The following is a 71,525-nucleotide window of genomic DNA, read 5'->3' on the forward strand; positions in this document are numbered from 1 at the left end:
TTATTACTGTCCTTTATTTGGACAAACGTCCTAGTTTCAACAAATTTTTAACATGAAGGTTTTGGTATCACATAGGAATCTTAAACTACAGTATTTTATTTTATAATTAAATTCTAACTTGGAATAAGGTTTCTGCAACTGAACTAATCTCCTACTCAATGTAACTCCTCCACTGCCTCCTATTACTTTCTATGATTACTATACAATGTCCTTTAAGTATGTTCTGTTTGTTAAAAAGGAAAAAAATGCTAATAAAAACAGATTTGCAAAAAAAAAAAAACAAAAAAAAAAAACACTTTACCTTTTCCTCAGTAACCAAATACTACATGTTCCCTTATAATTTTGTTATTGGCTCATGTGGTTCATTTTTCCAGCAATAAGAAAGGGGGAATTCACTCAAAACAAAAGAAAAAAGTATGTGGTTTTTCTTTTTGTTTTTTTTTCTTTTGGTTTCTTTTGGTTACTGAGATTTGAACTCGTACAATATTTTTGGTCCTTGATTCACCCTCGTCTGAACCCTCGGAGAGCCTGCTGGGGAGCCATCCCAGCAGGAAACAGAGGCTACCCTTGTAAGGCACACTTTATGATTAAAAAAAAAACCCTAATTGAAACCTAAAGGCCTCTTTCACGCAGAAAGCAGTGATGACTGCTGCATTAGCCCAAAATGTGTCTTACACTGACGGCTGGTCTGTACCTATGCTTCATCATTGTTTGCATTTAGTACAGCCTTTACATGTACTATATGCAACCACTCCCTGACACCCTGATTGTATGTCAGTGTGTTGAATTTTGACTGTGGCATGTGTCAACTGCTCCCTGAACATATGCTTAATAATGGAGGTTATGATGTCATGTGATTATGATTTTTGCTCTTTTGAACGTTAGACATTTTCTTCAAGTGTATGTGTCAAAATGTTGGACTTTTCCTTTATCATTGTCTAACAGTATGTGTATGAGAGCGATGTAATGTCCATGTGTACATGCTGAAAGAGACTGTGCTGGTCTGACCCCCTCCTCCTTTCAGGGTGGAGCCTGCTGGAGTCCGATGGTTGAGACCAGGTCTGAGGAAGTGTAAGTGTGTGTTTTAATGTGATATGTGATCATGAAAACAAAGCAGCACACATTCAACCATCTTCAAACTGTCACATCACTCATTCACATCTCTGATGTCAGAAGTCATCATCAAAAAGTCAATCAATGAACAGATGATGGATCAATGGGCGATCGTGGCTCAAGAGCTGGGAGTTCGCCTTGTAATCGAGCCCCGGCTCGGACAGTCTCGGTCGTTGTGTCCTTGGGCAAGATACTTCACCTACCGCGTACTGGTGTTGGCCAGAAGGGCCGATGGCGCGATATGGCAGCCTTGCTTCTGTCAGTGCTCCCCAGGGCAGCTGTGGCTACAACTGTAGCTTGCCTCCACCAGTGTGTGAATGTGTGTGTGAATGGGTGGATGACCGGGTGTGTAAAGCACTTTGGGGTCCCTGGGGGGGACTAGTAAAAGTGCTATACAAATACAGGCCATTTACCATCAATAACTGCAGCTGGATTGTGTTTGTTCTCTCCATCAGATTCCTGTCAACTCACAATCGACACAAACGCACTACACAGAAATCTCAAACTGTCTGACAACAACGGGAAGGTGACATGTGTGGAGGAGGATCAGTCATATCCTGATCATCCAGACAGATTTGATTATCCTCAGCTGCTGTGTAGAGATGGTCTGACTGGTCGCTGTTACTGGGAGGTCGAGTGGAGAGGAAGAGTTTATATATCAGTGAGTTACAGAACAATCAGAAAGAAGGGGAAACATACAGACTGTGTGTTTGGAAAGAATAATAAGTCCTGGAGTCTGTTCTGCTCTGGAGATGATGGTTACTGTGTTTGGCACAATAACCAGAAGACATCCATTTCCTCCTCCTCCTCTGTCTCTAACAGAGTAGCAGTGTATGTGGACTGTCCTGCTGGCACTCTGTCCTTCTACAGAGTCTCCCCTGACACTCTGCTTCACCTCCGCACCTTCAACGCCACATTCACTGAAGCTGCGTATCCTGGATTTACAGTCTCATGTGGTTCCTCAGTGCGTCTGTGTGTAGTTTAGTTTAAAGAGTGTCTTGTTAGTGTCCTGTAAAACTCTGATTGTTGAACAGATAGTTCAGTCTATACATGTCTGTTTTTTCACTCAGAAACACAGTTTTAGATTCATGGATTCAATCAGTTGATGTTTTAAACTGTTTTTCTGTCAAAGCTTCACGTTGAATATCAGCCTAGGTCCACACGTACCCGTGTATTTTTGAAAACGCAGATTTTTCTATCCGTTTGCACCTTTCGTCCACACGTAAACGGCACTGAAAACTGAGATTTTTAAAAGCTCCTGCCAGGGTGGAGATTTTCGAAAACTCAGTTTTTGTGTTTGCGTGTGGACGCAGAAAACAGAGAAAACGCAGCGTCAAAGGATTGCGCCTTTTTTGACGTCACACTGTGCGCCACATTATTGTTTCGGTGAAATGGATTTCTACGATGGCAGACTTAGACAAAATACTGTTACTGTTAATTTTACTCTCTGCAGTGTTTAAATGCTTACATATACACACACAGTTACTGTGCCTCCACACATAGGACTCAGTTCTGCTTCTATGCGCCATCTTTTTTTACTCTTTCCCACCCAGGCTTCTAGACTTTTGATTGGCCAACATTTCTACACGGTTAGCAATATATCTCCTGTTGCTTTGGCATGTTCCTAGCAGCGTTTTCCTTCATTTTTGCGTTTACATGTGGACAGGATTTTTTTTTAAAAACAAAAGCTGAAAATCTCAGTTTTCAAAAATACCCATGTACGTGTGGATGTAGCCTCAGTATGCTGTGTTACTCTGAAGTTCAGTTCAGCTGAGATGATGAAGTTCATTTCAGTGTTGGAATAATGAACTTAATCAGTGTGATAACACTGCATATTTGAAAACGGATATTATTAAACTGAGAGAAACACTGATGTCAGTAAAGAGGAACTGATTAATGAGTGCTTACTGCCCTCAGATGGTCACAGATGTAAATACAAGCATGTAGCTATATTTTAAAAAAGCAGATCTCTTCACATATAATTTTCATCTTGTAGCTCTCTAACATGTTAGCTAGGTAATTTCACATTTGTGTCTTTTTGTGGAATCAGTATGAATCCTGCCTTTTCTTGTTTTGAAAGACTGAGCATGATATAAACAAAATTAAATCTGATCTGTCCCTCTACAAATATGGACAAACCTCAGATTCTGAAGTTCTCAACTTTTACATTTTGTCCTCTCTTCACTTCTGCTGACAACTGACGTGTCATCTGTTTGTTAAAAACTAACAGAGGAGGCTATGCACACTAATAAATTATCCAACAGAAGATTTTACCTTTGAGACAATTGTGTAGGTCTACTTTCCAAACTGAGAGCTGCAAAGATGAGATGATGGTGCAGGTTTCTAGTCTTAATTCAGTCTTGTTGCCGCATTGTGGTCACCTGCAGGAAAACAGTATAAAATAAAACTGAAACCTGAAATAACACTAACTAAAACAGAAATGACACACCCAGTGATGATTACACAGTCCCATGTATTTCATAATGAATAATGTAATTCATGAATTAATGCTTTATAGCAAGATCTTTTATGACGAAAGGCAACGTCAATGTAAGACATTCTTTCAAAAACACCTCTTAAGATCCAAATGCACTGCACATTACCTATCTGCTATTGCAATTATACCAGAATGCATGTGCAACGTTTTGTAAGTACAGTGAAGTATAGCTAAACTTTAGACAAATACAAAAAGCAAAAGATTATTTTATATTTACAAAACTAAAAATGTATTGCAAAGTTTACCTCCGCACTGAGGGGCAATAGATAGTTGGTGGATCTGAACCCCAGGACGTTCTTGGTTTTCGGTGGCAGTGCTAAAAACTGAACCACCAATAAACAAAATGTAAAACTAAATAAAAATGGAAATTGCAAATAAAATAAAAAAAACTCAAATGTGATGCTTTGTGTGTAATCTTGTATGCATGCACACATACAATAGTCTTCACTGTATTTGATAATATGATTCACCTTCTGGTAATCATAGAATGACAATTTAAATGTCCTAAAGAACTGCTCTTGCTTATTTGAAAGTTGTGCACATCATCTGTATTTTGCCCGTGATTTTACCAGCATCACTTCACATTTTCATCTGATTTGAAATGTGTGAGTTCACTGGGTGAGAGGCACATGTGCACTCTATGAAAAGGTATTCCATCACAGACAATATACAGGTAATCTTTCATGGTCACTTTACAGAGCTCCCAGTTTGCCTACTACATCTCTGCACTGACTGACCTGAAGAACACCAATGCAGACACAGGAAATTTTCCAAAACCTACACTAAAACTCTGGATGTTGGTGTAGTGGTTCGAAATGATCTCTGAAGGTGTTCTTAATCTCTCTCAACAACTGCAATGACACAATATCTAATGTGAGTAAACTGAGTTGTCCTAAATCATAAGTTACCTTATTGTCAAATTTTAGCTGTTGCAAAATCTTCACCATTTAAACTGTGAAATAAATCAGATCAACAATGATTTGGATCATCCAAGCTAATATAATCAACATTCAAAATCATATTAGTCACAAATAAATCTTGATTATTTATTATAGCCTTACTCAGGGCAGATACACATGGAGACACAACCAGGTTCTCAGGTGTCTAGCTGAGAAATTTGAGTGCAAAAGAAAATCCATTAACGCTCACCTTTCATGAATCAAGAGGAGCGTCAGTTTTCATCAACATTTGCCCGGGAAGGAGCCAAGCCGAGGACAAGCCCCTCAACCCCAGACCTGGGCCCGCTGAAGGTTGCCAGGGATTGGCAGATGCAAGTGGACTTGGATCAGAGGCTAATTTTTCCCACAGAGATCGAAACAACAACTCTGCGACCAGACCTCGTCCTCTGGTCTAACTCCTGAAATCTTGCGTACGTCATTGAGCTGACGGTACCATGTGAGGAAGCAATTAAGGAAGCATTTGAGTGTAAGAAGCTGCGGTATGCCAACTTGGCAGCTGAGGTAGAGGATAGAGGCTGGAACATCAAGGTGCACCCGGTGGAAGTGGGGTGCAGGGGCTTTGTTGCCAGTACAACACCAAAAATGCTTATGCTGGGCTTACACTGTGCGATTTTTGGCCCATTTCGAGCCGATTTTTGAGTCGTGCGACCGTTTTGGTGATCGGCCCAAGTTTGGTCTTCGTCGTGCATCGTGTAGTATATGTGGGGTAACGAGAAGCAATTAACACCTTACGACCAGCTCCCGATCATTAATCGCTTGGTCTCTGTTTGAAATCCTCCCGACCGTCGTAAGGGTGTCACTGCAGCCGCTCACACTGCGCACGCACAAACACATAAATGTCGGCGAAAAAGACGGAGTAGCACAGCAGTGCAGCATGTGATCTGGGCACAAGCGATGGAAGCACAACTTGTAGAACTTTGGAAAGCTCATCTGAGCCTTTTCGATGTGGCCTCACAAAATTATCACAACAACTGTGAAAATAGTTGTTGCTGCTCAATCACAACTGCATGATCAATGTTTTTCATTAGCAATTTAGCAAAGTTGATGGTGGTGGTGTCTCTGTGTGAGTGAAAGACAGCGAGGGAGAGAAAGGGAGAGTGAGCGACAGATTTTCTGTTATAACCTTCATTTTAAGGACGCACAGTGTGAGCACTCAGGTCGCATCAGAGCATCGGGCCGTATAGTGTGAGACCCTGCATCGTGACCTGCGAACTTCTAACCCCTGCGAGTCAATCGTGCAGTTTGAGCAGAATAGCTGAATAACGTGACTGAAAAAATCGAACAGTGTATGTCCAGCTTTAGAGAGATTGGGATCAGAGGACAGGCGCAATGGCAGGCCATAAGAGAACTAGCTAACACTGCTGAGAGGACCAGTTACTGGCTATGGTTAAAAAGGGCTGACATCACTCGGGCAGCTAAGGCAGTCAGCTAACCGCGAGACAAAAGAAATGTTCTGCTCTTCTCCCCTCTGCTCTTCTTCCCTTTTCTGGGAGGCAGTGGGGAGGTAGAGTGTACAGCCCGATCCGGCGGGGAGGTGTGGGAAGCCATATCGGGCGCCCCCCTTCTGGCTCTCCTCTCTGCTCTCTCCTATCTTGTCCCTTTTGTCTTACTTTTCTCTATCACCTTTTCTATCCCTTTAAAGAAGCTAGGCTCCATAAATGCTAACGTGGTAAGTATTATTTCTCAGTTGCAGTGAATAGATAGAAAATAAACTGTAGGAAACTAAACAGAAAAAAGAAGAAGAGAAATAACAATTTAACATAAACCAGTGACACACTCCAGGGCCTGATCAGCCCTGGCAGGGCCTCCTTGATGAGGGTGTCTAGTGATAATGGCCGAAACACCCGATGAAGCCAAGGTCCACTACTGACGATGTGTCCCAAATTTTACAATTATAATCTAGATCAGATCTCTAATCCCTAAACCTGACCAAGGAAGGAAAATGGCAGATTAGCCTGGGTAAAAGACCAAAAGTTGAGGCACACAACAATGTGTGCTGCTGCCAAACAGTCATCCCTCAAAAGGCTCTCCATCTAAAGCAATGCATTATCAGGGACTGTAACATCTAGTCCTTTGTACTGAATTAAGTTAACAAGGATCTTGCTGTGGTTGAAGTGTACCTTTTCACAGGGGAATTCCTCGAAATTTAAGTATAATTAAAATAATCAGCAAAGCAGGGAGCAGGGATAGCTCAGTAGGTGGAGTGGTTCCCCCATAATCAGAAGGTCGGGGTTTCAAATCCACCGTACAAGGTACACACTGTTCCCCGGGTGCTGGATTGGTAGCTGCCCACTGATTCACCGAGTGAATGGGTTAAATGCAGAAGACAAAATATCCCAAGTGTGGGACTACAAGGGGTTTGAAATTACTTAAAGTTTATAATAATAAAATTCTAATTCTACATTGCCCATAGGTGTCAATGGTTGTCTGTTTCTGTGTGTTAGCCCTGTGACAGACTGATGACCTGTCCAGGGTGTACCCCACCTATCACCCTATGATAGCTGGGATTGGCTCCAGTAAACTGATTAGGGGTGTGGCTGATTTATAATATCAAGATGACAAGAAATGAGAGCTTTGTAGCAAAAAGGAATGCAAAGAAAAAGTTTTATGTGAGTTATCTAGTTTATATAGCACTATACACTATTACACCTGTAAGCACCATAATAGCTATAGCATAATAATAGTAATTACTTCTAATATAAACAATGGGGGAAAAATCTGTATTCTGAGTGATTCACTGTTAGAACTTGTAAACATTTTTAAGCTCCTAAACAGCATTGTTTCTGAGGGGGAAAGATGGAGAAACATAGGGGGTGAAGGACAGACTTGCCTATACCATTTATGTTACTGCAGCCTTGATTTTCAATTTGCTCCTAGAAAGCCTCACATGTGGATGGTTGACTGTGAGAAGAAAGTGAAAACAACAATTAACCATGCAATGAAACAATAAGACAGAGTCAGACGTTTAGATGATGACATGGAATATTTTACCATAAACTTTCACATAACAGCTTACTTTATCTTACAAAGGGCCATCAGCAACAGAACACCGTGGTCTAAACATTTTAGTCTTAGCTAACTTGGCTAGCATTAGCTAAATGGTTGCATGAAGCCAGCAGAGACCTTGAGTACATTTTTACACAAAATTCACTGTACTGCATGTGGTTGACTCTCCAACTCTGAATGTCCTGCTTTTGAAGTGTTTGCTTGGCTGTCAGCAGACATGAAAACAACCACCTGAAAATGCACATGCTCCATGACTGCCTCTCGGCCATCTGTAACCTCCCTCTTCCCATCACTGATGCTACAGTCCTTTGGAGGGTGCTGTCTGAGATGAATTCTTTACTAAAGTTATGCCCATGTTAGCTTATTGTTTTGCTCTATAGTTCAGATAGTTCAGCTAGTTCAGTCTGTACATGTCTGTCTCTTTTATTGAGAAACATGTTTCATATTCATGGATTCCATCAGTTCATGTTCACTTAAGCCCCACGGCCCCGGTACCGGGGGGGAAAAGGAGGAGATCACGTTTAATCGATTATAACACGGGATCAGAAATATAAGTCCCGACATGTGTGGTATCCACAGAAACCTCTGACTCTTTGCTAAAATCTCATATAAACCCTTTCTACAACCACCAAACACAACGAAAACAAGCTAGATTAAACGAGCAGTTACGTAAATGCGCACAGGTCCGCTTAACAACAAAACCGTACCAGAAATTCTTTAGACTTCATCTAACCGGCTAAAGAAAGGCTGGTTACGTTCCAGAGCTATCACCAATTCCAAACACCAAATTTCAGCACACTCTGACCAAAATTCACAGAATGAGCCGCAAAAAAGATCACAAAAACACATAGCAGCGCAAATGCGCTAAGACAGAAATTGGCTTACCGTCCTGATTTCCTCCGTTATTTTCGCCGGTAGCCATGTGATTATCAGCATTTACCATGGCTAACTAGCCGCACCAGAGCCATTACCATCAACAACCTCCATTTTAGACCAATGACTGTAGAAAACATGGACGACACGACAGCACCTCCTCCCATTGTGCAAAAATGAAGCCAAAATATCCCTCTTGTGGAGGCTGTCATCTTGCATTTTTGGAGCCAGATTCTGCGCGGTAGTGACTTGAGGTGGAGCGACTGAGTCACGCTCCCGGCACCCACACACCCGCTGGACATGACCGCAAATACGCCCCCCTACACTTTTTACGTAGCCTGTCTGCTCCAGTTTTTTGCTGATGGGTTTACCACGACTGACGACTCGTTTAATTAAGATAAATACAACTAATAATTCACTGTTATAAAAAAGACACACAGCTTATCATCTTATAGTTCTAAAATATCTAAAATCACTCTGTTGTTAATTCGTTTGCTAGATTACCCACTAGGATATGTACTGTGTTGGAGGCTTGTTGCTAGCTAGTTAGCGATGCTGCACACCTATTATTGAATAAGTCAGCACTTCTTAGGTGTTGTTATCCATTTTTAGACAGCGATGAGATCAGCTGCACACTCCACAGAGGCCCAGAGTTACTATTAATATCAAAAATATAATGCTGTCCTTTAAGACTTTAACATTTAAGACTGTGAGTGTAATGGATCTAAAACTGTTTAAATCTTCAGAGCCGTCTACAGCCTGGTAACATGGAATCTTTAAAAACAGTAGCAGAAGGTTTCAGTAGTGTAGTCTAATTTGTTCTTTTCATTTATTAATAATAGAGTCCATATTATATCAACAGCTAAATTCACCCTGGGGAGAAACTAGTGAGAGAGACCATGAGGACTAAGCTGGGTTTCCTGGGTCCAGAGGTTTGGAGAAACTTCTTCACTTTCTTTCATCACAGCTGTCCTGTGCCAGAAGTTCTGTTGACCCACTGAGAGAGGCTTCATTTAAGAAACACCAGGAAGACAGAAGCTCATCGCATTGATCAAGCAGGACTCATGATCTTCACCAGCAGCTCCCACACAGGGAAATCTTCAGCACTCCTTCGTAGGCCTGCTCCAGAAGATAGATAAACCCAGCATTTCATAAACACTGTGATGGAGACCTTTGGTTTGTGTAATGTTATAAATACTCGGATACTCCCCAGAGGCTCCGGACTTTTACATAAAGATATTATATTTAGTCCTGTAGAAAGTTATATATTTAAAATATATTATCCTCTCTGGTTACCCTGGTAAGAATAACTCTGAATCACTTTATGGTAAATAACACACTATCTGCAGAAAACTGTGAAAGAATTCCAGATCACCAGTTTGTAGTTTGACATACAAGTGACAACCTTTGACCTTCATCAGGTTTTATTTAATTGTGTCAGAGAAAATGAAATGTGCTCTTCATGCAGCGGAGTACATCAAGTGTTTAAAACAGAATCTGTGCAGGTCTGAGATCAGCAGCTCTGTAACACCAAACTGAGGTCCTGTTAATGCTGATATATAGTGACACAGTTACATGGATGATTAATCCTTTTGACTTTTTGTCTTTAACTTTATCAATAAAACAGCTGCAGCTTTCACTGACAGCACATGTGGCTTCTTTAACTACTGTCCTTAGCTAAGGTTCTGGTGCCACTGATCCAGTGGCGGCAGCGCTGCATCTCTGGTGGTCTGCCACGGGTCTGGCAGCAGCGGCGTAACGGTTCCGGTGGCCTGCCACAGATCCACACGTCCAATGGTGGCAGCGGCGGCGCAGCTCTGGCAGCCTGCCATGGGTCCGGCAGCAGCGGTGCTGCCGCTCCGGTGAGCCACAATGTAACATGACACACGATCCATAACGTGCTGGCCATGCAGGACGTGGCCGCGCCGGACGTAGACGTGGTGACCGTGCTGGTCCCTCTGACTTGCTGAGCTCATCCGAGGCCAACACAGGCTCCTCAGGCTTGGTGAACTCCACTGCCGGCGGAGCGTGCTCCTCCCGCTCGCCGAGCTCCTCTACCGACGGTGTGTGCTCCTCCCGCTCGCCGAGCTCCTGCTCCAGCACACTGAGCTCCTCATCTGGCGGTGATGCGGTGACACGGCAGCAGCAGGCGGTGGATGTGGTGGCAGAGTAGTGGATGTGGATGGTGGAACAGATGACAGCTGAACTACACGCTGAGCAGCAGACTGAGTTGAGGGTGATATGGCTAACATGAAAGGTTCAAAGTTCAAGGTTCTTTATCTGTCACATGCATAGTTATACAAGTATAACACACAGTGAAATGTAGCCTGACACGCTCCTCGACATGTGCAAAAAATTTCGGGGGGGGGGGGGGTGGTGTAGAGGAAGAACATTATATATATATATGTATATATATATATATAGTATATACATTGGGTGAATGTGCAGTAGTAGCAGCAAGCAGGTGAATTCTGTACATTAATAAGAATAGACATCTGACTATTTTACAGGATAGACAATATAGACATATTTAAAATTAAAGGAATTTGAAATGTACATTGTGCCTTGGTTTAGTGTCTGGAAGAGTCCTGTCTCAGTCAATTATAGATGATGTGAGAGGGCGGGTGTGTGTGTTTAGGGCCCGGATGGCTTGGGGATAGAAGCTCCTCTTGAGTCTCTCTGTCCTTGCCCGGATGATGCAGAACCTTCTACCAGATTGCAGAAGTTGGAACAGTTTGTTGCCAGGATGGGACGGGTCCTTCAGTATCTGCGCTGCTCTAGTCCGGCATCTCCTGGTGTAGGTGTCCTGAAGCGGGGGGAGAGCAATCCTGCAGCAGCATTCTGCTGTACGGATCACTCTCTGGAGAGCTTTTTGGTTCTTCACACAGCTGTTCCCAAACCACGATGTCATGTTCTGTGTGAGGATGCTCTCCACAGCGCCTGTATAGAAAATCCTGAGGATCTTTGGAGAGACCCTGAACTTCCTCAGTTGTCGTAGGTGATACAGGCGCTGCCTAGCCTTTTTGGTCTGGACCTGAATGTGGGCAGCCCATGTCAGGTCTGAGGAGATGTGGACACCAAGATACTTGAAGGACTGCACCCTCTCCACTGGAGCTCCATTGATGATAATGGGCTTGTAGTCTCTGTGCTGACCCCTTCTGAAGTCCACCACCAGCTCCTTGGTCTTGCTGACGTTCAGCTGGAGGTGGTTGTCCTGGCACCACGATGCCAGATTCTTCACTTCATCCATGTAGGCCGTCTCATCGTTGTTGGAGATGGCACCCAACACCACTGTGTCGTCAGCAAACTTCACAATGGTGTTGGAGCCATGGGTGGCCACACAGTCTGAAGTGTAGAGGGAGTAGAGCAGTGGCGAGAGGACACATCCCTGAGGTGCTCCTGTGTTGATGGTGATGCTGTTGGAGAAGCACCTGCCCACCCTCACCACCTGAGTTCTGCCAGTGAGGAAGTCCAACACCCATGCACACAGACGGCTGTTAAGTCCCAGATCCCTCAGCTTTGTGAACAGTCTGCAGGGCACTATTGTGTTAAACGCTGAACTGTAATCAACAAACAGCATTTGCACATAGTTACCCTGTTTCTTGTCCACATGGCTGAGAGTGGTGTGTAGGACGTGGGCGATGGCATCCTCTGTGGATCTGTTGGATCTGTAGGCGAACTGCAGCGGATCTGTGGTGTCTGGGATGGAGGAGGAGATGATGTTCTTCAGCAGCCTCTCAAACACCTTCATTACTACCGAGGGCAGTGCAACTGGCCGGTAATCGTTCAGGGATGAGGGTTTGCTGTTCTTGGGCACAGGGATGATGGTGGATCTTTTGAAGCATGTGGGGACCACAGACTTCACCAGGGACACGTTGAAGATGTAAGTGAACACACCTGCTAGCTGGTCAGCACAGCAGCGCAGCAGACGGCCGGTGATGCCGTCTGGCCCCGCCGCTTTCCTTGTGTTCACTCTCCTCAGTGCCGCTCGGACGTCATGCTCGGCGATGCTGGTCACCGGTCTCTCGCTGATGACGTCACTGTCCTCGGTAGTCAGGCGGTAGATAGCATTAGCCGCCTGGCTAACCTCGAAACGGGCGTAGAACTGATTCAGCTCGTTGGTGAATGCAGAGTCGGCGTTGATTGGCGCAGTGTCCCTGGCTTTGTAGTCCGTAATGGTGCGTAGTCCGTGCCACATACTCCGTGTGTCGCCCTGGTGGAAGTGGGACTCCACACGTTCCCATTACCGGCGTTTGGCATCTATCACCGCGCGCCGCACGCCGTATGAGGCCGCTTTGTAGGCGCTCATATCGCCAGTGGCGAGACCCGCGTTGTAGGAGGCGGTCCTGGCGTTTACTGCAACGCCAGGACCAAAGGGTTGGAGAGGATGTGTGCAAAGGGTGGAGAGGATGATAATGTTACAGCTGGCTCAACAAATTCCAGGGGTCCAGAAGCATCTGAGGCCTCCAGTTCGGCCTCTGGGGAAGCCCTGGGGAGAACCTCCGTCTCCATGTGGCCAGACTGGGCCAAAAAGTCATCTGGGTCTGCATGCTCTGAGCTCCCTAGCTCCAAGCTCACAGTCTCAGAGTGAACATTCTCTGAGTGTTTGGAGGTAAAGCAAACAGTGTCTGACCCCACCGACTCTGAGCTAACTACTTCAGGGCTGACTATGCAAAATTCTGCCCCAGAATTAGGACTCAGGCCACATTCATGTGTCGGTGGTCCAAAAATCTCCACTGGGGTTTCAGTTACACCTTTCACAGTTTCTCCATTGTTAATTGCCGTAGCGGCTATAGTCTCTATTTCCATGTTCACAGGGAGGGAATTTACAACCCTGGCAGAGTCCATTTTACTCACTGTGGCGTCCAGAGCCGCTGGTCCTGAATCTTCAACAAGCACAGGAGCGAGTGTAGATATGGCTGAACGCTGCTTGCGAGGACGCCTTCTCCTCCGTGAAGGCGGGGCCGTGTGTATGGAAACCGTCCTCTGCTGTTCATCTGTGTTTTGATTTTCAATGACAGGATTTATTGAAACAATTGAGTCTGGTTTACCCACTGCAGTAATGAGCAGGCTGACTGGGCCAAAACCGCAGGAGTGGGTGGAGGCGTAATGGGGTGATGATGGCGAGGGCGACATCTCTTCTGTAATGGAGGGTCAAACAGTTGTGCAGCAAGCATCGACGGGAAAGCCCACCGCCGATGCGTGAAAAACCAGGCGGCTAGAGCTTCTACAAGGGCAGCCGAATTTTCCTTGCCCGGGCCACCCAAGCCAAATAATTCAAAACTAGAGCTATCCCTTAAACTAGTGACCAATAACGTAAGTTTGTTAATGTCCAAAAAGTTTGCGGTGAAGGTAGTGGATGAGAGGTAATTGTCCAAAAACACTACCTGTATGTGTCTCTTGGGTGGATCTACAGCCTGGATTACGCTCTGGCAGTAATCCCATAGCTACGCGAGCGATCCCTCCTTCGTGACAGCTCTTGAGTTTGCTGGGTCCATGGTGGTTGGTGGGATCATTCTGTCAGGGATTGCCAAGACAAACCGTGGGGATGTGGGAAATGAGGACCCAAAACGCAGGATTCTGCGATGCAAACAGTGCACTTTATTTACAGTGAAAGCTGTAAACACAATACATCCCCATTGCTCCCTAGACTCCCGTGTGTGTGCTCCCCTCTGACGTCTGTGCTTGTGCTCCCCGCTGTCGTGTTTCCGCACACCCCGAGCATGCTGCCTTTCTGGTCCACTCTTCCGCCTGCAGGAAAACCACAGAAACAGCCGTCAGCACTGATCCCCGCGGGCATACACGAACTGCACTGTCATACGCTGACACACACTAACTTGGGATAACAACGCAATGATCCCACGCCGGTGGGAGCTCCAACACTCTCCTAAAGCTCCCCCGATGAGCCCTGATCAGCAACAGGTGTGTGGCAGGAACTTCAGGTGTGGCCAGTCCTCCCGCAGGGCCACACCCATTAGGCCTGCAGGTGGCTGTCCTCCATCCTCCAGCCACACCCGCAGACACACACATATACACACCCACACCCTGCCTATACATATAATGAGTGGAACACAGAATAACACAGCATTGTGCAGAAAAACACCCACATCACCAAATCATAACAATAATAATAATATAATAACAATAACAACAACAAACCACACTGCTCACGGACCCCCCGAGTCATCCAGAGCCGGGTCCGTGACACATCCGCTAACATGGAGGAGGCGGGGTTTATAACCTATACTTTTTGGGGAGCTGTCACATCATCATCATCCATGTTTTCTACAGTCATTGCACCCACCGCCTATTAGCAGGTAGCTTTTCAGCTGCTAATAGGACATCTACTTAGCGTTTAGCTACATTTAAGTTTTGGATACCGGGAAAAACACTGTGCAGTTTATTTTATTAGTCGGATTAAATGAGGATTATTGCCTTTGGTGTTACTCTGGGCTGTAACTTTTGATTGTGCTCTCTGTAATTTAGTTTCTCAGTCCTTACTTCCTACTTTGCTGCATGTCTATGCAATATAAATTCACACTAAATGCTCTACATTATACAATCTAATGCACTATGTTTGAAATGCGTTAATATATAATTATAGTCAAATTGGCCATAACTAAATATAGTTTGTAATGTTACCATTGTAGGCTATTTATTAATGACTGCAATGCTTTTGCTGTTATTTAAATTCTACAAAGTGTACATTGGTATTATAATTGTATTTGTGCATTTATTTGTTTTATTAATTTTATTTATAGCTAAGTCTCATTTTGTTTTTAATTTTCTCTAGGTGTGACTGTTGCCCCAACTGCACAGCTGGCAGACAGAAGAAAATCACAAGAGTTGGAGATCTATAAGATGAGGCTAGAGTGGCAAAAGCATAAAATTGATGAGCTCACCAAAGAAAGGGACTATCTAAAGGAGCAATTAGCAACATGTAATTCCACTCTTAAAAACATTACATAGCTTTTCACATATTTCCTCTGGTTGAATACTTACATAAGCATTCTGATGAGTAATTTTGTCTGTGTTGTCTTTTTAACTGTTTTACTAGCTCTCTCAAAAGAAGGATTCCAGTGAGGTATTGAGCATGCCTTCACTGTCCTCTGATGGGTCTTTTGATGTGAGTTCTGACTCCTCCGTGAGTACAACTTCATCAGATGAAGACAGTAAGAAGAGGAAGAAGAAGGGCAGAGCAAAAGAGCACAAGAAGTCAAAGAAACATGACCAAAAACCTAGAACAAGAGGTAAAGTGATTAACTCAACAGTTTGATTCTGCATGCTGTATGTTACTGTGACACACTAATGTGTGATCCCATCAGAAGTTGTACTTGTTAAAAATGAGAGTCCTGGAGTCTGAGCTGCTCTGATCATGGTCCTCTTTATGTAAGGTACAATAACAGATACACATCTATCTCCTCCTCCTCCTCTGTCTCTAAAAGAGCAGCAGTGTAGGTGGACTGTCCTGCTGGCACTCTGTCCTTCTACAGAGTCTCCTCTGACACTCTGATCCACCTCCACACCTTCAACACTGCATTCACTGACCCTCTTTATCCTGGATTTTACATCAGTTGTGTTTCTTCAGTGTGTCTTTGCTAAGTTTGCTAAGTCTCATTATATTAAAGAAATACTGTCAACATTAGTTGCCATGGTGATCTAACAAGTAAAAAGAAAATATTAACCTCAACATACCTCACTAACCCATTAATCTTATGCTGTATTTCACCCTTCAGCACAGGTGTTCTACAGGGTGTGTCATTTATATGGATACACCATAATAAAATGGGAATGGTTTGTGATATTAAAGTCCTGTTTGTGGCACATTAGTATATGTGAGGGGGCAAACTCCTCAAGATGGGTGGTGACCATGGTGGCCATTTAGAAGTCGGCCATCTTGGATACAACTTTTGTTTTTTCAATAGGAAGAGGGCCATGTGACACATCAAACTTATTGGTAATGTCACAAGAAAAACAATGGTGTGCTTGGTTTCAACGTAACTTTATTCTTTCATGAGCCTCTGTCAGTGCGCCCCAGGGTGGCTGTGGCTACATGTAGCTTGCCATAACCAGTGTGTGAATGTGTGTGTGAATGGGTGGATGACTGGATGTGTAAAGTGCTTTGGGGTCCTTAGGGACTAGTAAAGCGCTATACAAATACAGGCCATTTACCATTTATTTACAAGTTTCTGACCATTTATAAAATGTGTTCAATGTGCTGCCCATTGTGTTGGATTGTCAATGCAACCCTCTTCTCCCACTCTTCACACACTGATAGCAACACCGCAGGAGAAATGCCAGCACAGGCATCCAGTATCCATAGTTTCAGGTGCTGCACATCTCGTATCTTCACACCATAGACAATTGCCTTCAGATGACCCCAAAGATAAAAGTCTAAGGGGGTCAGATCGGGAGACTTTGGGGGCCATTCAACTGGCCCACGACGACCAATCCACTTTCCAGGAAACTGTTCATCTAGGAATGCTCGGACCTGGCACCCATAATGTGGTGGTGCACCATCTTGCTGGAAAAACTCAGGGAACGTGCCAGCTTCAGTGCATAAAGAGGGAAACACATCATCATGTAGCAATTTCAAATATCCAGTGGCCTTGAGGTTTCCATTGATGAAGAATGGACCCACTATTGTTGTACCCCATATACCACACCAATCCATCACTTTTGTTGTTCTAACAGTCTTGGAGGGATCCATCCAATGTGGGTTAGTGTCAGACCAATAGCGGTGGTTTTGTTTGTTAACTTCACCATTCACATAAAAGTTTGCCTCATCACTGAACAAAATCTTCTGCGTGAACTGAGGGTCCTGTTCCAATTTTTGTTTTGCCCATTCTGCAAATTCTGTGCGCCGATCTGGGTCATCCTCGTTGAGATGCTGCAGTAGCTGGAGTTTGTAAGGGTGCCATTTGTGAGTAGCTAATATCCGCCGAAGGGATGTTTGACTAATGCCACTCTCCAGTGACATGCGGCGAGTGCTACGCTGTGGGCTCTTGCTGAATGAAGCCACTGATGTTCCTTCATTAGTGACAGTTTTCTTGCGTCCACATTTTGGCAAATCCAACACTGAACCAGTTTCACGAAACTTAGCAAGTAGTTTGCTAACTGTAGAATGGGAGATGGGTGGTCTCGTAGGGTGTCTTGCATTGAAATCTGCTGCAATGACCCAGTTACTGCGTTCACCAGATATCAACACAATTTCGATCTGCTCATTACGTGTTAACCTCTTCGACATGTCAATGGCTGTAAACAAAGAGAAACTTGTAAATAACTCCTGAAAGAATAAAGTTACGTTGAAACCAAGCACACCATTGTTTTTCTTGTGACATTACCAATAAGTTTGATGTGTCACATGGCCCTCTTCCTATTGAAAAAACAAAAGTTGTATCCAAGATGGCCGACTTCTAAATGGCCACCATGGTCACCAACCATCTTGAGGAGTTTGCCCCCTCACATATACTAATGGACTTTAATATCACCAACCAGTCCCATTTTATTACGGTGTATCCATATAAATGGCCCACCCTGTACAAAGCTTAGCAATACTCCAAATCCAAAGACAGGGCATTTTAAGCATGTGACTATTATCATCTGGAATGGTTTACCAAACCATGCAACATTAGTGTTTGTGAATGTTATCAATTTGGGGGAAATAGCTAAAAACTTTCATGCGGTGTATTTATTAAATATGAGTGTGTTTAAAGTCAGTCAGTAAATGTAGCAGGAATGCAGCAGCAGGGCCAGTTTTTTAGTTTCATTCTTCAGTGTCCACATAAAAAAAACCTGAGCCTGACTACAAGGCACATTACGGCGAGACTCTCCTGTTTTAAGAACAAAGAAAATCTCTCTCAGGGTCGCTGGAGCCAATCCCAGCTGTCATAGGGCGAGAGGCGGGGTACACCCTGGACAGGTTGCCAGTCTGTCGCAGGGCTAACACACAAGACAGACAACCGTTCACACTCACACATTCACACCTAGGGGCAATTTAGATTATCCAATTAACCTATCCCCACAAGCTGCATATCTTTGGACGGTGGGAGGAAGCCGGAGTACCCGGAGGGAACCCACACAGACACGGGGGAAACATGCAAACTCCACACAGAAAGACCCCGGCCTGATGGTGGAATTGAACTCAGGACCTTCTTGCTGTGCAGCAACAGTGCTAACCACCGTGCCACCGTGCTGCCTCTCTCCACCATGTGATTGAAAATAATTTTAACAAACATCTTCTTTAATTGTAAATGTGTCTGATTCGAAGTTGATGGTTGGTCTCTCTGTTCTTGTAAAACTACACTCTAAGATTCATTACTGGCTTTCCTTACATATTTAGACACTTTCATTTATTTCCTATGATGTTGAATTGATTTGGTGGATAACAGTAATGTTCCCATGTTACTCTCAACTTTGGTATTCTTGTAAATATTCCTACATACCTGTAATTGGAAGAGATGAAGTGTGTTACATTTGGACTTTTTTCCAAGTCAATTAAACTTGAAAACAAAACAGAATTACAGTCTAAAAATCATCTATATTTACAGTGTTTTCTGCTTCTTTGTGTTTCCTGTGGGTTTTAACATTTTTTTATTTTTTTTTATTGATTGGTTGATTTGTGGAAAATAAACCAAGATTTACCGAAATCTTGAGTGGTGTATCCTGCTTCCTGCACATCAGTGATTAAGGGCACAGCTCAGCCAAAAACAACTCAAACTAAACTACCTTCAGTAACAAAACAGTGATTTCAAGATTTTAAATGGACTGATTTTGCAAAACTTCCCCCAAAAATGCCTCTTTGGGTGTTTCCTTATTATAACGTTTAGCCTCCCTCCCTTGCCAGAACTCGGTGTTACAGATGATGGTCTCCGGGGGAAGCTCCATGTGACGGTAATGAAGACAGTTTTGTTTTTCTCATTAACAGTTCTGTAGTTCATGTTAAGGGAGTCAGAGCTGGACCTGTGAATGTGGGCTGAAGGCGACTGACATTTACATCCACTTCAGTGTGTGTTTAGTTTTCACCAATGTGTGAGGAGTCCATTGTTGTTTGTTGTCACTGCCTTTAAGCTTCGATCTAAAGACCTGAGAATTTCTACTCTCTTGAAATTCTTCTGTTTTATTTGAATAGTTCCTTTTTTCTACTCTACAACTTTTCACAGTTTTCATATTTTCTCTGTTTTATAATTGTTCTTGTTTTTTTATGCTTCTGTTCTGTTTTCTTACCTTCTTAATTTTTTTCTGAATGTTTGTCCCTTTCCTGTTATTATCCTGTGTTACCTGTCTTTTAGTTATTTCATGTTTTACTGAAAACCTTTGTTTTACTGCTTTCTTTTGTGTCTGCTCTGTCTGATTGTCTTCACCTGCGCTTCATTATCCTATTGATTGATTTGCTGCATGTTTGATTACTCCTGCTTATTTTTTAATGTATCGGGACTGTTCTTTGCTCACTTATTCAATTCTGGATCTATTTTGTGCTGTTTGTCAGTGTAGGTATACCTGTACTTGAAAAGATGCTTAGTTGCTGGGTAATAAGAGAGTTAAGGGAATCTCACGGGCTACTTTTTGTACAATGTTATGTTACAGCTGGATTTGAAAATGAAAATGAAGTTTAAGGTTTGTCCTAAAACACTATTGTAACTTTAGAAGTTATAAAACAATACATGGTGTTACATAACTTTTAAAGCTGTTGATCTATTTCAGATCACCAGCTCAGATCAGAAAAAAATAGACTAAGTTGCGTAACATTTGTAAAAGCACAAAGTTGCACAACCACAGACCGTCACAGTAACTTTCAGTTATTGCAAGAACAGAGTTATCTGATTATGAAACTCTAGAGCTCCCCATCCTACCCTTTTCTCACTCAGTGTGTGTGTGTGTGTGTGTGTGTGTGTGTGTGTGTGTGTGTGTGTGTGTGTGTGTGTGTGTGTGTGTGTGTGTGTGTGTGTGTGTGTGTACAATCCAAGAATCAGAGCAGCAGAAGTGTTACTCAGTCATTGTTGCTGCAGATCCACTTACTGATGACTTTACTTTACTTTACTTTACTTTACTTTACTTTACTTTACTTTATTGATTATATAGAGCACTCTTCACAGGATAAAAAACACAAAGTGCTTCACAATAATATAAAACAGATAAACATAATACGGTACAATCAAACATACAGCGCAAATCTAATTAAAAGCTAGTCTAAATAAGTGAGTCTTAAGATGATGTTTAAAAGAATAAATACAATCCAGGCAGCGTAGAGATGGAGGGAGAGAATTCCACAACCTGAGGGCCACCGCTCTAAAAGATCTATCACCTCTGGTTTTAAAACATGTTCAGGGAACTACCAACAGCCTTTGATTAGATGATCTCAGGCTGCGAGAGGGAGTGTGAGGTTCTAAAAGATCAGAAATATAGGCAGGAGCGTCATGATTCAAAGCTTTAAAAGTCAGGACTAAGATTTTAAAATGAATTCTAAAATGTACTGGAAGCCAGTGTAATGAGCGTAACACTGGTGTAATGTGCTCTCTTTTTCGTGTCTTAGTTAAAAGCCTTGCAGCAGCATTCTGGACTAACTGGAGACGGTCAAGATTTCTTTTGCTCAAACAAAGAAAAAGACTTTTACAATAATCTAAGTGAGAAGAAATAAAAGCATGGGTAATCATTTCTAACTCTGATTTAGACAAAAAAAAGTTCACAGTTTGGAAATATTTCATAGCTGAAAAATACAGTTACTAATTAATCTAGAGTGTTGCTCTAGAGACATGGCAGAATCAAAAACAACATGAGATACCTGAGGCTCGGGTGAACAGATGATCCAAGAGAACCAAGATGCTTTTTGATTATAGCTATCTGGCTTTCAGGGGCAATAATTAATGTTTCTAACTTCTTAGAGTTCAACTGCAAGTAGTTTTCTCCAAGATACTGTTTAATGGAAGCTAAACATTTTATGAAAAAAGGACATTTTATGGACTTCCATCGGCTTAAAAGAACAGTAGAGCTGAATATCATCAGCATAAAAGTGATAAGACAAATTAGGGAACTGCCTAATTATAAGTCCTAGGAGTAACATGTACAGGAGAAAAAGAATTGGTCCCAGAACTGAACCCTGTGGGACCCTTCATGTCAGGTCCTTAGAGTGTGACATAAACTGATTTGCAAAGACACTAAAAGATCTGTTGGAAAGGTATGACTGAAACCACTCCAGCGCAAGACCGGACACACTGACAGTGACTATGTCCCGGAGCCTGTTAATCAGGATGGTATGGTCAACAGTGTCAAAGGCAAATGTTAAGTCCAGCAAAACCATGACTGTGGATGCTCCGGGGTCAGCCGACATCATAATGTCACTAGAGACCTTAATTAATGCGGTTTCTGTTGAGTGACACTTACGGAAACCAGACTGAAATTTGTCATAAATGTCACGTTTTTCTAAAAAAGCAGTAAGTTGATCAGCAACTGCTTTGTCCAGAATTTTTGACAGTAATGGGAGTTTAGAGATAGGCCTATAATTCTTAAGCTGTGTTGGATCTGAATGGATGACTGAATCAGTCAGCCTGTTGTAGAAACACAGAGCAAAAGGTAGATGGAGGACAGGTTGAGCTTTGTAAATGATCATTTGTTATCTCCTGCAGATATAGTTTCAATATGCAGGCCTCTTACTCGAAATAAATACTGTTGGCTCTCCTCCAAGAGGAAGTAATTTTAACAGTTTGTGCCAATACTTGGAGCGGTTGTTGCAACATGTGGTGCATTTGTTACACAGCCAAACTGGGTTTGACCAACCAAAAGTGGATATTTTTAACCTCTGTCTAAAATTATCCAAACCATTTTAAGATAATTAATTATAATACTTAAAATTAATATATTTTAAATATAATCATACTTTGATTATCTAAGTTGAAATCAGATGTTGACATATTTCTAAAATATTAAATTTGACTTCTTTTCTTGGTGTGCATAGTATTTTGATGATACTATTGTGTTTATTACTCTGGTATGACATGTATTTATGCAGTAATTCTGCATGACATAGGTATTTATTTCATAATGTTGGTCATTATTCTTCACATGAAATAAAATAATAACCTTGTTATGAAATCTGCCAGATAAAAACAACTGGAGATAAAAATCAAATGACATGTTATGTCATATAAGGCAAAATGCAGACACAGTGTGTGAAAAACTACATCCTATGCTTCAACTTATAGAAAAACGTTAAGCAGTAATAACTTAAAGTAAATATTTTATGTATTTTCTGCCAATTCTTCTTTACAGTGTTTATTCAGTTTATTGATGTTTGTGGACACTTGTTTGTGCACAGCTCTCTTCTCGGTCAGGTTGAGAATTGGACTTTGACTTTGATTCAGTGACTACAAGGTGGCCAAAACAAGCACACACCATCACCCCTCCACCACTGTGAGTGATAGTTGGTATTAGCTTTTTGTGCTGATATGCTGTGTGTAGGCTTTTTCAAATATGTAACTATGCCAAAACATCTCCAGTACTTAATGTGCTTCATGTTTTCTCTCTTTTTTTTATAGATTAAGAATGGAGAAACCTACTGAATATAAACAGATGGACAATTCAACTCAAGAGGCTTCACCAACAGGTAGGATATCAATAGTTTGTCTGAGGAGTTGTCATTAACACGGAAACATGTATACACTGATCGATGAGAGCTCTTGTTGTTTTCAAAGAGAACTTGCTGGAAGGGCCACCTCACAATTTCTACCAATGAATCTTTTAAACTCCTTTAAGTCAGATACGCTTCAGGTTGTTAACCAGCAGTAATACTTCAGAGAGGAAAAGGGTTCTTGGATCTGATGAGACACTGTTTCTGTGTGTCGATGTTTTTTAATTCATTTAAAATGAATTTACGGCATAAAAACAAGAGATCTGAATACTTTCTTAATTGACTCACAGATTCCCAGTGAATTAAAGAAATGTTTTGGAAGGTCAACAATTGACTACAAGTTGTCAAATAATCTTATAATGTTGTTTTGTCATTCAGATGGTCCTCTAAAGTGTGAGTCAGAACTCAAATCTAAACTAAAGAGGGAGCTCCGGTGTGCGTTTGAGGCGAGCACCAAAGGAGAAAGCCCAACCATTCTGAATCTGATATACACAGATCTGTACATCATAGAGGGAGGGACTGCAGAGGTCACTGATGAACATGAGCTCAGACAGATTGAAATGGCATCCAGGAAATCAGACATGCTAGAAAAAACAGTCAGACAAGACAAGATCTTTAAAGGCTCACCTGGAAGAGAAGAACCAATCAGAACAGTGCTGACAAAGGGAGTGGCTGGCATTGGGAAAACAGTCTTAACACAAAAATACACTCTTGACTGGGCTGAAGACAAAGCCAACCAGGACATCCAGTTCATATTTCTGTTCACTTTCAGAGAGCTGAATCTTTTGAAAGAGAAAACTTTCAGCTTGGTGGAACTTGTTCATCACTTCTTTACTGAAACCAAAGAATCAGGAATCTGCAGCTTTGAAGACTTCCAGGTTGTGTTCATCTTTGATGGTCTGGATGAGTGTCGACTTCCTCTGGACTTCAACAACACCAAGATCCTGACTGACCCTAGAGAGGCCACCTCAGTTCATTTGCTGCTGATAAACCTAGTTAAGGGCCATTTACTTCCCTCTGCCCATGTCTGGATAACCACACGACCTGCAGCAGCCAATCAGATCCCTGCTCAGTTTGTTGACATAGTGACAGAGATCAGGGGGTTCAATGACCGACAGAAGGATGAATATTTCTGGAAGAGATTCAGAGATGAGGAGCAGGCCAGTATTATAATTTCCCACATCTTGTTATCAGAAAACCTCCACATCATGTGCCGCATCCCAGTTTTCTGCTGGATCACTGCTACAGTTCTGGATTCTCTTACAATAAATAATGAGAGCAGTGATCTGCCTAAAAGCCTCACAGAGCTGTACATCCACTTCATGATGGTGCAAGTCCAATTGAAGAAGGTCAAGGATGAAGGATCGGAGACAGATCCACCCTGGAGTCCAGACAGCAGGAAGATGGTTGAGGCTCTGGGAAAACTGGCTTTTGATCAGCTACAGAAAAGAAATCTGATCTTCTATGAATCAGACCTGACAGAGTGTGGCATCGATATCAGTGCAGCCTCAGTGTACTCAGGAGTGTTCACACACATCTTTAAAGAGGAGAGAGGACTGTACCAGGACAAGGTGTTCTGCTTTGTCCATCTGAGTGTTCAGGAGTTTCTGGCTGCTCTTCATGTCCATCTGACCTTCATCAACTCCGGAGTAAATCTGCTGGAAGAAAAGAAATCTTGGTCATTTAAACTGTTTAGAATTAAACACAAGCAAAAAGTCTTCTACCAGAGTGCTGTAGACAAGGCCTTACAGAGTCCAAATGGACACCTGGACTTGTTTCTTCGTTTCCTCCTGGGTCTTTCACTTCAGACAAATCAGACTCTCCTACGAGGCCTGCTGACACAGACAGGAAGTAGCTCACAGACCAATCAGGAAACAGTTCAGTACATCAAGAAGAAGCTCAATGAGAACCTGTCCACAGAGAAAAGCCTCAACCTGTTTCACTGTTTGAATGAACTGAATGATTGTTCTCTAGTGGTTGAGATCCAGCAGTCCCTGAGTTCAGGAAGTCTCTCTACAGATGAACTGTCTCCTGCTCAGTGGTCAGCTCTGGTCTTCATCTTACTGTCATCAGAAAATTATCTGGATGTTTTTGACCTGAAGAAATACTCTGCTTCAGAGGAAGCTCTTCTGAGGCTGCTGCCTGTGGTCAAAGCCTCCAAAAAAGTCATGTAAGTGAGTGTGTGTTCATACCTTAAGTTTTAAAATAAATTTGAGTCAGTGATTTATTTTTTTCACTGGTGCATCACTGGTGTTGGCATCACTTTCTATCTTTGGCACAATTTGTATTCAGAAGTTAAATAATTAAAGTTAATTTGTTAACTGTTCTACGACAGTAAACCGTAACACTGCAGAGGTTAGGTTTCAGCATTTATTTGATACTATTGTGATAAACACACACACACACACACACACACACACACACACACACACACACACACACAGCGAGAGAGAGAGAGAGAGAGAGAGAGAGAGAGAGAGAGAGAGAGAGAAAATAGAAAACTGTTTTGAGAGTTTAGGTGCAGTTAGGCAACGTTCACTTCTTTGATGTAAGCTGGAGCTTCCAGAGGAAGCAAGAACCAAAGAAACATTCCATCTCCATACAGAAGTGCCCCACCCATGGCTGAACATCCTTTGCAGCTGCCATCAAACTGAATCATACTCCTTTGGTCATTCCATGTGAGATCTGAGTAACATCTCACTCAATGATTCATGACTGCCTCCAGCATCGCTGTTTCACTTTTTCCTCTATTTCTTCTTATCTGACAGGTTTTCTATTTTGTGAGAACTATAAATTTCACCGCCATGCTATATTTTTCTCAAGTCCATTCATCCCCTCCTTCCCTGTTTATGCTGCAGTTACAGTTGAATATCCTTTGAGTGTATAGGCTGTAGTCTCCCTGGAAAAATTACTTACACATTATCTCTCTTATTTGCCATGTCGTCTGCTATCATCCTTCCTCCACTCATCTTCTTTCAGTCCTGCCCCATGTGCTTCCTGCACATGCTGATTGTTATACTAATTTTTAAGTTACCAAACATTTAAAACACAGCAAACTTTCAGCACAACATTTTCATTCAGCTCACACAATGATTGCTAAACATTGCTCCTACCGTCACTTCTGCAAAAGCTCCTAAATGAATCACTAAATGAATAGGTGCATTGTTGCTTGTCTGAGCTACTTCAGTGTACGATTACCTCCATACATCATACATACTAAAATTTGGAAAGTCACAAATGGCACTACAGACCTGTCTAGTTGGATACTGGTCAACCTAGTACAATTAAATCTACCAGTTCCGCATTGGTTTTCATTCGTTTTTGCTAAGAAAATTTGAAGTCTTTCACATTTGTCCTCAGTATTTATTGTTTTGTTTTTCCATTTAATTGTGCAGATTCAACATTAAAGGTGATTTAATTAGATTTTTTTTTTCAGACTGAATGACTGTCAGCTCTCAGAGAAAAGCTGTGAAGCTCTGTCTTTAGTTTTCAGCTCCCAGTCCAACAGTGTGAGAGAGCTGGACCTGAGCAACAATGACCTGAAGGATTCAGGAGTGAAGCTGCTGTCTGTTGGAGTGAAAAATCCACGCTGTAAACTAGAAACTCTCAGGTCAGGCTTTAGACTTTTTCACCCACAACAATTTAAAAGCTGAGTTTTATCAGTGGATAAACTGCAAACTCATTTAGAACTCCATTATAAAAAAATCTTTGCCAAAATAAATATGTAGGTTCATCTGCTGTGGTGACCACTTGAGAGAGCAGCCAAAAGAAGCATATTAAGATATGATTTGTTAAAGGTATCTAAACCTGAAGGTTCCTTAGTATAACACTTTAGGACAAATTATTGTTAGTTACTTTCAGTCCAAAGTACCACATAGATTTTATTTGTACAATGCCTGTATATCTCTTGTTTGAAACTGCATTTCTAAAGGTCTGCTTCAAAGTATGTAGTTTGAAATTGGACAGCTGGCCCAGAGACACTGGCATGTTAAAGAGAATTCCTTCTCCCCACCATCACCAAGAGCTTTTCTCTGGGGCTCATCCAGTTGCTGGAGTTAACTTTCTAATATTGTTAGGCCTTACTTGAGAACTGTTGTCATCTATGAGGATTGTCATGTTCTAAATCAAGCTAAATTGAATTGGAGATTGAAAGGATGTATGACATTGTATGTGAAAAACAAACGCAAACCAATGAAAGCAAATCTTGAGTGAAGTATTCACAGATAGATTGTTGTTTTGTGTCTATAGTCTGTCGGGCTGCCTGATCACAGAGCAAGGCTGTACTTATCTGGCCTCAGCTCTGAGCTCCAATCCCTCCCGTTTGAAAGAGCTGAACCTAAGCTACAATCATCCAGGTGACTCTGGCACGAGGATGCTTTCAGCATTACAGAATGATCCACAGTGGAGGCTGGAAGCTCTCAGGTATGGGGAAGAATGTCTAATAGAGCAGAAAGTGCTTCACTTATTTCCTGTTTCATGCGTGTGTGTGTTATGACTATTCATTGAAACTTGTCAAGTTTAGCAATAACAACAAATGTCAATGTGAGTTTGATTTATATTTCACACTTAAATGAATTTTAAATTAAGGTGCTTGCCATAGAATTAAAAAAAAAACTATGACCTTTTAAACTGTAGTTTAGATACACACACGTATTAATTGTAAGCCTGTGAGATTAAAAAGGGTTTTGAGATATTTGTAATAGACCTCAAGCCATTGGGCAGCTCGTTCCGATGGACAACATGTGGGGGACCAAATCAGTCACCAGTGGGGAGAGTTGTCACCTCCTATGGGCAAAATCTTGTGGACTCTTTGCTTCTCAACCTATTGGTGAAATACCCAGGACATTAACTGGTGAGACACATAGCTGATGGTTTTCAGCTCACTTTGGCCTGGGTTCAAGCTTGGTTAATTGATCCTCCTCGTGAATGGAGGTAACCATAATTGACTCCCGATCTGTGTTTGCTGGGGCACCAAGATATGGAAGCATAGGGTTGTCCAGATTGCAAGAGCCCTCTGCAGCCAGGGAGTCCAACAGAAGTTCATTCTCCTGGATGAACCTTCCAGTCTTACTGTTTTCTTGCTAAGTCAGTCCAGAAATCCTCTACTGTGAGCTAACAGGGACTAGTATGCATATTAGAACAATGTAATGTCCTTGTGTGTATGAACATACATTCTTCATACACACACTAAATGCATGTTCAGCATGCACATAGACTGTGCTTGTCTGACCCTCCTCTTCCTTTCAGGGTGGAGCCTGCTGGAGTCCAATGGTTGAGACCAGGTCTGAGGAAGTGTAAGTGTGTTTTTTAATATGATTAATGAACACAAAAAACACTGAAACATTTTCATCAGTCATTCATTTCTCTGATGTTAGTAGTTATCCAAGTGTCAATCAATGAACAGATGATGGATCAATAACTGCAGCTGGATTGTGTTTGTTCTCTCCATCAGATTCCTGTCAACTCACAATTGACACAAACACAGTACACACAAACCTCAAACTGTCTGACAACAACAGGAAGGTGGCACATGTGGAGGAGGTTCAATCATATCCTGATCATCCAGACAGATTTTACTTCTATCATCAGCTGCTCTGTAGAAATGATCTGACTGGTCGTTGTTACTGGGAGGTCAAGTGTAGAGGAACCGTTAATGTAGCAGTGATTTACAAAGCTGGAAGGATACAAGATGATTTTGAATATGTTTTTGGAGTTAATGACCAGTCCTGGAGTCTGCTCTTCTCTGATGATGCTCCTCGTTCTGTATGTCACAGTAAAAAAGAAATGTCCATCTCCTCCTCCTCCGTCTCTAACACTGTAGCAGTGTATGTGGACTGTCCTGCTGGCACTCTGTCCTTCTACAGAGTCTCCTCTGACACTCTGATCCACCTCCACACCTTCAACACCACATTCACTGAACCTCTTTATCCTGGATTTACACTCTGGTCTCCTGGTTCCTCAGTCAGTCTTTGTGAAGTTTAGCACACCTGGATATTCATCTGATTGGTGTAGTATATCAATCAGAAACATGTTTTCAGACACATGGATAAATTAAGTTTTAAACAATGACTCTTTGTCAACTTCTTTGTCTTTAGTCCTTTTAAGATGGAAGCTGGGATTATTTCATGAAGCAGATTTTGTTTTGTCCTTTTTTCACTCAAACCTTCACAGTGAATATTATTATGTAGCGTTTTTTATGAATCTGAGTCAAGAACCAGCTCCTCTGCATCTTAGACAAGCCTGAGCTCATTCATTGTTGTTGTTGTTGTCGTTGTTGTTTGCTATTTCTTTTTTTAAAAAAATTCATTTTCAACTTCTCCACATATTATTACTGTTATTGAAGCAGGACAGGAATTAAGGGAGATTTTCACAATAAGAGGACATTTTGGGTTTTGTTTTTATTTTCTCCCAAATAATGACAACCAGCCTGTGTGGATGTTCCATGACTAAATAAACGGACATTCAACAATTCTATCTGAATTGAAGATATTCATCACTCATGATCACTCATGTCTCTGCCATTCTATGAAAATTACTGCTTTTAAAAATAATCTAATGAAAGAAACAATAACTTCTAATATTAATCAGATAAATGTGAAAAGGTCTGATGTAACTAACATCTCATTTAACTCTTTATTGATGATCATTTCTTGCACTCTGTTAGTGGGAAGATGAATTACATGAAGTCAGTTTAATGAACGCAGATGACAGAACTGTTTTTCATTCTACTTTTTGTAATTGTACTGATACTGATACTAACAGTGATTCCTTGAAGTCACAATATTATCCTGCTAAAGTCTGTATTAGTAGATATTAAACATTTCTGGGAGTTAAATTAAATTGTTATCAGCTACCTAAATATGTAAAGAAGTGAAGTAGTTTATAAAGAAAAGCGTCTGGAGTTCTTTAAGTTACTTGAAGACGTTTCACCTCTCATTCGAGAAGCTTCTTCAGTTCTAAGGTCAAATGGTGGAGAGTCCCAGATTTAAACCTAGTGGGAGTATCCCCCCACAGAGGGACAAAAGGACCCCCTGATGATCCTCTAATCGCCTGAGCCAAGGTGTGAAACTGGGTGTGGGTCCCAATCAGCCAGAGTTTCGGGTGAGTTCATTGTGAAACCTGGCCCCACCTTATCATGCGAATTCCTGAGGTCAGATGGCCCAGGATGTGAGTGGGCGTTAAGGCGTCTGGGGAGGGATCTCAAAACTGGATTATAGATGGCAGAGAGTTGGTGTCGTAAACCACCACCTCTGTTTAAAGATGGTCGCTCACAGTGGCCATAGATGGCTTCTTTCACTCCTCTTTCAACCCATCTGTCCTCTCTGTCCAAAATGTGAACATTGGCATCCTCGAAAGAGTGTCCTTTATCCTTAAGATGCAGATGGACTGCTGAGTCTTGTCCTGTGGAGGTGGCTCTTCTGTGTTGTGCCATGCGCTTGTGAAGTGGCTGTTTGGTCTCTCCAATGTAGAGGTCTGGGCATTCCTCGCTGCACTGTACAGCATACACCACATTGTTAAGTTTGAGTTTTGGCGTTTTGTCTTTCGGGTGAACCAGTTTTTGTCTGACCGTGTTGCTGGGTCTGAAATGCAGCGGGATGTCATGCTTGGAGAAAACTCTCCTGAGTTTTTCTGATACACCGGCTACATAGGGGATGACTATGTTGTTGTTGTTGTTGCATTTGACCTTAGAACTGAAGAAGCTTCTCGGATGAGAGGTGAAACGTCTTCAAGTAACTTAAAGAAGTCCAGACGCTTTTCTTTGCAAGCTCCTTTGACTACGATGACCTGGATGACTGAGAACCTTCACAGACATATGAAGTAGTTTATGTTTGGAGCTGTGTGTTTCACTGTGTACATTGTGTTTCATTGTGTAATTACTTAAAGTTAAAGGTTGATTTTTAGTTTTTGACTTTAATAAAGACATGTTTAATTCTAGCCCTGCCTCTACCCTTTGTGCCTGTTAAGTTTCTTTGCTACAAACACACAAACACACAGAAACCATTGAAATTGAGTGGAAAAATTGTCTGACAGGTATATAAATGATGAAAATCAGTCAGCATGAGCCTGGCAGGAAGCTGGATGATGGACTGATATGAGGTGGAGAGACAGTGGTATGACATTATATTTATGTCAAGACTCACATGCTTGAAGAAAAATGTAATGGGTACAGATATTCATTGGCACTTATGTAATAACATTTTTCGTGCTCGTTTTACCCTCATGGACTCTGTTTTTAACAGTTTGGTCAGAAACATAAACAGCCTGCTGGAGGTCATTTTGAAGGATCTCAGAGTGTAACTTCTGTTCCTCTTTGCACAAAGGTCCAAGTACCAATCCTGCAGCTGGGTAAATGCCCTTCTACCACCCTGTCAGCTCTCCTAGTGTGTCCGGTATGTCCTATAGGCATCGTACAGGCATTTACACTAGGACAGCCTTAAGAGTGAATCCATCGCACTGGCTGAATAACTGGATAGTTGGTAAAGTACGTCAGTGGGTCATCCCCCTCATCTCCAGATTCTGATTCCAGTACAGAGGGCATGTGAGTGGGCTTCGGATGTTGCTCATTTAGAACTTTACAGAAAGCATTTCCTTCCTTTTAAAAGTTTCACTTCACGTTCCTGAACTTGGTGTCCCAGATGATTTTCTTCATGTGAAGCTCTGTGTTAAGGTAACGGAAGCCTGTAATGTTTTCCTTGCTAACATTATAGGTTTGAGAATCTTTTTGAAAGTGAAAATAATCAGATATTATCAAAATTATCAGATATCAGATAGGTTAACCTTAAAAATGTGTCTGTGTGTGTGTGTGTGTGTGTGTGTGTGTGTGTGTGTGTGTGTGTGTGTGTGTGTGTGTGTGTGTGTGTGTGTGTGTGTGTGTGTATTAGCAGTACTGAGTCCAGTTCTTAATGTAGCCTTCAGTATCTAATGTTGAAATTGCAGTGTGCATGGACATGTTGTGTTAAAATCACAAAAAAATCTGTGTATGAATTTTTGAATAGTTCAGGCTTGTAAATCATATGATACAAATTTGTGACCTCTATGAGGATTATTTCCCTCTATAGTTAATGTGCATCATCAAGCTATGTTCGGTGTATGTTTCCTTTTGATGAAATATCTCTGGAAACAAAAATTAAAGGTTCACAAAACAAACTAAAACAACAGGTTGCTTTTCTTTTGTTAGTTGAGTTTTAGTGAGTGAAAAGTCATTTTTCTTATTAAGAAGAGAATCTGAGGCAGAGATCTGAGGTCATGTGTTTGTTTGTTTCTGTTTTTAACTGAACATTAATTGAATAAAACTTCCAGTCACAGTGAATCTGTGTGTCAGTGAAAGCATCGCGTGTGCTTCATGGCGCCATCTAGTGGACTGATAGTAGAAGTAGAGCAGCTGATGGCAGCTTCCTCTGCCTCACACTGCTGTCTGACTGCATTCAGCTGACACTGCTGGTTTTCTGGTTCATCTCAGTGTTTGGACAACATACAATGCAGAGGGAGAATTTCAGTTGATGTGCACATGAATGATTAGTGTTTCCTCTGCAGGTGAAGGTAGAAAGTGTGTGTGAGCTGATGTGGATGTGAATTCAGCAGCATGGATCAGTGTGAGGACAGAGAGGAGGGAGTCCCTCCCTCTAAAACCACTCTGTGTGGGGAACATGAGAGCCAGACCAAAGCTCAGAGGTGAGATAACCATCTCTAACTGTCCATGACTTTTTCCATGTCACAGCTCAGCGCTCACATCACTCTTCATCATTATTCACAGGAACCAACCTGGACCTGAACCCAGCTGTGTGTCCTTAAAGAGTGACTGGTCAAAGAGTATTGGTGCTGATTTTAAAGGACAATGCTCTGCTGTGGAAAGGTAATCTATATCTGTATATATGTTTATTTTTTTCAGTAAACTTTCAAAAAGGGTTAATGCCAGATCAGCTTTTCACGTATCTATAATCAAATGTAGTATGAAGTCTTGAGTGAGGGTTTTTTTTTCCAGAAACATGGCATGGGAAGCATGTGAAAGCTTTATGATGTATGAGGTATTTGTCAATAAACCAAACTGAGATGAAGTCTTCAAACAGCTCTAGACTCTGTTGGTGGTTCTCAATGGCATCATCAGGACAACTAAACCTTTACTACCACAATGATATGACTCAGTGCTCATTTCCACACATCACTTCATGGACCTTTGGCTCAAGTCTCTGTGTGGGCAGATTTAATGTGAGCTGTCCTTATCACATTTTTTTAAATACATAAAGTGTGTATTTTCTTACCTGGTTCATCTTCTAAAAGTGTCAACACAAGAACTAGAGAAGAAATAGACATCAAGCCCCAAAGCAGCCTCACATTTTGACATGATAGCAAGATAAACAGGATACTTATGTGTCATCAAGGCCCAAGCACTGACATTGCAAAGGTCACACTGCATGCGCTCCGTTTATTAGTAGTATTTTTAGTATTTCTTCACGTCACTATGCAGGCTGCAAGTAGAGGTAACATGGGCCGCGAAATAGGGACACAGGCATTAGAGCCTCTTAATGCGCATTTTGTTTAGGTTTCCACCAGGGTGGAATTACCAAAAATAGAGAGAGCATAGCCTAATATATGAAACAGGAAAAGACCGCCGTGTAATCCATTTATTTCAACAAAGTAACGGTAACTGTAACAGAATACAATTACTCATATTTTGTATTTTAAATACGTAGCGGCGGTGCATGTATTCCGTTACTCCCCAACACTGGCCAATACTGATCGATAGTTAGAGTGCTAGGAATATTTAGGGGAGGTTGTCACAAGTTGATCACAACCACCCCAATAGTGGTCTAAATAAATTAATGATGAAAGTTAAAACTTTTCATTGCTCTGGTGGCATAATGACTCCCTAATGAAACAGGAAGTTTTTGTTAAGAAGTTAAGAAAGCTTTAAAAAATCATAACTTAAAACCTCTGTCATGATGAAGCTTTTGTGATAATTGGTCCTAATGGTGGAGATGCTAAATTGGGTTTACAGCACCACCTACAGAATCTCAATGAGGCATCTACGAAACTGTTTCATCTGCATATATGAAATTTGATAGCCTGATGTAATAGCTCAAGAAAAAAAAACCCTTTTTGATCAATACTCTAAACTAGTGCAGTCAAAATTAACGCATTAACGCAGATTAAGCTGTCATCACGATTAACGCGATAAAAAAATTTAATGCTATTAACGCATCTGGAGTGTAGAATGCCTTAAAATCCCTGTAATTTTTCTGTCAACGCATTTCAGACAGTTTGCCCGCGTAGAGTTACCTTTGTACATGTGCAAATGGGCAGTTGATCTGGTAGTGACGGGCAGCTGAACCAATCAACTCAATATGGAAGATGATAAACACACACTGGCCCTCTCGATGGGAAATTTGAGTATTAAAAAAATAACCAGACGGAAGAGTCGACCAACATAAAGTATTATGCACATAGTGCTGGAAGGAATTATCTTTTCACCGAAGCACTTCCAGCTTAAAATATCCCATTGACGCGAAGCATACCTTAGCTGGGGATGGTGCTTTTTTTGCTCATGGAAAATGAAATGCAATTAATATAGATTAAAAATGAATGAGATTTAATTGTGATTAATCAAAATTAATCCACAGTAACCCTGTGATAAATCTGATTAAAAACTGTGATTGTTTGAGAGCACTAATATATATTATATATATTATATATATATATATATAATATATAATATATATTATATATTAGTGTATACTATTACTATATAGGTTTTTTAAAAAGTTGTATTTCACAGGAGAGAAACTGTGCTAAAAGACAGAAGAAAACTGTTTAAATTCTCTTTGAATTGCAGCATACATTCTTTGTGTTTATTCTCCATTTACTTCTTTATATTGCATAAATGTCAGTTACAAGCTTAAATATAAAGTTGAAAAAGTGTAATTGCAGCCAGGCTATTGATCAAGTAATTGTGATTAATCGCAATTAATTACAGAAAATTGTGAGATTAATTAGTTAATTTTAATTAGTTAATCTATTCACAGCTATTCTAAACATAACAGGAAGTCAGTCATTTTCAATCTAAGATGCAAGTTTTGGTTCAATTTTTGCCATTTTCTGGTCTTGTATTTATCAAACTTCTCCTCGAAATTGGAATGAATAAACAAGCCTAATCTAAAGGCTTTGGTGATGCTAAATTGTAAAGCTTTTGAGTTAAACTGTCATATTTTAAATGTACTTTGTCCAGTCTATCCCAAATTTAACATATAAGATGGTATTCTGTTTCCAGAGACATCTACAAGCCAATATCAGCTAATGCTTAATGTTACTTCCAGGCACCGGGAAATCAATATTAACTGATAAAATCACATATGAAATTTAAAATTTTGGATCCAGACAATACACAGCAAAATAAGATGTAGTTGGTTTTCTTATACACAATCTAATGGGCACAGTCAGTTTCATCGCTTCTTGTAGTTTTAATTTATTCCTGTTTTTTTTTGTGGAGAGCCATAACATGAGCCAAGTCTTCATGATTTCTCCACAGGGTGAACAAGGAGAGCTCAAAGGTTTCCACTGATCAGTCTGGCCAGCAGCATCACCACATAAAACTTAACTCAATATTTATGGTCAGTACATGTGCAAAAACTACTTTTGCTATTTTCTATTTTGTTCACAGTGATCTCTATGCTGCACCTTTTAGACTAGTGTAAGGACAGTGTGTCTAACATTGATCCAATTTTTGGCTCCGGGATTTCAGTATGATCAGGTGAATCATAGAGTATTCTGTTCCAGCTACTGGAGGAAAACATTATCACTTTTGTGAAGAATGAGCTGAAGACGATCCAAAGAGTTCTGGTTCCAGACTACATGGAACCATTTGAGCGTCAGAAAAAGGATGAGAACGTGTTTGGAGTGAATGAACAGCAGAGAAGCAGAGAACCCTTCCTAAAGATCGCACTACACTTCCTGAGGACAATGAAGCAGGAAGAGCTGGCTGACCAACTGCAGAGCAGTAAGAGTATTTCTCTAAAGATCTTATCTGCTGGAAAAATTAGAAATTTTCTAATAGTTCAAGAGAATAATTCCCTAGTGTAGTGTTTTATACATTTACTTAGTAAGTGAAAGGTTGCAGGTTGGATTCTGGAAGCTGAAGACACAAATGAAGCTTGTGCATAAGTTCAGTAATGACACATCTGTCTACTACCCAGGTGTTTGATGGCTAGTATATTCATCACTTCCTCTTTGCTGTACAATAACTTAAGTTATTTCTTATGTGTTTTCAGAAATGTCTGCTCCAATTTGTACACATGATCTTAAAACTTTGCTGAAGAAGAAGTTCCAGTGTGTATTTGAGGGGATCGCTAAAGCAGGAAACCCAACCCGTCTAAATCAGATCTACACAGAGCTCTACATCACAGAGGGAGGGACCGCAGAGGTCAATGATGAACATGAGGTTAGACAGATTGAAACAGCATCCAGGAAACCAGACAGACCAGAAAGAACAATCAAACATGGAGAATTCTTTAATGCCTCAAGTGGAAGAGATCAAACAAACAGAATAGTGCTGACAAAGGGAGTGGCTGGCATTGGGAAAACAATTTTAACTCAGAAAATCATTCTGGACTGGACTGAAGACAAAGCGAACCAGGACATCCAGTTCATATTTCCATTCACTTTCAGAGAGCTGAATGTGTTGAAAGATAAAAAATTCAGCTTGGTGGAACTTGTTCATCACTTTATAACCACAACTAAAGACTCAGGAATCTGCAGATTTGAAGACTTCCAGGTTATGTTCATTCTTGATGGTCTGGATGAGTGTCGACTTCCTCTGGATTTCAACAACAATATGATTCTGACTGATGTTGCAGTGTCCACATCAGTGGATGTCCTGCTCACAAATCTCATCAGAGGGAACCTGCTTCCCTCTGCTCATCTCTGGATAACAACACGACCTGCAGCAGCCAATCAGATCCCTCCTCAGTGTGTTGACATGGTGACGGAGATCAGAGGGTTCACTGACCCACAGAAGGAGGAGTACTTCAGGAAGAGATTCAGAGATGAGAAGCAGGGAAGCAGGATCATCTCTCACATCAAGACATCACGAAGCCTCCACATCATGTGCCACATCCCAGTCTTCTGCTGGATCACTGCTACAGTACTGGAGGAAATGTTGAGAACCACAGAGGTGAGAAAGCTACCCAACACCCTGACTGAGATGTACATCCACTTCCTGGTGGTTCAGGCCAAAGTGAAGAAGGTCAAGTATGATGAAGGAGCTGAGACAGATCCACACTGGAGTCCAGAGAGCAGGAAGATGGTTGAGTCTCTGGGAAAACTGGCTTTTCATCAGCTGCAGAAAGGAAACCTGATCTTCTATGAATCAGACCTGACAGAGTGTGGCATCGATATCAGAGCAGCCTCAGTGTACTCAGGAGTGTTCACACAGATCTTTAGAGAGGAGAGAGGGCTGTACCAGGACAAGGTGTTCTGCTTTGTCCATCTGAGTGTTCAGGAGTTTCTGGCTGCTCTTCATGTCAGTCTGACCTTCATCAACTCTGATGTCAATTTGCTGGAAGAAGCACAAACAATCTCCAGTAGGTCTGATAAAACACATTTCTACCAGAGTGCTGTGGATAAGGCCTTAGAGAGTCCAAATGGACACCTGGACTTGTTCCTCCGATTCCTTTTGGGTCTTTCAATGCCGACCAATCAGACCCTCCTACGAGGCCTGCTGACAACGACCGAAAGAAGTTCACAGACCAATCAGACTCTACTAGCATCCCTGCTTACACGGCTTAGAAGTAGTTCACAGTTCAACCAGAAAACATATATCAAGAAAAAACTCAATGAGAATCTATCTACAGAGAAAAGCATCAACCTGTTCCACTGTCTTAATGAACTGAATGATCGTTCTCTAGTGGAGGAAATCAAACAGTCCCTGAGTTCAGGAAGTATCTCCACTGATAAACTGTCTCCTGCTCAGTGGTCAGCTCTGGTTTTCATCTTACTGTCATCCAAAAAAGATATGGATGTGTTTGACCTGAAGAAATACTCTGATTCAGAGGAGGCTCTTCTGCAGCTGCTGCCAGTGGTCAAAGCCTCCAAAAACGCTCTGTAAGTTATCATGAAATCATCAATTATTTTTAAACACATGCCTGTCTTTAACAGAACACAAAATTGTATTTGTTATTATCAGGTTTGCTTATAAATTCCCTGAAAAGCCTTCAGTTGATCCAAAATGCAGTAGGGGTACTAACAGGGACTAGAAAGAGAGAGCATGTTTCTCCGATATTGGAGTCTCTTCATTGGCTCTCTGGTGAATCCAGAATCAAATTTAAAATCTTTATAATCACATACAAGGTCTTGTATAATTAAGGCCCATCTCTTAATAGTACCATATCACCCCATTAGAGCTCTTTGCTCTCAGACTGCAGGCTTACTTGTGTAAAAAGTGTTTAAAAGTAAAATGGGAGGCAGAGCCTTTAGATTTCAGGCCCCTCTTCTGTGGAACCAGCTAACAGTTTGGAAGTAGAAATAGTTCACTATCTCTACTTCTAAGATTAGGTTTAAGACTTTCCTTTTTGACAAAGGATATAATTAGGGCTGGATCACGTGACCCTGAGTCCTCCCTTAGTTACACTGCAATAGGTCTAGGCTTGCAGGGGATTCCCATGATGCACTGAGTGTTTCTCCTTCTTTCAACCCTTTTCACGTACCATGTGTTTATACACCACTCTGCATTTAATAATTTGTTATTATCAATCTCTAGCTGGTTCTCCCTGAGGTTTCTTCCTGTTAAAAGGGATTTTTTCCTTTTAAAAAAAAACATAGAAAAGAGGAAGTTTTTCCTTACCACTCTCGTTAAAATGAGCATTTTAACGAGAAAGCATCAGACAGTCATATGATTGTTGGGGTTTTCTCTGTTTTATCCGTGTTATTGTAGGGTCTTCGCCTTATAATATAAAAGTAGCAATTGCTGTTGTGATTTGCTGTTATATAAATAAAGCTGAATTGAACTGCAATGACTTGGTCTATTTTATTATTGTTGTCTCTTCAGGCTCAGTAGCTGCAATCTGTCACATAGAAGCTGTGAAGCTCTATCCTCTTCTCTAAAATTAGAAGACTGTGGACTGAGATCTCTAGACATGGGTAACAATAAACTGCAGGATTCAGGATTGAAGCTGCTGTTGGCTGGATTGGAAATTCCATACAGTAAACTGGAAACACTCAGGTCAGATCATATTTGTCAGATCTATGTGCCTATCAGCCAAATGTTTGAATTTCCCTTCCATAAATAATAATTTCGATTTTACAATGGCATATTTAGATTCACATATTTTGTTTTTTACATGTGCATGCAAGAGGGATGATAATGTCCATAGATTATGTATTTTCAAGAATTCAGGTAAGACGGTTTATGTTTGTTTTCTTTTTCATTACTCTCCAATCAGATTGAGCAACTGTAACCTCTCAAAGAGAAGCTGTGAAATTCTGTCCTCAGTTCTCAGCGCTTCATACTCTATTCTGAGAGAGCTGGACCTGAGTGACAATGACCTTAAGGACTCTGGAATGACCATATTGTCTTCTGGACTGGATAATCCACACTGTAAACTGGAAACACTCAGGTCAGCGATTTTAAAATGTACAACTTCTCATGGTTACCCTGTCCTCCAGGTACAGCCCCCTCCTCTCTTTCTCTCTCTTCCTTATTGCTCTAACTTTTCTCTACCCTGCCTGTGTGAGTGTGAATATGAGTGGTATCAACCAATGTTTTTCAGTGGCAGGCATGTTTCCTGGAGTCCTCTGGCAGACACTTTTCTCCTATCTACAGATTAGCTCCGTACTTAAACTGTTTAGACTACTCTGAATCAACTGGAACCAACTCTAAGCCAGCCGAACCCACTCTTACCAACTCCTGTTGGATTGTTCTCTGGATTCAATTCCCCTGAGTTCAGTCAGTACTTCTTGAGGATAGGAAGAGAGACTGAAGAGCTGTTCTGGTTTGTAGCTTGTCCCTTGCACACTGAGAAGTGTCCTAAATATTCTGGAAACTGCCTTCTCACCAAATCAAACTGACCTCTTTTATCTAAGTACCATTTGCTTTCAGACCTACTAAATGAACTAGTTAATACTGATCAGTTCTCTGGCTCATAGCAACTCACTGCTCGAGTACAGCAGAATCCAGGTCAGTTAAGTAGCAGAGGGGGTTGTTAATCAATTTCAGCTGCTTTGCTATAAATGAGCTTAACAAATTGGAACCTACAAAGTGTGCATGAGAAGCCCGATTGGTATTTGTAGATTGGGCAAGTTCTCCCTATGCAAGTGTAAAATACATGAAAGGGGTCTGTAGAAATGACAGAGAACATTATGCATGTAACATCATTCAGCATGATCATTTTGGTGGTGTGTCAGTGATATCTCACTGAGGGATCCAAGGACCTCTACAAGCAAGACACCATGACTTGCACTGGGTATCAGAATGAACCCACTTGGACCCACTGTCAGACACTACACTAGGTTCTCTTGGTGTATGGTCTAAATTCAATAAACCACCTCTGGGAAATTATGTTTTGGTCCTCCGACGTCACTAGGTTACACCTCAAACTGACCAGGAGCTCAGTGACACCCTTGTCCAGATCTGGGAGGAGATCCCCCTGAACAAATATCTAAAACCTGATATTGTCAGACATGCTCTCAAACGCACACTACAGAGTACCATTTTGAGTTACTGCAATGAAATTTCAACAAAATGGACTAGCATGTTGCTTTTTTTTAGTAGATTTTTGGGGTTTTCTTGGAATTCAGTTCTCCTTAGATTGATCATTTTCGTGACCATCAAATGATCTGGCTCTTGGTGGCGTTAGATTTTAGATCAAAGCGACTTTGTTTCTCCTAACAGTGCCATATAAAGAATACACTTTGTATTTAGCTGCCATGCTGTTTTGTAACAGTATCTGTCACATGTTGTTTTTTCAGGCTGACAGGATGCCTGATCACAAAATATGGTTGTACCTCTCTGGTATCAGCTGTGAAGGCCAACCACTCCCATCTGAGAGAGCTTGACTTGACTTACAATCATCCAGAAGAGGCAGGAGTAAAACTATTAGAGCAGCTAAGACTGGAAATTCTCAGGTAGGGAGAGGCCTCTTGATTCATTTAATCAGTAATAAAATATACCAAAATGTCAGGTTGAAATGATTACTTATGATTACTTATGCAATATCTAAACTTATTTGACTAGGTTATATATATTTTTTAAAAGTAATAAAAGCAAAAAAAAAAAAAACATAACGGTCTGATTGAAGATACTTACATGACAACCACAGGAAGGGACTTTAGACACATTTTCTTTAAATGTGTCAAAATGTTTGACTGTTCCAAAGGAGAAAATGAACCTCAGTTTGATTTAAATGAACTAAATAATGCACTTTAAAAATTTAAAATAAAAACTTAACAATATGTGTATGAGAGCAATGTAATGTCCATGTGTGCATGCTGAAAGAGACTGTGCTGGTCTGAACCCCCTCCTCCTTTCAGGGTGGAGCCTGCTGGAGTCCGATGGTTGAGACCGGGTCTGAGGAAGTGTAAGTGTGTTTTTAATGTGATTCATGAAAACAAAGCGGCACACATTCAACCATGTTCAAACTCTCACATGACATCTCTAATGTCAGGAGTCATCATCAAAGTGTCAATGAACACATGACAGATCAATAACTGCAGCTGGATGTGTTTGTTCTCGCCGTCAGATTCCTGTCAACTCGAAATCGACACAAACACAGTGCACACAAACCTCAAACTGTCTGAAGACAACAGGAAGGTGACACGTGTGGTGGAAGGTCAGCCATATCCTGATCATCCTGACAGATTTGATTATTGGCCTCAGCTACTGTGCAGAGATGGTCTGACTGGTCGTTGTTACTGGGAGGTTGAGTGTAGAGGAGGAGTTAACATATCAGTAAGTTACAGAGCAATCAACAGGAGAGGAGACAGAGAACACTGTGTGTTTGGAGAGAATGATCAGTCCTGGAGTCTGAGCTGTTCAGATGATGGTTGTTATTTTGTCTGGCACAATAATAAAAAAACATCCATCTCCTCCTCCTCCTCGTCCTCCTCTGTCTCTAACAGAGTAGCAGTGTATGTGGACTGTCCTGCTGGCACTCTGTCCTTCTACAGAGTCTCCTCTGACACTCTGATCCACCTCCACACCTTCAACACCACATTCACTGAACCTCTTTATCCTGGATTTACAGTCTTGTTTCCTACTTCCTCAGTGAATTTGTGTACAGTTTAGGATGAGGTAGGGGTATTCAATTCAAATTAAACATCCAGCAAGAGAAAATACAGCAAGAAAAGTCCAGAATATCATAAAATTCCACATTCATTATAATTTAGTGCAATATATTTTAATGTAGCACAACAGTTAGATCAAAGTCTGTGTATAGTTAATAACTGGCTGTCAAGTAAAAGAAATACAGTACAATTCAACAGGATTTAATTTTCACAATGACCTGGAGGGTACTCCACCGATAAAAGATTAATAAACTGCTCTTTCCTTTCCTTGTAAACATCTTCCCCTTCAGTCCTTTAAAGATGGAAGCTACGATTATTCCAGGACCTACATGTTGTTGTTCTGTCTTTTTCCACTCAAAGCTTCACAGTAAATATCAGTATGTTGTATTTCTCTGAAACAGGTGACCAACTGTGATATCAAGGAGGAATCACTGAGCTGCAGGGCCTTAAATGATGAATTAACAAACTGTTAAAAAACATTTTCACATTATTTTGTTTCTCTGGACTTTAGTTTTGTGTTATCATGAGCCTGTTCAGTGTCCAAATAAAAAACCAAGTCTTAAATGTTTCATTACAGTGAAACTTTTTTGTTTTATGAAGCTCTAACAAAACTAATATCTCATTTAATTTTGAAGGAGAACCCTAATGCTAAATATATTCATGCACCGTTAACCTTAGACTTATTTTGAGTAAATATCACATACAAACCTGTAAGTCGAACTCTTTCGGTCTGTGTTTGCATAACACTTCGAGCTGTTCATGTTTTACATGTTTTTGTTTTTTTATTTACTGATTTATGGATTTTCTTTCACTGATTAGATGTTTTTAATCTCTTCTTGTTCGCTTACTTGTGAAGACAACATTACATGATCATTTCCACCATCTCTGAAGGAACTTTGTTTACATGTTCCCATTTTGTCAGGGAGCTTTCTTTGTGTTATTAAAACTAAACAAATGAATAAATGAACAAACTACATGATGTTGCTTTACTCATTCTTTCATGGGTGTTTAAATTATCAAATTATTTTATATTAATATTGTGTTATAATTGTACTGATGGCTCATCAACAACACTGATACCAACAGCCTCATATTTATGAGGTTGAAATGGACCATTCACTGCCCTCCACTGGTCATTGTCAGTAACTACAACTCAAATACAATATACTGTCTTTATGACACATTTACTGCAGTGTTTCAACACTAGTGTTCTTCAGTGGGGTAATGTTGCAGTACGTAAACGCAGATATTAAACTGATAGAAATACTGACGTCAGCAGGGAAAAACTGTGTTTATTTTCTTCGTGTGGTCACAGAGACGAACTGCAGGTAAAAATATCACAGTCAGACACCAAAACATAAAGAATAAAAAAAACATGGCAAATTTTTTTGTCAAATGGCAAACATCATGTATCCTGTCACACCACAATTTAAATAGAACATTTCTGGAGGATGTGTTCAGTACAAACAATAACAGTACAGAAATGCAGATTTCTGTAAAACCTCAAACATTTCAAACTGATCAGTTCCTGATTTTCCTCTTTCACAATTTCTCCCTAAGCTCTTCACTGTGTTTTCTTTCTTTGTAAAGTTTCACTTCACTTTCCTGGACTTGCTGTCAGATGATCCTCTCCATGTGAAGCTCCATGTGATGGTAATAGTTGTTCTTCTTGTTAACACCAGCTTTGTTCAGATTAATTCCAGCAGAAACAAAAGAAATCTGCCACTCCATACATCACGCTGACTGACTCACAGCTGGACCCGAGAAGGAGGCAACCTTTAAGCAGCTCGTCTGACATCTTGTGTGAGTTTAAAGAGAATGATTCACATTTCCATCAAAATGTTCGAGGCAGTTTTTGCTCTATTTAGAAATGTCTGGTCTGCTTCTATGACTTAACATCTACTCAATTCCTGTTCTTCACTGTTCTCTTAAAGTATTTATGCCTTTTTTTGAATATTTCTCTTTTTGTGCTTTGACAATTTTTACTTCAACCAGTTACAAAAGTACGACTTACTTATTTATGTGCTCCAATATTCTGAAATCTTGCTGTTATGATGGCATTAGAAGTTCATAGTTTTTGGTCCAAAACGAAGCCAAAAAAACTAAAAGTTAAAGCTGTTGCACAATAAAAACATGTCAGAACAATGACGCTTTTACAGGGGGAAAACAAAAGTGGAAGACACTTTAACCCTTCCATACTGCTCGTGATAATTCGACCTGTTTTGGCTGCAGAAAAATGTCTTTGTCCAAACCTGATTCAAAAACAAACAAAATGAAAATATTCTAAAATTTTAAGCTGTCACCACAATGGTGTGTTTAGGGGGTCTTTAAACTCTACATGCCATGTCTGTGTGCATTTTATTCTTTTATGAGACAATGTTAACAGACCTCCAGAGGTCCCTTAACACTTTCACTCATATTGTTGGTGTTTGCACCACTGCTGATCTTTGAAAGATCATGGGGAAATCTCCAAACAGTGGAATAGTAAAACAGAGTAGGAGTGATCACATGCAGCGCACATGAGGAGCAGAGTTCATGCAAAAGTCACATGGTGCCTTGAGAGTGTCCTGACACAGACACGAGATCTGAAACAGGATGACATGGTGGTGCTCTGTGGTAAAGCACTCAGTGTTTGTGGACTGATTAGAAAAGCTGCCTCACAGCAACGAGGTCTGTGGTTTAAATTCTGTCTGGGACCTTTCTGGGTTTAGGTTGCATGTTTGAATCTCTCCAGCATACATGTCAGGTTAACTGGCTATTCTAAAATATTTTCCTTGAAGTGACGGAGATAAAGTGTTGCAAGAATGTCTGGATAAAGTGGGACTTGTACCTAGTAGTGCTTTGAGTGTTCATTAAGACTAGAAAAGTGCTGTAGGTGCATTACATGCCTGTCTGTTGGTTCTTTTGCTTTGCTCCTCCAAGCACAAATAATGCAAGAAAGCAAACTTATGCTGCAGTTTTATTGAGTTTGCAATAAGCAAGTTTTGTGTTCTAAATTATGTTAATGTTGAATTAATATTGACACTAATGGATGTTAAATATGAGGATTTCTTGTGATAGAGAAGGAAGGACAGTATAATTAAATTACTGTGGGTGTTGTGTAAATGCTAAGAAAATGTCTTCTCTGCTCTCTGAAATGTTACTTAAGAATAACTCATCAACTGATTAATCCCAGATAGGCTAATTATACATCCTAAATAGATCTGTACTTCAAAATTGTTGTGGGCACTTATTACAAGGAAATTCTTGGCAGAAGCCACTGATGACATTAAATATGAGAAGTATTAAGTGTTAAGTTGGTCTCACAAGTCGTATAGACATCTTACAGCTGTACTGAGGATCCAGATCACATGAGTAAAAACTGACTGAACTTCGAATACAGTGCATGTCTGTGCACACTTGACTTTATTTCAAACATACTCCAAAGTAATGACCTGTATCTGTCTACAACTGAATCTGTGCTCTTCTATATGCAACTTCAGTAGAATAATTAGCAATTTAAGCCACCGACACATCAGCTTCTCCTAACAGATAAGAAAATACTGTCCCTGTTGGAACTGCAGAAAAACATTCTAACAAAAACACAAGGAAAGGGGATGTTTTCAACACCAACCAACTACCAATTGTCTTACACTTGAAAGTTTAGAAATGAAAATAAAAAATTTATCAAGTGTCAAATGTACAGGTAAAAATGACCATTGAGCTGAGAAGAAAGAAGAGAATAACCTTTCTACTATGTGGGTTTACAAGTTTGGACCTGCTTAGTCTAAAGGTCCTGACGTCCTGTACATGTTTAGATTTTTTTTTAAGTACTTTCTGTATTTAGCTTTAAAACTTTCTCAAAGGAGAAGAATTACTAACAGGAAATTAAATTCTAGTATATTGAATAAACAGACATGTGAACAGTTAACAAAAGACATTACCGAGTACCTGGAATTCAGTGATAGAGATAAGATATCCCCACTGATATTGTGGAGATATCTTCCTCTCATCACCGCTCTAGTATTAAAAAATCCAAAGTTTTTTTTTTTTTTTGTTTGTTTTTTTGTTTTTTTGCCTGTCCCGTTTGGCTCTTTTGCCATCAGAATTATTGTCTAAAGGCAAAGAAAGATGCCCAACGGATTTACTTTACCAAATTGACCATCCCAGCCTTGCCATAATGGTCCATTTGATTCACCTTTTATTGTTTATTTTATTTTCACTTGCTGAATACGGGACAGACTTGACTGGGGGAAAGAAGGGGAGAAAGAAAGAGGGAAAGAGAAACAGCTGAGAAGAGGGACGGGGGAGAAGGGCAAAAAACAAAAACCAACAGAATGGGCAGAAAAAAAAAAAAAGAAAAAGAAAATGCATATATCGATCACCTGGATCACCTGTTGAGAAAGAAAAAAGAAAACAAGCAGAAGAGAACAAGAGTAATAGAATAAACAACATCACAATGATATATGGGAATATGACAGTAAATACTAAATATTAAACATTATTGTGCAGCACATAAGATCAACAGAACACAGTGTGCTTTGAGGTAGGAGCCAAAAAGGGTGTAGTTTGTGTGTGTGAGCACCCGTGTGTACATCTCTGAGCATGGACGCGCTTGTTTTTTTAAAAGGTTCCTTCATGTAATGATCTGGGCACGATACATGGAATCCAAATTACCATCAGGGTGTACACCTCACCCCTGGCGTCGTTGCCCACCTCTCAATTTTAAATACACGTAGACATTGAGGGCTAGCAGGAGGGACTATGCGCTTACCTGCTGCTCTCTGGCAGGTAGCTCCATGCCCTCCTGGGTTTTAAATGCACCTTAGAACACATGCATCAACACTACAATGAGCGGGTGGAGGGAGGTTTGGAGTCTTCTCTCACCCCCGTTCTCTGCGGCCTGCTGGAGCGGGGGGGCTAGGAAGAGGAGTTGGCCGTCCGACTGCGGTCTGGAGTGTGGGGCCTCCCTGCTGCTGCGGAGTCGGGGCGGTCTGCCTCTCCCCACCGCAGGGAAAAGGGTAACACCACCTGGGTCTGGGTGCAGTTCCCCCCTCCAGGGGCAAGGGTACCTAGACCCGGTTCGTAGAGTACGCTTGGGGAGTGTGATCGTGTGTACAGCGTCTCTTTATGTCTGTCTCCACGTTGGTTGAGTGTGGAGTAAGTGCATATGAGAGCATGAGGGTGGGAATGGATGTTTGTATCTGTGTGTGCCTGTATGTCTGTGTCTATATGTCAGGTTGGGTATCAGACGCCACCTCTCTGGGGACATCTCAGGCCCTCCAAGGTTTGGAGGCCTATCTCCCCCTACCACCACTTCCCCTGCCGGTGGCAGACTCCCTCAGACATCGGTGCGTTGGTGGTTCTTTGTGTCTGGGGATGGGCGTCCAGGTACACACCATCTCACTCCTTGGCGGCCGCTTATCGGGGCCTGGAGCCTGGGGCTCGCTCCGGCCACTTCGGAGGTGGGGTGCCCCCGGCCTCTCGGCCTGGGGCTCGGTCACTCAGGCACAGCTGGCTGCCGGCGGAGCTCACGGGCGCGTCACTGCAACTCCCCCTGGCTTCTGCTCCGCGGCTGCTGAGTGAGCCCTCATCTGGGACTCTCCTCAGCTCTTTCTGGGACAGTGGCGCGGCTGCCCCTCTGTTGGTCTTCCTTGGTCTCTTGTGTTCTGGGGGCCTCTGGATGTCTGGAGTTTTGATCTCCTCCATACCTGCTTCATGCCCTGGAGGACGGGGCTGTGGCCCCCCCACACCTTCTAGCAAAAAATCCAAAGTTGCAAAACTTCCGATGCTGCAGTCGGAACTATTACACTTAGAGGCTACATACAAAAATACTATGGATACTAAGACAAAATTAAAAATTGCAAAAAATTGAAATCAAATTGATGAGATATACGCTCAAGACGTCCAAACGAAACTAATGTTGACCAAACAAAGATATTATGAGCGGGAAACTAAATATATGAAACAATTGGCATATAAGGAAGCAACAAGCAGATAGAACAGTGTACAGGATAAGAGACCCGGAAACCAAAATGGAAATGCAGTATATAGAGGAAATTAAGCACTACTTTAAGAAATATTACGAAAAACTATATTCAAACCACTCACGAATAATAATGGAAAAATCAAGAGTTTGTTTGACATGTTAGACATCCCAAAACCTACAGAAGAAAAAAATAAATCTTTAGTGAAGCAAATTACAAGGGAAGAACTTCACTTGGTGATTGGTAAACTCAAGGTAAATAAGGCTCCAGGTACAGATGGCTTTACTGCAGAGTGATATAAGAAAGTGAGAGACGCTCTGACACTGATGTTACTTAAAACATTTAATTGGGTCCTTACAAGGGAGAAGCTTCCCTCTCATGGAAACAAGTTATAATTTCTAGTATACCTAAAGATGGTAAAGACAAATTAGAGAGCCCCAATATAGACCAGTAAGTGTATTAAATGTAGATTATTTACATCAGTTATTTACATCAAACATAGCACAAAGACTTAAAGAAATCATGCCAAAAATAATACATTTAAATCAAACTGGTTTTGTTAGGTTGCACCAAACCCACGATATTATTAGGAGAACTTTGCAAATTACTTGACACATTAATTTAAATAAAATACCGGCAATATTACTGAGTCTAGATGCTGGAAAAGCTTTTTACTCCGTGAGATGGGAATTTCTATTCAGAGTAATGCTTAAATTTGGGTTTAGTGGGTCGATTATTACAATATTGTGGGCTTTATACACCAGATCAACCGCAAAATTGAAGATCAGTTGTGAACTTTCAGATGTTTTCAAGCTTGAAAGGTCAACAAAATAGGGATGCCCATTGAATCCACTTTTATTCGCTATTTTTATAGAGCCGTTGGCTCAATGGATTAGGCAGATTGACACAATAAAAGGGATTAATATAGCTGGAAGTGAGCAGAAATTGCCGTTGTTTGCAGATGATGTTTTGGTTTATTTATCAAACTCTACCAAATCATTTACGGAGCTTATGTCAGTTCCAAGGAATTACGGGTCCTGCTTGGGATATAGACCAAATTTCCAAAGTTCTCAATAGTCATTACAGTCCCCCCCAAAATGTGCGTAGCAAATACAAAATAGGTTTGGACAAAAAAACTATTAAATATTTGGGCATTAATTTATCAATGGATCTAATTAGTTTGGAAGAAATTAACTACTCTCCACTTTAAAAAGATATTATTGTAGATATTAGTAGATGGACATTAATTTCTTATCTAAACATCTCTTCTAGAGTGGATAGCATAAAAATGAATACACTCCCAAAGATGTTACACTTGTTCCAGTGTGTTCCTATAGAAAACCCGGATCAATACTTTGCAGGAAGGAATCAAATCTTCTCCAGATTTATATGGGCGGTAACCTTCCTGTTAGGGCACTGATAGGAGACCCCTCAATGTCAAGTTGTTTGAGAGACCCAGGTAACCCTTGGATAATAAGCTTGATGAAGACATGGAATGGATTACTTAAAAAGTATCAATTAAAACAGGGGGCTGGACCCCCTAGGTGGGTCACATACAAGTTTTTGCTTAGTAAGACTGACTCGACATTTAAAACATGGGCTAATAATAGAATAGAATAGAATAGAATAGAATAGAATAGAATAGAATAGAATGCCTTTATTGTCACTATACAGTTGTACAGTGAGATACAGAGCATCTCCTACTCAGTGTAAACATCTTGGGGGGTACAGTTCTGCAGCGCTATATACATATGGACAGTATTAACATAGGGAAAAAGACGTATATATATATACATATATATATATATGTATATATATATATAAAATGTACAAATATACAAGCCGTTTTTTGTTTTTTTTTAAGTAATATGTAATAAATAGGGATGGGTATCGTTTAGGTTTTATCCGATACCGGTGCCAAATCGGTACTTTTGAAACGGTGCCGGTGCTTAAACGGTGCTCGAACCGGTGCTTAAAGAATGGAGAACACAAACTTTGTCCAAAAACCTCTCATGTTCAGCTGTTTTTTGTAAAAATATAACAATGTTAGCCTTTTCTGCAGCTATGTGGCATATATGGTATCACTCTTGGCTGGAAGCAGTGCTTAAACAATGGAAAAAACACAAACTTTGTCCAAAAACCTCTCATGTTTAACTGTTTCCCACTTTTTCTTTGGTCATTTTAGCCTTTTTGGCCAGGGTGAAGGGAGTATCTGCCATCAAACAAGAAGACAGCCGCATGTAGCTATGATGATGTTTGCTAGTTCACCTTACATGCATTAATGTAATAACGTGGTTAGCCTACTCAACGTAAATTACTCACGCAGAGAAGAACGGCTGCTGCTGCATCATCATCCTCATCATTTCTGCTACACTGGCAGGGCTAGGGGCCAGGACTCTATTCTTCGGGTTTTTGGGGGATGTTGCTCCGGGTCCGATAACTGGCAACCCACCCAACGTGCACAGTGTGAGGTCTCGCAGCAAGCTATCAAATACGGCGCATTTCTCGGCTTTTAAAAAAAACGCTATGTGTCGCCAGCTGTTTAATCGGATTCTTGGTGTTACCTCCTTTGACAGTATCACAATATCACCTTAAAGCACTTGTTGCAGGCTGCTGAGTTTGCATATTTTGCTGTGAAGTACAGCCAGACTTTTGACCGCTTCGCCTTGGACATTTTTAATCTGGAGCTCTGCTCTAACAGAACGTACGTACCTGGCCCCGCCTACTATCCTCGGAAACGTAAAATGATTGGCTAGAAGTGTATCACAGCTCAGGAAAAAAAAGCACCGAAATAAAGCACCGAAATGTGCGCTGCTTTTCGGTCTGGTTACTACCGTTTATGTCAGAACCGGTGCCATCATGGCACCGGACACCGGTACCCATCCCTAGTAATAAATAGTGTTGTATATATACAGTTGAGTTATTGCACATAGAATTGGTATTGCACAGTGGTGGTCCATAGAGGAAGTGGGAAGAAAAAAAATTGGGGGGGGGGGCTGTGTTATCGGTGCATGTGTGAGTTCAGGGTGGTTATGGCTTTGGGGAAGAAACTGTTTTTGAGTCTGTGGGTTTTTGTGCTGATGCACCTTTAGCGCTTCCCTGAGGGAAGCAGGCTGAACATGTTGAAACCAGGGTGGGAGCTGTCCTTGATAATGTTTGCTGCTCTGCTGAGGCAGCGGGAGGAATACATGTCCATCAGGGAAGGGAGAGGGCAGCCGATGATCTTCTGTGCTGTCTTGACTACACTCTGAAGCCTCACTCTATCCGCCATGGTGCAGCTGTCGTACCATGATGCAGTAGGTTAGCAGGGTCTCAATGGACGAGCGGTAGAAGGTCAGCAGCAGGTTGGAGTTCAGCTTGTACTTCCTGAGGACTCTCAGGAAGTGCAGCCGCTGTTGGGCCTTCTTGACGACTGCTGAGATGTTGTCTGTCCAGGAGATGTCAGCAGACATCTCCTGTGTAATAAAGGTCTCACCACATACAGTACCTTCTTAAAAGAGGGAAAAGTGATGAATTTCCAGGACCTTAGGAATAATTTTGGGTTGCAAAAATCAAGATTTTTTTTTTTATATTTGCAACTGAGGGATTTTCTGAATAAAAAATGAAATCTTCCAGTTACTGATGGGGAATGAAGAAATTATTCATATATTCGAGAATGCATATAAGGATGCACCCTATCAAAAACTTCTCTCAAAATTATATTCATCACTGACCAATCTAAAGGGTCATGATAGAGAAAATGTAAAAACAAGATGGGAAACAGAGAGCAATCTAACCTTATCAAAAGAGGAATGGGATCAAATCTGTATGCAGCAGTTGTCAGTAACAAGCTCCCCCTCATAGAGGGAATTCTGCTGGAAGAATGTAACTTGTTACTTTTGTACCCCAGCGCAGAAATCCAAAGATTCTCAACAGACAACTTTCTGGTGGCTGTGTGGGCACGCAGTAGCAAATCACTTCCATATTTTTTGGGATTGTCCTCATGTGGCACCATTTTGGAAGGAAATAAATAAGGTCCTGGACACAGTCTTTTTTTTTTTTTTAAATTTCATTTCACTGTACTGTACTTAGGAAACTTAGAGAGTCTTAACCTCCTAAGACCCGAACTCTTCCATGGCATGCATTTTTTAATTTCTCTTTGATATTTGGGCTGATTGGGACCTCATGAATGTAAAAACAAAGAATCACCAGATTATTTTTTTTTACCTGATTTTTGTTTCTAAGAAAAATGAGAGCCACATATGAAGACAGTCGTTTTAAATTTTGATAAAACCGAGGCAGTATAATGTCCTCATAAGTGGATATCAGGCCCTTGTGGAGCTAAATTGAGTATTTTGGTCTAGACAACCCAAAATGTGATGTCCACATATGTGGACGCCAGGTCCTAGGAGGTTAAATTGTGTAAATCGGATAAAAATCTGCTCAGAGTGCTGTTGGTGGCTTCTAAAAGCCAATCGTTGTTTTAGTGAAGATACTACTACAAATGAGTGGACTGATTTGATATACATTATATTTGTTATGGAAAGAATAACTTTTAGACTGAAGTCACAGGTGCTCTTATTTAAAGAACATTGGTCGAAATGGTTGAACTACATACAAAATGGAAGGCCTGATTTTGTATAATCTTGTTGTTTGTTTTTGTTTTTCCCAATGTTGTTCTGTTATTAAATTGTAGTGTTATATTCCCTGTATAAAAAAGAAAACCAATAAAACATAAATGAAAAAACTACCTTATACAACAAACTAACAATGCAGAAAAAATTATTAATTATTCCAAAATATATGTTTAATTCAAAAAGTATGACGCAAATAATAGTAATCCAACCCAAAAAATGCAATTACTCAGTGGTTCCCAAACTTTTTTTGCTAGGCTCCCCTTTGTTTTTCAAGAAAAATGTTCGCACCCCCACCCCCCCCCCCCCCCCCCCCCCCCCACCCCCACAGCATGCGCACACGCACGCACAAACACATCCTCCAACCACACACACCCATGTTTTGCTCGTTTGGGGTTTATTTCACACCACAAACATTTAGTAAACAATTAAGCAAATACAAGTAATCTGCAATAAATTACAATAAATTACAGGTAGTAAGAAAATAAACTACTAACTCTTTTACGCTAGGTCCGCACCTACACGGGTATTTTTGAAAACGCAGCTGTTTCGTCCACACATAAACGGCGTTTCGAATCACCGAAAACGGAGATTTTTTAAAACTCCTTTTTTGCGTTTACGTGTGGACGAGGAATACAGAGTTCGTCACGCAACACCAATGAATGAATGGATGAATTGCAGAATGGCAGATAGAGACAAAATACTGTTAATCTGACTATCTGCAGGTTTTACATGCTTACATATACGCATGCAGTTACTGTCCCTCTATTTACAAAGGCAGAGGCATCACGGTGTGATTATTTTATGTGTAGTTGTTTTTTTCCTGTGTAATAATAGTCAACATTGCTATCAATACATTTTTCAGAAATGCCTCTCTGTGCAAAATGGGTTTAAAAACATAAACAACTGTGGGATACTGTTTGTCCAGGATTTGAACCGGGGGAACAAATCATGGCCGGATCAGTCTGATATTATTTGTATCCCGCTGTAACTTTACTGTATAAAGAGCTAACATCTCCAAAATGTCAGGAGTAGTTAGTCATTACAAGAAGTGTTTGTGAACTAAAAATCAAGAATGTGGGATACTGTTTGTCCGTGATTTCAACAGCCCAGTGCTGCTCCCAACAAAGGAAAGACCAATTCTGCAGGGGAGACCTACCTTGGTACTTGTGCAGGTGAAACCAAAGGGAAGATATGTTTCACCATATTTTCTAGTCTTTGGCTTAGAATGAAGTTGGTTTGGAAATATATTCAGCTATGCTTCATCTCCTGCTTTGAGTTTGTGTGGGAGCCCCGTGCTAGCAGTGTCCAAGCATTGTTTGCTTGTTTGTTTTTTTTCCCCTTTTCATAAGCCCCCCCCCCCCAATGGCTCTGCGCCCCCTCTAGGGGCGGGCCCCACACTTTGGGAAGGTCTGCAATAGCTGATGACTATGCAGTACTTAACATCCCAAATCATTCAAAACTCCTGTTAAACCTGTTTGAAGAAGAAAACTAAACTCTGTCACATGATGTTCCCCCGTGTCTCCATCTGTTTCTGTGATTCGAGCCGTGTTTGAACAACTTTAATTGAATATTAATGGACTGAAAACAAATCACATCTGCGAATGTGTTAGTGAATGCATTGTGTGTGTTTCATGCCTCCATCTAGCGGACTGATAGTAGAAGTAGAGCCGCTGATGGCAGCTTAATCTGCCTCACACTGCTGTCTGACTGCATTCAGCTGAGACTGAGATGAAGCAGAAAAGAAGCAGCTGATAAATGGACAGCACACATGATGGAAAGGATTTCAGTTGATGTGCACATGAATGATTTGTGTTTCCTCTGCAGGTGAAGGTAGAAACTGTGTGTGAGCTGATGTGGATGTGAATTCAGCAGCATGGATCAGTGTGAGGACAGAGAGGAGGGAGTCCCCCCCTCTAAAACCACTCTGTGTGGGGAACATGAGAGCCAGACCACAGCTCAGAGGTGAGATGACCATCTCTAACTGTCCACGACTCTTCTCCATGTCACAGCTCAGCACTCACATCACTGCTCCATCATTATTCACAGGAACCAACCTGGACCTGAACCCAGCTGTCCATCCTTAAAGAGCGACCGGTCCAAGGGTCTCATTACAAAATTTAAACAAAGACAGTCAAATGATAAAATGTAATTAATATAACTATCAAAATTGTTTTATCATCCATTCATGTGCAGTGACATTTTTAATGAAGAAGTTTTAATATTTTTTCAGAATCCATCAGAAAATCAAATGTGGACCTGAACCAACCTGTTCATCTTTAATGAGCAACAGCTCAAAGAATTTTGAGGTTCATTTTAACGGACAACGTTCTCCTGCAGTGAGGTAATCTGTCTGTCTAAATGTAACTGATGCATCCAGCACACTATTTTTCCCGTCTACAACACTGTGCAAAAGTTTGAACGCCACTCCTCATTTCTTAATATATGTTATTTCTACAGACTCTTTGTACAGGGTTAATTTTCACCTGATCTTTTTCCTTTTAGTTTGTTAATTTAGTTAAAAACTGACCTATAAATGACTTAAGCATAAAAAAGGCATCTAAGAGTGAACCCGTGTTTTGTCTACAAATAGCAGACAGTTTAGTAGAAAAAAAAAGTCTGTGGCAAAAACATGTCATTTATTTCCATTTCTTTTGTCAAATCTGTAGTAAATGCACCAACTGATAACACAGTTTGACAGACATAAATATTACTTTTGCACCAACAAGGTGTTCATTTGTCTCTTTTAATTCTATTATGTTGTACTTTTTCAACATGTTCAAAATAAAGATTCAATCAAATCATATCAAGGTGATTCCCAAGAAAACTTTGAGCTGAAAACTCAGCATATCTCAGCATTTAGTTAATCCTTAATCAAGGAAATTAGACACCTGGAGGAGAGATGCAGCAGTGAAAGAGTAGGAGTGGGACTCCGGTTTGACTAGTGGATGTCACCTTTGTCTTTTGGTTCAAACACTGTGCATCCATGATGATTTCCTGAGCACTTTTTGATGTCTTTTTGGGAAGTTTGTCTTTAGGGAGGATTATTGTTATATCCATCCATCCATTTTCTTCAGTTACCTGGGGGTAGGTCATGAAGGTAATAGCCTAAGTTGAGAAACCTAGACATCACACTGCCCAGCCACCTCCTCCAGTTTATCAGGAATTATATCTCTCAGCCAGCTAAGAGAGATAATCTCTGTAGCATGTCCTGGGTCTACCTCAGGACCTCCTCCCTGTAGGACTTGGCTGGATCCCTACAACACCTCTAGTAGGCCCACCACCCACAGGAGGTGTCATAGAGGTCTGGTGCAATGTATAGCGGGCAGCAGTCAAGGGCAGAGGCCCTGGCAAAACCCATCGCCAGGACTGATAGCGGTGGTTGTTATATCTTATTCAGTGTTGGGAAGGTTACTTTTAAAATGTATTCCACAACAGATTACAGGCAGGCACTATTTTTGGCTGCAGTGTGTATTATTATTGTACATGCCTCCATCTCCCATTTCTGGCCTGTGACAGCACATACTTTTCGATGCTCCTTTTTCTCCCTCCCTCACGCTCACAGACACATAACGGGTATGGCAGTCCATTCTCGCTGCAGCACAGACTACACTGCCCATGAGGCCACATTCTTTAGGGCTATGCCTGTAACACTCTGCCTATTGCCTTCATATTAAATAATTTTTGAATAATAATTTTTAAAAATATTTCTTCACCTCATTATGGACCGCAAGATTGAGACACAGGCATTAGAGACTGTTAATGTGTGTTTTGTTTGGGTTTCCACTGGCGTGGAATTACCGAAAACTTAGAGAGGGCATAGCATAAGATATGAAACAGGAAAAGACGTGTAATCTATTTATTTCAACAAAGTAACTGTATTCTGAATATCACCTTTTTTAACCGGTAAATGTAATGGAATACAGTTACTCATATTTTGCATTTTAAATATGTAACACCGGTGTTCTGAGAAACAGTCCTACTTTGGCAAATTGTCCTACCCGTATTATAATTTGCCGGCGACTTCTGACTAATCCAACCTCTAATCCTAACCATAAACCTAACCATAACCATAAGAAATATTCACAATGGGTTAAAAAAAATTATGTAAATTAGGGGTTTGTGTTATGCCCATACACAGCGTTTGCACAGAAACAACAGGTAGGATGGTTTGTGAGGTAGGATAGATTCCCAGAACACCGGTACATGTATTCCGTTCCTCCCCAACATTGATCTTATAGTAGCGAAAACAAAAACCATGTACCATTTGTAGAAAAAACAATCTCTCTATTGCCTAAAATAAGTTTCCTGGAGAAACAGAACCAAATGATGCACAGTGACTAACAAATTTAGTGGACCACCACCCAATGTAAGTGTTTTTGCCACAGCTGCCCTAAATTGATGATGGTTTTATGGTTCTATAAAGTTCTTTTATCAAAATATTTTTCATGCTAAAATATAGTTGTTCTTGTCAACCATGAATTTTGAAATTTACTGTTTAGCAAAAAAGCAGAAAAAAAACTTAAAAACAAAAAGATAGTAAAAAAAAATATGTACAAATTATTTTATTAGTTATTGACTTGCTTTCCCGGTCAGAAAAAAATGTTTTATTTTTATTCCATGTTGCGTTTGATTAACTTCTGACTTCACAAAAAACTGTGCTAAAAATATTTTTGAAAAAGCTAATAAATATGGAGAGATTATGTAAACAGATTTTTCATGATTCCTCCACAGTGTGGGCCAGGAGTTCCTGGAGGTTCCCCGTGGTCAGTCTGCCCAGCAGCATAAAATACAGTTGAAATCCATATTTGTGGTCTGTACATGTACAACAACTCCTTTTACATTTGTTCTATTCAAAACCATCTGCATGTTACACATTGTAGACCAGTGAATTGTCTTAGTGTCCAACATGGATATGATGTTTGGCTCCATGAATTCAGTCCAACTGAGTCATTCATATAGTATTCTGTTCAATCACAATCACTTAGGTAGAAGGACAGGTACTAAAATAGTGTTTGGTGAAAGTTGATGTTGGGTCTGTGCTTCCACAGGCCCCGCTGGTTTAGAAACTTATTCTCATTAACGAAAGAAACTGGACAATCAGCGATCGATCGATTTTACTTGCTAGCAAGGGAGGCCCCGGTCGGTGTCTCAGAAAAGCGCTCTGAATCCAACCGCAGACTGACCCCACCTTAGGCCTCCGCTTGCCGCCTTTTATTGAAACTGGCTGGAGAGGTGGTCAGAGACAAAGGAATATCCTTGATCATGCTGCTTGAACTAAGACTTACAAATTTAAGTAACACAATGACAACATTTAACAATTTGACTCCAACAATTGAAGTACTGATTAAGTTTCTTAGGAGTGAAATCAACACCACGTGAAATGTACTTAAATATAAAAGTAAAGTAGGTCTCAAGGGATTTTTTTTAACCAACAAAACTGGACTTCATGTCATACTGATGTCATAATGAAACAATACAAGCGAATACCATAGGATATAACATAACTTCCCTCAAATGTCTTAAATCTAAAGCAAAGAGCCTGTAAGGAGTTGAAAGTTCAGATATTTGTCTTCAAATCTGAGAAGAAATATATAATATATATATTATAATATATATAATATATATAACAAAACACATACTTCCCACCTCTGCTTTTGTTACAGTTGCTAGAAGACAGCATTTTGACATTTGTGAAGAATGAGCTGAATAAGATCCTATGGGTTCTTGGTGCACATGACCTTGAATGTTTAGAGGGTCAGAGGGACATTGTGGACATGTTGGAGGGTGATGATGAAGAGCAGAGGAGGAGCATCACAGAGGCATTTGTAAAGATCACGCTTCACTTCTTGAAGAGAATGAAGCAGGATGAGCTGGCTGAGCATCTTCAAAGCAGTAAGGCGATATCTCTAAACTGCAGGATAATTATATTATTTATTATCTCAGTGTATGAGACAGTATGTATTCAAACATGTATTCTTTAAGGGGAATGAAATGAATGAAACTGACCAACAAATATCCACAATTTCACCATTTTGAGTGATGAAATGTGATTTTGATTGAATTAAATTCAGTTCAGTTTTATTTACACAGTGTCAAATCACAACTAAAGTCACCTGAAGGCACTTTATATAGTAAGGTAAAAACCCTACAATAATACAGATAAACCACCAACAGTCAGACAGCCCCCCCCCCCCCCCCCCCCCCCCCCCCCCCCCCGCCCAATGAGCGAGCACTTGGTAACAAGGGAAGGAAAAAGATCAATTCTAACAGGAAGAAACCTTTGGTAGAACTAGGCTCAGAGACAGAAAGCCATTTTCCACGACTGCTTAGGGGTGAGGGGAAAAAGACGGCACAAAAGACAAGCTGTGCAACGGGCCGGGCATTAATAAAAACTAATGATTAAATGCAAAGGGAGGTATGACAACATAGTGAAAGGTGAGTGAAGAAAAAACGCCAGTGGGTTTATCGCAGCATAACTAAGAGAGGATTCAGGGTCACCTGATCCAGCCCTAACTATATGCTTTATAAACCTAATCTTAAAAGTAGAGAATTCAATAGTGTCTGTCTCCCAAATCCAAACTGGGAGTTTGTTCCACAGAAGAGGGGTCTGAAAGCCCAAGGCTCTGCCTCCTAAAAGATAAAAAGTTATAAGACGTTTTATCTAACATTTCAAATAAATTAATACTGACTTATGTAACTTATTTACTGTGTCTTTTCAGACATGTTTGCTCCAGTTTGTCAACATAATCTTAAATCTCAACTGAAGAAGAAGTTCCAGTGTGTATTTGAGGGGATCGCTAAAGCAGGAAACCCAACCCTTCTAAATCAGATCTACACAGAGCTCCACATGACAGAGGGAGGGACTGCAGAGCTCAATGATGAACATGAAGTCAGGCAGATTGAAACAGCATCCAGGAAATCAGACAGACCAGAAACAACAATCAGACAAGAAGACATCTTTAATGCCTCACCTGGAAGAGATGAACCAATCAGAACAGTGTTGACAAAGGGAGTGGCTGGCATTGGGAAAACAATCTTAACACAGAAGTTTATTCTGGACTGGGCTGAAGACAAAACCAACCAGGACATCCAGTTCATTTTTCCATTCAGTTTCAGGGAGCTGAACGTGTTGAAAGATGAAAAGATGAGCTTGGTGGAACTCGTTCATCACTTCTTTACTGAAACTAAAGAAGCAGGAATCTGCAACTTTGAAGACTTCCAGGTTATGTTCATCTTTGATGGTCTGGATGAGTGTCGACCTTCTCTGGACTTCCACAAAACTAAAAACCTAACTGACCCTACAGAGTCCACCTCTGTGGATGTGTTACTGACGAATCTAATCAGAGGGAACCTGCTTCCCTCCTCTCGTCTCTGGATAACCACGCGACCTGCAGCAGCCAATCAGATTCTTCCTAGGTATGTTGACATGGTGACAGAGGTGAGGGGGTTCACTGACCCACAGAAGGAGGAATACTTTAGGAAGAGATTCAGAGATGAGGAGCAGGCCAGCAGGATCATCTCTCACATAAAGACATCAAGAAGCCTCCACATCATGTGTCACATCCCAGTCTTCTGCTGGATCACTGCTACAGTTCTGGAGGATGTCCTGAAAACCATAGAGGGAGGAGAGCTGCCCAAGACCCTGACTGAGATGTACATCCACTTCTTGGTGGTTCAGGCCAAAGTGAAGAAGGTCAAGTATGATGGAGGAACTGAAACAGATCCACACTGGAATAAAAAGAGTAGGAAGATGGTTGAGTCTCTGGGAAGACTTTCTTTTGAGCAGCTGCAGAAAGGAAACCTGATCTTCTATGAATCAGACCTGACAGAATGTGGTATTGATATCAGAGCCGCCTCAGTGTACTCAGGAGTGTTTACACAGATCTTTAAAGAGGAGAGAGGACTGTACCAGGACAATGTGTTCTGCTTTGTCCATTTAAGTGTTCAGGAGTTTCTGGCTGCTCTTCATGTCCACCTGACATTTATTAACTCTGGAGTTAATCTGCTGGATGATCGAAATACAATCTCCAAGTGGTCTAAATTATTTAATAAACCTAAACTACAGTTTCTCCACCAGAGTGCTGTGGATAAGGCATTGCAGAGTTCAAACGGACACCTGGACTTATTTCTTCGTTTCCTGCTGGGTTTTTCTCTACAGACAAATCAGAGTCTCCTACGTGGTCTGCTGACACAGACAGGAAGCTGCTCACAGACAAATCAGGAAACAGTTCAGTACATCAAGACGAAGCTCAGTGAGAATCTGTCTGCAGAGAAAAGCATTAGCCTGTTCCACTGTCTGAATGAACTGAATGACCATTCTCTAGTGGAGGAGATTCAACAGTCTCTGAGTTCAGGAAGTCTCTCTACAGATAAACTGTCTCCTGCTCAATGGTCAGCTCTGGTCTTTATCTTACTGTCATCAGAAAAAGATCTGGATGTGTTTGACCTGAAGAAATACTCTGCTTCAGAGGAAGCTCTTCTGAGGCTGCTGCCTGTGGTCAAGGCTTCCAACAAAGTTCTGTAAGTATACTGAAAGTTGTATATATCATTTATCATACACTGATATCTTTCAAGAAAAACATTAATCTCTTTCCACTTGGTTATTTGTCATTCTAGACTAAGTGACTGTAGTCTGTCAGAAAGAAGTTGTGAAACTCTGTCCTCCATGCTCAGTTCCCAGCCCTCTAGTCTGAGAGTATTGGACCTGAGTAACAATAACCTGACTGATGTTGGAATAAAGCTTCTATCTGCTGCACTGGAGAGTTCACTCGGTACACTGGAAACTCTCAGGTCAGATAAAGTTAAATAAATAATAAATAAAAAATCTTCCACATGCATTAATTTATATTAAATATTTCTCTGAATCAGTTTAAAATATTTACATTAAAATTCCAACAAGTCCTGAAATGAGATTAAATATTGCTAAATCTAGTCGTGACCCCAAATTGTTTGTTTTAATACCAGTATTACTTATGTACTTGTTCTTTTTTTTTTCAGACTAAATGTCTGTAACCTCTCAGAGAAAAGCTGTGAAGTTCTCTCATCAGTCCTGACTTCGCAGTCTTCTAGTCTGAGAGAGCTAGACCTAAGTGACAATGACCTGAAAGACTCTGGAGTGAAGCTACTATTGACTGGACTGGAAAGTCCAGACTGTAAAATGGAAACACTCAGGTTGGATTATGTTCTTTGTAGTTTGATGTATGATCTGTTTGCCTGAATTTGTGAACTTGTGAATTAAAGCTATTCCATATAGAATTGTTTTTTCACAGTTTAGATTCACATAGTGCCTTTTTGCAGTGAAAATAAATAAGTTTTTTTTGTGTTTTTATTTAGAAAAGAACAACAATAATTCACTATGTATAGATATTTTATATAGAAAATATTGGACCTCAAGAGTTCAGACCAGATATTTTAACATTTTATTTTTCTGTCCATTATTGTCTTCGCAGACTGAGTAGCTGTAACCTCTCAAAGAGAAGCTGTGAAACTCTGTCCTCAGTTCTCAGCTCCCAATCCTGTACTCTGAAAGAGCTGGATCTGAGTAACAACAACCTGGAGGACTCTGGAGTGAAGATGCTTAAGAATCCAAATTGTACAATTGTCAGGTCAGAAAAAGTGTTGTTAAGTAATTTTTTTAAATAACCAGTAACAATTGTAGCTAATAAAGAGAAGTTATAATAAAAAAAAATTAAAAAAAACTTACACTGAAAATTACCAAAAGAAAACCACAAATAGTGAAGGATTGTAGGTGACATTTTAGAAGAAAATAGCCTAGGTAGCCTGAGGCTAGAGAGAAGACAATGACAGTCCATAAGGTGGATCAGTGCTGGGGGACTTTTCCAGAGACAGAATGTGGAACCAGTACTGGAGGAGAAACCCTGCTGTAGTCAAAGTAGAGAAGAAGGACCTCTTCAGAGGTCGTCCAAAGAGTAGCAGAAGAAAAAAAAGCAGAGAGGTCGAGAGAATTGCCAGCTAAGGTCTACCACAGTGATGAATTTCCAGACCTAAGTTTCCTCTTTGCAAGGAGGAGGGGAGTGCTAGTCAAAGAAGACAACTTTCAAAATAAAACAGGAAGTCAAATACTAGGAAAAGCTTGCATATAATAAAAAATAACATAAAATAACATAAGCACTTATACTAAATAAGCTCTAACCACAATATAAATCGAATCAAAATACATGAATTAACTAAAACAATAATTAAGCCAAAAAAACATTAAATAAAAAATAATAATTTTCTTAAAACGAAAACCTCTAAAAACTCTTGATCAAAGCTCCAGGATCATGACAACAAGTCTAACACCACATAGTATAGTATAGGGCATATCACCAGGGATGAACATAGGGGGTTACCTGAGGAAGCTGGTCAGGATGCTTGAAACCGATATATATATATATATATATATATATATATATATATATATATATATATATATATATATATATATATATATATATATATATACACACATCAGCAATATCAGCATCGCTACATAAATTCATAACGCATGCAGGTAAAAATGACAGATGAAAAAATATAAATGTACCACAAATGTGATAGAGAACAAAGCAGTCAGGGGTCAACATAAACAATGAAAAAGTGTCTTATACAGGAACATTAAAACTGAAGCATATTGTCCCATTTTGAATGAGTCAAAATGTTTGACTGTTCCTTTATCAGTGTCTAACAGTATGTGTATGAGAGTAATGTAATGTCCATGTGTGCATGCTGAAAGAGACTGTGCTGGTCTGACCCCCCTCCTCCTTTCAGGGTGGAGCCTGCTGGAGTCCGATGGTTGAGACCAGGTCTGAGGAAGTGTAAGTGTGTTTTTAATGTGATTCATGAAAACAAAGCAGCACACATTCAACCATCTTCAAACTGTCACATCACTTATTCACATCTCTGATGTCAGGAGTCGTCATCAAAGTGTCAATCAATGAACAGATGACGGATCAATAACTGCAGCTGGATTGTGTTTGTTCTCTCCATCAGATTCTTGTCAACTCACAATCGACGCAAACACAGTACACAGAGAACTTAAACTATCTGATAACAATAAGAAGGTGACACATGTGGAAGAGGATCAGCCATATCCTGATCATCCTGACAGATTTGATCGCTGGCCTCAGCTGCTGTGTAGAGATGGTCTGACTGGTCACTGTTACTGGGAGGTTGAGTGGAGTGGAGAAGCTCATATATCAGTGAGTTACAGAGGAATCACAAGAAGAGGAAACATTAACGACTGTTTGTTTGGGAGGAATGAACAATCCTGGAGTCTGAGCTGCTTTGATGATGGTCCTCGTTATGTCTGGCACAATAACAGAAAACTCACTCTCTTGTCATCGATCTCCTCCTCCTCTGTGTCTAACAGAGCAGCAGTGTATGTGGACTGTCCTGCTGGCACTCTGTCCTTCTACAGAGTCTCCTCTGATGACACTCTGATCCACCTCCACACCTTCAACACCACATTCACTGAACCTCTTTATCCTGGATTTAGACTTTTATTTTCTGGTTCCTCAATAAGTCTGTGTACTTCAGCCTAAGGAGTGTCCTCCTGTTAGATTAACACTGTATATTTCTGTCTCTATCACTCAGAAACGTATTCAGATTCATCAGGTCAATCAGTTGAAGTTCATTATAACGATTATTCCAGATTTTTGTGCATATTTCTTGTTAAAGCTTCACAGTGGATATCAATATGTTGTGTTTCACCAGAGCTCAGTTTTGAACCAGTTCATCTGCATCTCAAACAAGTCTGAGCTCATTAAATTAATCCAAATGTTTTATTTCTGTTTATTTCATTGGTTTGTTTTTGTTGGTTTGTTTGGGGTTTTTTTTTATTTTTGGTCAAAGAAATGTTGTTGTTTTTTTAAATTCTCAAGTGTTTAATGTACTTTTCCCCTCCATATGATGTTTCAGTCATTTTTGGCAGCTCTAATGGAAGCAAGACAGGAAGTTAGCTCCTAGCAAGAGGGGATTTACACAAGAAATGTGATTTAAATAATATTTCATATGTCTGTAATGTTTTATATGTATGACAACAGGACTGTAAGTAAAAGTAACATAGTAGCACATCAGTATTAGTGTTTATTCAGAAACAGATGCTAGATGTGTTAAATAATTTTCTGTGAAAATAAAAAATAAATGTACTCCTATTGAGAAAGGAAAAGTACTTTGCCATTATTTTTTATTTTATTTTGGAAATATGGATAACAGGGTTGCATTATTAGAATGACACACTCAGTCTAGTCTGAAAAATATCTCAGTGTTAGCACGTAAGTCATAGTCCCTGTGTCTGCCTCGCTGGCCCCACAGGGCTTCATTGGTTTGTTTTTGTTTTGTGCCTGTCTCTCTCTCCCTCTCTCGACACTCTGCTATGGTTAACATGATGGTTAACCCATCATGTTAGTATGTGACTCGCTCACTCCTTTCTGTTTTTCACTCACTTTTGTTTTAATTTTCCAGGCTAATTAGGTTTCAATAACAGGGATGTACATATCTTGTAGGGAACAACTTGCAGTGCATGGTTACTGTTCTCTAAAATATGTTGAGCTATTTCACAAAGCTACATCCAGTTCATTTTTCCATTCAGTTGAGCTATTTCACAATTACTAGAAGTTCATATTAATGAAATCAAAACAAAAAATTGGATTGATAGCTTATTTTTTCAATAAGTACGGACATGTGAAAATTCAGCTTTGAGTGCTTCCTGAGAGCTGAATTGTATTTTTTTTTTTAATTATGGATGAGACAAAATCTTGTTATTGTAGAATGGCCCAAAAGTAGTTGAAGGTGAGCCTGATGTTGAAGATGAACTGATAATGAGAGGTGAAGATACCCTTCGATAACCAGACACAGAAACAGGAATGGCTGGTGTATTTGATGAAATTATGAAACTCAAACAGGCAGAAACAAAAGGGCAACAAGCAGATGGAAATCCAAAACAATCAATTTCATGAGAGAGAAAGATTTTCTGCATTTAGCTTAAAATGATTAACTGCAGGAAAACAATGACTTTTACTTGTTATTCATGGAAATGGTCATAGAGGGACCTGATGACACGTTGAAGGATAAGTGAATAGGGTGGAAAGAGAGGTACCCTGGATAATGATGGACCTTTGTTGGAGTTTGTGGAAAATATTAGTTTAGTTTTTAAAGAGAACTTTTAGTATGTCATGGTCCCTGTGTCTGCCTCGCTGGCCCCACAGGGCTTCATTGGTTGTTGTTTTTGTTTTGTGCCTGTCTCTCTCTCCCTCTCTCGACACTCTGCCTGGGAAGAGCCTTCAGCAAGTCCCAGCCTTGTCTGTCTGTTCTCAATTACTCAGCTGAGGAGTCTCTGATATTTAAGGCTGGGAAGCAGAACGGGTCTTCACTGGATCATTAAGTGAGACAAGTCAGTATTACTTCTCGTCTTACGAGCTAATTTCCAATTTGAGAGTTTCGCGTTAGTGATTAATCCTTTTTGTGAACAGTTTCCCCGGACCAACTGCCTTTCCTGTGTGGAGTACAAGTGTGACAGTGTGTGGGAGAGTGTGAGAGGATTTCCCCTTCCCCAATTGGCTTTTTGGACCCTGAGGTTTCCCTCTTCACTTGTATATAGCTTGCACTTTGGTGACCTGTAAATAAACCGCTTTATTGGATGTAATCCCATCTGCGCCTGAGTCCTCCCTAACTCGTGACATAGACTATACTAGCGCAGATTCAGTAAAACCAGAGTTGTGATAAAAAATATATGCAATGTTTTGTTTTCCTCCTGAATAGTGATGGCCCGCTTGAAGCTGAAGCTCCGGTGCTTGTGTCAAAAAAATCAACACACTGCTCCAGAAGCACTGTGTCGAAGCTTGATTCGTTTGGCCAGAATCACGTGATCAGTGACGTCCGAAGCTTCATTTAGAACCTAACTGCTTCGGTATCTGATTCAACGGTTTATAAGCAGGTGAATCATTCGCGGGATTTGTGGAGTGTTTTGATGGTGACAGATAGCGAACCACTGATCATTCCACTGAGAGATTTGGAGCCAGCGAGGGATAGGAGGTTCTGTTGTGTGGGAGTATTTTGAGTTGATTTTGGTCGATGGGGTGGGTTTTCCAGCTTTGTGTTCTGGCTGTTTGCTTGTGTTTTGTGCGTGTTCATTTTATCTGGAAACGGGAAAAACTTAAAATGTCAAAAAATCTGCTTTTCATAATATAAATATCATTAAATATCTTTAGAAAGACTTCCATTTGACTCGTAACATTTAATGTTATAAAAAGATATATTTTATTTTTAAAATAATCTTAAAATTTTAGTCTACAAAATGTGCAGCAATTTAATTTATTTATTCTCTTTAGCTGATAGTTCGTGGGGCCCAGGTAGACTGTATAACTGCATCTCTACCACTTTTTCTGCACTCAATCCTCTTCGTACAGTGGAACAAATTCTCTTCTTAAATAAAAATGAAAAAGGGTTACCTTAAATGCATCTGCAAGTTCATAAGCATTTTCCCTTTCCATTTCACAATCAATTCTGCCCCCAGGTCAAAAATATGTATAGGAAAATTTCCCATATATAATATTATTTATAAATATACCCGTCTAGCGATTAATTGCACAAGTACATGGAGGCAGGACCTCACAGCAGAAGCATACTCTATAATGTGCATTATTATATGTTTGTTATATGTGACGTGGTATTTTTCAATTATTGTATTTACCAACATCAAGAAGTCACAAGCAAAGAAAGACCAAACCATGGTGCATGTTTAAACAGGGAAAGTTTACTGGTCAAAATTATTTATTAAACAAATAAACCACATTTTTTAACCCCAAAAAATACACGTTCAAAGCAACACAACAGCAGCCTAATATCAGACAGAACATAGGCCTGCAGGTATCAGGCTGTTTTTCTCCTTTATCTCATAGTGGACAGAAATTATTTTTGGAGTGGCACAAATAATTTGTGTGGCATCAAATGTGATGCAGAACAGCTGATTGTTCTGTGTTGGGGGAAAACTCTGTAAAAGACCCAGGAGAAATAAAGACACAATGAGACAAAGTTACTTTCTTTATCAAACGTGTACACGGGTGAGCTGCTAAGAACAACTCACACCATGCACAGTGGCTTGGTAATTTTTATAGGAAAGACAGTGAGAACAGGATAAGAAAATACAAAACAAATAAAATAAACAACTCCATATGTGGCGCTAGTCTCGTCAGCAGAGAGCTGGGAGAAGGCTGTGAGAGATAAAACAATCTAAAACAATATGTCCCAAAACAGTATGTCTTTGCTGAGAAAGTCTAAAAAGATAATTCTAAACTAATCTAACCATAGGCAAAGGGCAGACAAAAGGCATCTTTGTACATTTAAAAGAAGGTAAAGAAACATAGAATCATTTTTCCTGTAACATTCCCCCCTGTTTAACTTATTTTAAATGTATACAACAATTGTCTATGAAAATTATTTATTAAGTATGTTAGGCAATTTTTAATTTCCAAAATCTTCAAAATGTCATCATAGCAGAAATGGCAGTCATTTGGTCTAAAGAATAAAACAAAAGAAAATAATAAAAAGAAAAACATAGTAAATGAAAATCATAGTAAATGAAATAACAAGTGGAATAAACAAGAAAAAATAATAAAACTAAAACTACAAAAAATAAAAGGATGAAAACTAAAATGAAAACTTCAAAAAATACAAGGATGAAAACCTTATATTTAAAATGATGCAAACCTTAAATTGAAAACTTTATATGTAAAATAATGAAAACTTCATATTTAAAATGAAAACTTTATGTTTAAAAGTGAAGACTTCAAAAAAAAAATAAAAGCATGAAAACTTGCATAACCTACTAATGTTTTAATCAGTGCATGATCACTTGACAAGTCATTTTTAATCACCACGTCATTTATTAGCAGCTAGTACAAGTTCTCCTCTAACAGAATTGCAACGGGATGTTGTTCTTCTTCAGGCACGGCAACATAAGCAGTCATTGTAGTTGTTATCATCTTTGAAATCATTACTCTTAGGCATGGCAACACACACAACACTAATATGAGCAGTGCTATCATGATGAGACCTAGAAGGAAAAATGGCTTTGCTACAGCAGCCAGCCATGAACCGCTGAACAGCCAGTCAAGCCAGCCTTGTGCTGTAGCTGCTCCAGGTGTGTGTTCAGTGACATATTTTTGCAGAGCGGTCAAATTCTGCAAAGCTTCATAAATGTCTCCTCCAGTTTCGTATCCATCAGGGATAAAAGTGCAACATGTTTCCCCGATCAGCTTGCAAACTCCTCCTTGTGATGCTGTTAGCAGGTCTAGTGTCAGTCTGTTCTGCAGCACCATCGTTCTGATGGCCTGCTGTTCTCCTGCTAAGGCAGTTCCCAGGGTCTTAGTCAAGTTGATGTGTCGTAGCAGAGCATATCGGTTGATCTCCACGTGATCCCGCACCTCGGCAACTCCAATGCCGGGGATCAAGCTCTGTAAGAATTTCACTCCTCCTCCCCAGATGCGAAACTCTCCCGGCACTCCAGTGTCCACGGTAATGCCGAAAGAATTGGGGGAGGCGATGTCCACTTCACGTCTCTGCCGGCTGCTTGGGTGATGTGCAACACTTTGCATGAAGAAAACGTGATCTGATAATTCCACCAGGGCGCACAGACCTCCCCAACCTTCAGGGAGTGACAGATAAGCCTTGTTGCCACATAGGAAGTACCAGTCAGCCAAAACTCTGGTTCCTCTGCTGCTGGGTGCCGTCCGTGCACATCCTGTCTGGTACTGAGTCTTTGTTTGTAGTGGCATTCGGTAGCTGTAGTCGGAGCGACAGTTTAGGCCCATCAGCGTCGTGTTACTGGCACAGGTGGCGTTGATTGAACAGGCCATACACTTCCTCTCGTTCCTTGGTGGGCAGAAAGTGTATATGTGCTTACATAGGTGAGTAGGCAGCTCCCCCACTGCCCGCGAGCCATTGTTCATCACACATACTGGCAGTTGTGATGCGTTCAGTTTGTTCAGTAGAATTACATCAGGCAGTGGGTCTGAGACTTGGGGCCAGGTCAGTAGGTAGGTCTGTCCGGAACAGTTCACATTTGTGAGTGATGATGACCTCCAGGTTGCTTTTGCTGGGATGCTGTAGTTGGCTTTGGACCAAAGAGTACCGTAGCCTGGATGTGTTGCCAGGCCCAACAGACACCAACTGCGATCTTCAGGTATGCTGTACGGCCACAGGCCAGACGTCTGCGAGGATAGGGGCATATGGGTACATGCATAGCAGTCAGTTTTGTTATTCAGGTGAGCTGTAGTGTTCATAAACTGCCACCAGAAGTTGGTGGCGTATCCATGGGGAAACTTGGTGTACTTTCCTTTGTCATACAGTGTCTGCCTTTTCTCCATGTAGCGTGACTTGTTGTCCCTCACGGAAGCAAAGGTGAGGAGCCCGGCCATGGTCAGGGCCGCTGCAGTTGATAAGAGCCACCACCTCATGACGACGGAACACACCCTCCTGTCGCGAGTAGACCCCCCGGCCAGGAAAGCTGACCCCTCCACCGGGCGAGATCACAACAAGCGGGCAAGCCTGCCGTCAGCTGTGTTTAGATGGCTTCACTGACACGCCTGCAGTGACTCTGATGGATCCAGGATGGTCGTTCCGCAATTTTGCAAGCTCCAGTTTTTCCTTTGGAGCACTTTGATCAGAACCCAGTCACCGGGCTGTGATCTGCAAGACACTTGATAGACATCATTACATTCTTCGTCATTTACAATCATCTCTTTATTTTCCTACAACTTAGACATACATTTTGCTACTGAAATTGTATCTGCCTTTTTCACTGGGTAGATTTCTGGCCACTTTGAGAATACATCTATAACCACTAGGGCGTATTTTTACCCTTGGCATTCATTTAGCTCAATAAAGTCCATATGGATTGTGTGGTCTCAGGTTTCCCTGAGCATTATATTTTTGACACGTCATGCACGTTCTGACAAATTGTTTTGCTGAGGTTTCAAAATTTACAGTGTAGAAATGAGAGTTGACAATACAGGTCAGTCCCCCCGTTGACAAATGCGTACAGCCATGAGTCACTAATGCCGCCATTTTGTGGAGGAATTTTTGGCAACACTGGCTTGCCATAACACATCATTAAGTCGTTTGTCAGAACTGCACCGTGTTTTAGCCATTTTGCCTGCTCTGCTGTGCTTGCTGCTTTTTGTTCATTTTTCAACACATCCAGTGGAATCTGATGTGTGTTTACTGCCATCAATGTGATGTTTGCCTGTTGTGCCGCCTATTTTGCTGCTCTGTCAGCAAAATTGTTGCCTGTAGTAATGAAAGAGTCAGTAGGCGTTGTAAGAGGTTGGCATGCTGGTTTGCCAGTTGGTGTAATCATTCCTCTGTTATGCCAAATTTTTTGCAAAATGATGCACAGCAGAGAAAACATACTGGCTGTCTGTATGTATGTTTATTAGTTTGTCTTTGTGTATTTAGCTTTCGCGTATCACAGCTATCAGCTCAGCGCTCTGTGCAGGACATGAAGAAGAAAGTGGTTTTGCTTCTATTATTTTACTATCTGTGGTTACTGCGTAACCTACACAATTTCGGCCTGTGCTGTAAGGTCAAATGCTGTTCTCCTAG

The 71,525-nt window shown here is 40.7% G+C and overlaps 4 protein-coding genes and 1 long non-coding RNA gene across 6 annotated transcripts; 4 read left to right on the plus strand and 1 right to left on the minus strand.

The window, feature by feature from the left end:
• Nucleotides 1-1,743: 1,743 nt before the first annotated feature.
• Nucleotides 1,744-5,600, minus strand: LOC113015726 (uncharacterized). The gene is made up of 3 exons (XR_003271149.1): nt 3,856-5,600; nt 3,388-3,494; nt 1,744-2,083 (listed from the first exon to the last, which is right to left on the minus strand). It is a non-coding gene; the product is annotated as an uncharacterized LOC113015726 (long non-coding RNA).
• A 9,891-nt stretch (nt 5,601-15,491) lies between these two features.
• Nucleotides 15,492-22,848, plus strand: LOC113015722 (E3 ubiquitin-protein ligase RBBP6-like). The gene is made up of 3 exons (XM_026157907.1): nt 15,492-15,698; nt 19,295-19,341; nt 22,760-22,848. The coding sequence occupies exons 1-3, from the start codon at nt 15,542-15,544 to the stop codon at nt 22,778-22,780; spliced, it is 225 nt and encodes a 74-aa protein (XP_026013692.1). The 5' UTR covers nt 15,492-15,541; the 3' UTR covers nt 22,781-22,848.
• Nucleotides 22,849-22,870: 22 nt separating this feature from the next.
• On the plus strand, nt 22,871-31,369 carry LOC113015917 (NLR family CARD domain-containing protein 3-like). The gene is made up of 7 exons (XM_026158288.1): nt 22,871-22,894; nt 22,980-23,047; nt 23,450-25,241; nt 26,508-26,681; nt 27,320-27,493; nt 28,319-28,342; nt 31,312-31,369. Exons 1-7 carry the CDS (start codon nt 22,890-22,892, stop codon nt 31,367-31,369), a joined length of 2,295 nt encoding a protein of 764 aa, XP_026014073.1. The 5' UTR covers nt 22,871-22,889.
• Nucleotides 31,370-32,654: 1,285 nt separating this feature from the next.
• Nucleotides 32,655-42,935, plus strand: LOC113015718 (protein NLRC3-like). The gene is made up of 10 exons (XM_026157901.1): nt 32,655-32,743; nt 32,826-32,924; nt 35,595-35,676; nt 35,843-36,062; nt 36,334-38,164; nt 39,108-39,281; nt 39,502-39,675; nt 41,027-41,182; nt 41,588-41,634; nt 41,797-42,935. Exons 1-10 carry the CDS (start codon nt 32,655-32,657, stop codon nt 42,339-42,341), a joined length of 3,417 nt encoding a protein of 1,138 aa, XP_026013686.1. The 3' UTR covers nt 42,342-42,935.
• Nucleotides 42,936-54,795: 11,860 nt separating this feature from the next.
• On the plus strand, nt 54,796-64,746 carry LOC113015760 (NLR family CARD domain-containing protein 3-like). Of its 2 annotated transcripts, none has more exons than XM_026158000.1 (11): nt 54,796-54,884; nt 54,969-55,067; nt 55,153-55,263; nt 57,654-57,732; nt 58,586-58,814; nt 59,642-61,442; nt 61,539-61,712; nt 61,920-62,093; nt 62,372-62,527; nt 63,693-63,739; nt 63,915-64,746. In XM_026158000.1, exons 1-11 carry the CDS (start codon nt 54,796-54,798, stop codon nt 64,463-64,465), a joined length of 3,510 nt encoding a protein of 1,169 aa, XP_026013785.1. In that variant the 3' UTR covers nt 64,466-64,746. The 2 variants fall into 2 exon arrangements, with proteins under 2 accessions (XP_026013785.1, XP_026013786.1); XM_026158001.1 differs by having other exon boundaries at nt 61,596-61,712.
• Nucleotides 64,747-71,525: the final 6,779 nt, after the last annotated feature.

This window comes from Astatotilapia calliptera, chromosome 23 (genome assembly GCF_900246225.1).
Source record: "Astatotilapia calliptera chromosome 23, fAstCal1.2, whole genome shotgun sequence".
NCBI lineage: Eukaryota > Metazoa > Chordata > Actinopteri > Cichliformes > Cichlidae > Astatotilapia > Astatotilapia calliptera.

Bases quoted from the DNA above. Each gene is read 5' to 3' on its own strand.
- LOC113015718 (XM_026157901.1), top strand. From the start codon at position 32,655: ATGGATCAGTGTGAGGACAGAGAGGAGGGAGTCCCTCCCTCTAAAACC. The intron at 38,165-39,107 runs GTAAGTTATCAT...TTGTCTCTTCAG, and splicing joins AAAGCCTCCAAAAACGCTCT to GCTCAGTAGCTGCAATCTGT. The intron at 39,282-39,501 runs GTCAGATCATAT...CTCTCCAATCAG, and splicing joins AGTAAACTGGAAACACTCAG to ATTGAGCAACTGTAACCTCT.
- LOC113015722 (XM_026157907.1), top strand. From the start codon at position 15,542: ATGCCTTCACTGTCCTCTGATGGGTCTTTTGATGTGAGTTCTGACTCC. The intron at 15,699-19,294 runs GTAAAGTGATTA...CTCCCTTGCCAG, and splicing joins CCAAAAACCTAGAACAAGAG to AACTCGGTGTTACAGATGAT. The intron at 19,342-22,759 runs GTAATGAAGACA...GTTTGTGCACAG, and splicing joins GGGGGAAGCTCCATGTGACG to CTCTCTTCTCGGTCAGGTTG.
- LOC113015917 (XM_026158288.1), top strand. The intron at 26,682-27,319 runs GTCAGGCTTTAG...TTGTGTCTATAG, and splicing joins TGTAAACTAGAAACTCTCAG to TCTGTCGGGCTGCCTGATCA. The intron at 27,494-28,318 runs GTATGGGGAAGA...TCTTCCTTTCAG, and splicing joins TGGAGGCTGGAAGCTCTCAG to GGTGGAGCCTGCTGGAGTCC.
- LOC113015760 (XM_026158000.1), top strand. From the start codon at position 54,796: ATGGATCAGTGTGAGGACAGAGAGGAGGGAGTCCCCCCCTCTAAAACC. The intron at 55,068-55,152 runs GTAATTAATATA...ATATTTTTTCAG, and splicing joins AGACAGTCAAATGATAAAAT to AATCCATCAGAAAATCAAAT. The intron at 58,815-59,641 runs GTAAGGCGATAT...GTGTCTTTTCAG, and splicing joins GGCTGAGCATCTTCAAAGCA to ACATGTTTGCTCCAGTTTGT.